General features: G+C 50.0%; 1 protein-coding gene across 2 annotated transcripts; it reads left to right on the top strand.

Moving 5' to 3' along the window:
- The first annotated feature begins 5,512 nt into the window (after positions 1–5,512).
- On the top strand, positions 5,513–46,874 carry TENT4A (terminal nucleotidyltransferase 4A). 2 transcript variants are annotated; one of them, XM_069492122.1, is made up of 13 exons: positions 5,513–6,721; positions 27,289–27,412; positions 28,446–28,492; positions 29,637–29,757; positions 32,674–32,781; positions 33,698–33,826; positions 36,448–36,661; positions 38,677–38,803; positions 39,833–39,933; positions 40,552–40,724; positions 41,219–41,377; positions 43,489–43,653; positions 44,592–46,874. In XM_069492122.1, the coding sequence occupies exons 1-13, from the start codon at positions 6,015–6,017 to the stop codon at positions 44,784–44,786; spliced, it is 2,370 nt and encodes a 789-aa protein (XP_069348223.1). In that variant the 5' UTR covers positions 5,513–6,014; the 3' UTR covers positions 44,787–46,874. The 2 variants fall into 2 exon arrangements, with proteins under 2 accessions (XP_069348223.1, XP_069348224.1); XM_069492123.1 differs by having other exon boundaries at positions 44,595–46,874.
- The last annotated feature ends 23,437 nt before the right edge of the window (positions 46,875–70,311 follow it).

Genomic DNA, 70,311 nt, shown 5'->3' on the forward strand with positions numbered 1-70,311 from the left:
TGGGTGGGGCTGTACTCCTGAGTTCTGGACACCAAGAGACACGGGCGCAAGTAATGTATTGGCCATCCCCAGGCCTGGCCCCTAAACCTCTGCAGGATCTTCAGTCCTACTCCCCTTCCTCCCACCCCCAGGCCCTCTGCAGAGAACTAGCAGAGCATTCCACTGCCGTGGGGCATGGCAGAACAGAGCTTCTGCAGGGAAGAGCGGGACCCCTGAGTGACTGTGTGGAGCAGAGCCCTCCCTCCTCATGCCCCGGGCCCCCTCGCAGACTCATTTTGGGCTGGCATGTGAATAAGAAACTCTTAATGTGTCACACTGCTCTGATTTCCGATTGTTTCTTATAGCAACTACAGCTACTGATCCTAATTTATTTTCTCCTAAATAACCCTTTCCATACCTACTACTGTGCCCATTACTGATTTTCTCTCAACAGGCCACGTCCCCCCAACCTTTATCTCTACCTTCAATCTTGCCCTCACAAGTCCATTTGTTAAGACAAAATGAGCTTCTTAACACACAAGTCAGACTGTGCCACTCTTTGGTGTCCATATTTTAACGGTGGCCTCAAAGTGCTGTAAGATGGATACTCTTTTTGTGCCTGGCCTTGGCTGACAACCTCACATCCAATTTCTGCTGCCATTTGCGGCCCTGGCCCCTGAGAACTGGGCATTTCTGTCCTCAGGGCTGCCTCTCTTGCCACCTCACCCTGGAATGTCCTTCCTCGGTTAGGCTAATTCTCTGCATCTTCTAGGATCAGTCTGGCAACACCTCCTCCGGGTTCCCTTCCCCTGGAATCCCACACCCCTGCCTACACCACATGGGTGTTTTCTACACTGTGAGCAAATTTGGACTCTTACACAGAGACTGCATGTGCTTGACACATAGCAGGGGCCCCGACAATTACCCCCCCCCCCCCCCCGCCATTGTGACAATCAAAATGTCTCCAGACATTGCCATGTATCCCCCAGGAGACGAAACCAGTTCCAGTTGAGATTTCTTGCTCTAGGGTGACGTGGGAGAAGCAGTTATCTGGTCACCCTGAGAAGACAACAGGGCCCGCACTGTCTTGGTGGGCTTACCCTATTCAAGGTTGACCTGAAAACCGGATTTTGTCAGAACAGACTCTCAGAAACAGACTCGAATGAGGCAAATTCAGAAGAGGTGCGGGTGGCGGACATAGGGTCTACATGGTACTCACCACCTGCTTCTTCTTTGCTAACAGACCCCAGTGTTTTTCAATGTGGCCCTATGTCCAGCACAAGCAATGGCTCATGGTTGGTCTAGGCCATTCATGATCATTCTGTGCCTCAATTTCTCAGCCTCTCTTGCAGATGGGGTGGCAGTTGTAGTTGATGAGATTTAAGGGGAAATATAGTGTGAGAGTTTCTAGGAAATTTTTTGCTTTTCTGATAAAAAAAAAAAGTGTTCCCATACAACAGACACTGGCCACCTCCCCCCACCTCCTTCCTGCCTCGACTGTAGACATGAGGGCTGGGGCTGGGCAGCCATGAGTCAAAGGCCAGGGGAATGTCAGACAAGTCAGCATGGACACCCTGGACCACTGAACCAGCATGCCAGTGTCTTTCAATTTTGGGACTTCTTGTTATGGGAGCAAAATGACTCTGGTTTTGTTTAAGCCTCGGTGGTAGGCTGAATAGTGTCATTTCCTTCAGAACATGAGCTTATTTGGAAATGAGGTCTTTACAGATGCAATCAGTTAAGGATCTTGAGATGAAATCATTTGGGTTTTAGAGTGGGCCTCAAATCCAATGACTAGTGTCCTTATCAGAAGGGGAGAAGGTGTAGAGGGATGCACAGGGGAGGATGTCATGTGAAGACAGATGCAGAGTATGGATACTCCAGGCCTGGTTCCTCCCCCTTCAGTATCCCACACCTCTGCCGCGTGATGCCGCTCCTTCCCTGAGACATGGGGGCTATTTCTTCACAACTTGACCTGTCGAGGCCTTGCCACTTGCTTTGGCCCACAGAACGATGAGGAAGTGAAGACACTGCTGTTCTGAGCCTTGTGCGCTTGCTTTCTTGAAACCCTGTTCAGCCCCACACTGAGAACAAGCTGGGGCCAACCTGTTGGATAACATGAGACTCACAGGCAGATCAACCCTGGTGCCCCTGCTGCCAGCCAGCCAACTGCCAGCCATGTGAGCGTGGCCACTCTTTACCTGCTAGCCTTCAGCTGACCTGTCAGCTGCCCACAGCAGGTTCAGTGGTATGTGACCCAGAGCAGCCGAACTACTTAGCTGAACCGTAGACTTGTGAGCAATACTAAACACCTACTTTAAGCCACCAAGTTTCGGGGTTGTTTGTTACCTAGCAGTAGCTGACTAATATACACACACCTTGATTTTTTCAGTTATTTACATTCCCTATTCAGTCTCTGTGGTTTAGGCAAAAGTTTTCAAACTTCACCAGATATCTGCATTTTGACCAGCATTGCTGGATCGGGCATGGGTAGTCCATGGAATATACTTTGTAAGCCATTTTTTTCATGAGAACAAATCTAAAACCATAGTGTAATCTCTAATATTACCTTCCCTCCAATATCAGGTGAGAGAGAGGAGTGACTTTGGCCCAAAAGTGGAATAGCCTGGCTTATCTGTGGAAATAGACAAGCAAAGAGAAGGCTCTCCCTTGCCCGGGGTCTCAAGAACTACATTTTACTTTCAGTATTGTTTCTTGATTTGTATTAAAAATATATACTGCTCCTAATTTATATAAAGAGATTTTTGATCGAATACATAAATAACAAAACCTTGGCTTTAATTACAAAAAGTTGTCTGGTGGCTGACGAATCAAATTAAGGGGGATTAGCTAGAGGCTAATCTGCAAAGACAGAGCATGAGGTGATAAAGAAAAACTTAAAATGCTGAAAGCAGCAAACAGTGGCACCCTGTGTAACAGGCCCTGGCAGCTGGACAAGGGCACCTGCCTGAGCTCATTCCCACTAGGCCAGCGGGTCGGGTCACTGTCAGTTATTCTGCCACTGTTCACCGAGGACCAGACAGTCCTTGAGCCAACCCACAGCAAGGACAGGACAGATAAACATTCTTCTCCTCGTGGAGCTTACATTCTAATGGGGTGGGGACACAGATGATAAACAAGATAAAATATATACTAGATGGTGCAGTGGGTACCATTGTGTCCCCCCAAAAGATACTTAAGTCCTAAACCCGGACACCTGTGAATGGGACCTTATTTGGAAACAGGTCTTTGCAGATGTAATCAGGTTAAGATGAAGTCATTAGGGTGGGCCCTAAGCCAATATAACTTGTGTCTTTGTAGGAAGAGACATAGACACAGGGAAAACACCATTGGATGATGGTGCCAGACATTGGAGTGATGCATTTACAAGCCAATGAATACCCAGCGTGGCCAGCAACACCAGAAGCTGAGAGAAGAGCACGGCGCAGATTCTCCCGGAGAGCCTTGGGGGAGAGAGTGACCTTGCTGACAACTTCATTTTGGACTTTCAGCCTCCACAACTGTGAGAGAATAAGTTTGCAGTCTTAATCCGCTCAGACTGTAGTATTTTGTTACGCAGCCCTAGGAGACTTAATGGAGATAAATGCAAAGAGAAAAATCAAGCAGCAAACCCAAACAGGATCCGTGAAGGGTTAAGTTTGTCCTTAGATAGAGCCACTTGGAAGTCCTTACAAAGGTGTGAGAGTGGAGAGGGAGGGAGCTGTGCAGACACCTGGGGGAAGAGGCCAGCAGATGGAATAGTAAGTGCAAAGGCCCCAAGCAGGAGCAGGAGTTGTGGCTGGTGATGGCTGGATTAGGGGAAGAGCTGGGAGGCGAGGTGGGTGGAAGACGGAGGAGGACCAGACAGCAAGGGACTTGAATGCCACAGCAAGGCTGTTATGTTTTGCTCAGTCAGAAAGCAAGCCCATGGAAGGTTTTGAGCAGAAGAATGGCATGAGTTGACTTTAAAAATAGTAACACCTTTTTTTTTTCTTAAAAGGATCACTCAAGCAAAAATGCATAAAGGGACAAGAATGGAAAGTGAGAAACCAGCTAGGATGCACCGCTTTAAAATGGGCTAGAAATAGTGATGGCTGGAAGGGGAGGAAGGACGGTGGAAGGAGGGAGAGCAGTTGGGTTCTGGATATTGCTGGCTGTGAAGCCAAGATGATGTGTTGGTTACAGGGAGAGGGAGAGAGAGAAGCGCCAGGTATGACTTCAAGGATTTTGGAAAGAGCCGCTGCAAGCAAAGAGCTCCAGAATAACGACCATTAGTTTGACTTGCTTGTGTGTTTGATACTTTGTAGTTTACTTAATACACATGTTCTAATCCTTGGTCATAATTTCCACCCGTACCACATACAGGTACTTAAAAACGTCTGAACTGAAATATTCATTTTTATCATTAAATAATACCACTTGTCCAAAAGCCTTAGTACGCAACTCTGGGACCTTTCCTGTCGCGCTTACTAACGTCCACTCATCCATGATGCAGAGGAGAAGGAGAGCTTTTAAAATGTGCCCTTTAAAAGGCCTGGTCGAGCTATGACGCAAAGACACGGCGCCGGGCGCTAGTGGGCAAACTTTGGGGTCGGGCCCGGGACTGCATCGCCGGGGCGGCTACGGGGTCCGCGTTGCCCGGGCTCGCGGGGGGCGCAGCCGCGACGGACGCTGACACCCGGCGTCGGCTTCGGACCTCACAACGCTGGGCCGGCGCCGCCTTCCAAACGAAGCCACCGTCAAGCCGGCTTCCCTAGGGCTCGGGACACCGGGTCCCAGGCGGGCAGCGGGACGACACCCCCCCCCCCCCCGAGCCTGCGTCCTCGAGCCGGATCCACTAGCCCGAGCCCACGAGCCGCCTCCCGTGCTAACCCTGCCCGTGTGGCCGGGGACAGCTGCACTGGGCACTGACTCGGAAGTTTTCTTTCCCAGAGGAAACCCATGCCCGGCCGCGGACCGGCTAGGAAGCGGGTTCCCCCGCCGTCCGTGCCCGGCGAGCGGACAGGCCCCGAGAGCCGGCCGCGGAGGGTGCGGGGCGCGGGGGCGGGGGCCGGCTGCGCGGCCCCGCAGGTGAAGACGTGCGGGGACCAGGCCCGGCCCTACCACCGGCCGGCGGGGACGGGGGAAGCCGCCTGGAGTGCCGCCCGCTGCCAGCCCCGCGGAACCTGCTCCCGCGCACGCGCAGCGCGGCCGTCCAGGACCCAGCCACAGCGCGCATGTCTGCACGGCCAGCCTGCGCGCAGCTCCGCGCGGCGCCCGCGCCCGCCCCAGCCCGGTCTAGTCTGCAAGGGCTCAACGCCGCCGCCACCTCAGCCCCGCCCAGTCGCGCAGCCTTCCGACGCGGTCCCCTCCCAACCCGCAGCCCGGGTGCCCAGTGCGCAGGCGCGGTAACCAAGGCGGCGGTGTCTAGTGAGGATTTGAAATCGGCCGCGCGTGCGCACTGGCGTCGCGGCTCCGGCAAGGGAGGCCGCGCTTCCTCCCCGCCGCCCCCTCCCCCGCCCCTCATTGGAGCGGAGGCAGCGGCGGCCCCCTCCTTCCCCCGCGCCCTGCCGCCGCCGCGAGTGTCTTTTCGTCGCCGCCGCCGCAGGAGCACGGAGCGAGCAGCGCGAGCGTGACTGAGGGCCCGGCGCACGGGCGGCGGCGCCTCCCGCGGGTCCCCGGCCGCGCGGCGCCTGGGCCCGCCCCCTCGGCCCCGCCGCCCGTCCTCTCCGATGGCCTGTCCCCCCGGCCCGAGTCGAACGCCGCCACCGCCACGGCCCCCGCGCCCGCCCCGCGCCGCGTGAAGCGGGAGCCCGCAGGCCGGAGCCGCCCGGGGACGTGCCGAGCGCCGCCGCCGCCAGCCGCGGCCTGCTCGGGCTCGCCACCGCCGCCCGCGCCGGAACCCCGACGAGAGCGGGGCGCGAGCAGGAGGCCGGGCGCCCGCCGGCCCGGGCCCGTCCGTCCGTCCGTCCGTCCGTCCGCGCGCGGCCGGCCTCGGGGCGCGGCGGGGGCGGGGCCGGGGCGGGCGGCGCGGGCCCCGCGGGGGCGGCGCGTGGATGGATCCGCGCGTGGCCTGGATCCAGCCCGAGCAGAAGGGGCCGGCCAATGCCCTGTGGATGCAGATCTGGGAGACCTCGCAGGGCGTGGGCCGCGGCGGCTCGGGCTTCGCGTCCTACTTCTGCCTCAACTCGCCGGCGCTGGACACGGCGGCCGCGGCGGGGGCGGCCGGGCGGGGCGGCGGCGGCCTGGGCCCCGCACTGCCCGCCGCGTCGCCCCCGCCGCCCGCCCCGGGCCCCGCCGCGCCCCCCGCGCTGCTGACGGCGCTGGGGCCCGCGGCCGAGGGCGCGCGGCGCCTGCACAAGTCGCCGTCGCTTTCGTCGTCCTCGTCGTCTTCGTCCAACGCCGAGTCGGGCACGGAGAGCCCAGGCTGCTCGTCGTCGTCCTCCAGCAGCGCTTCGCTGGGCCGGCCGGGCGGCGGTCGCGCCGGCGCCTTCTTCAGCTTCGCGGACGGCGCGCCCAGCGCCCCCGGCGCGGCCAACGGGCACCCCGGGCCGCGCGGCCCCGCGCCCGCCGGCTCCCCGCCGCAGCACCAGTTCCACCCCGGCCGCCGGAAACGCGAGAACAAGGCCAGCACGTACGGCCTCAACTACCTGCTGTCCGGCAGCCGCGCGGCCGCGCTGAGCGGAGGGGGCGGCCCCGGGGCCCAGGCGCCGCGGCCCGGCACGCCGTGGAAGAGCCGCGCGTATAGCCCGGGTATCCAGGGGTGAGTGCGCGGGGCGCGGGCCGCCCGTGGTCCGGCCGGGCCTGGGCTCCGGGTTTATTTCGAGGACGGATGTGGAGGACTAAGGCCCGATTCTACACTGAAAGTTTGTTTTTCCTTTTGATTTTAAAGCCCTTTGCAAAGGAATGATTTGCCCCGATCCTAGAACTAACAGTGCAAAAAACGGCTGCTGAATCCGACTTGTAGATATTTGCCTTTTCTCCTGAATCTGGAAAGGGAAGTCGTCAACTCTTTCTCTTTTTTCCTCTGCCTCCCACCAGACAAGTTAGAGACCCCTTGTCAAAGTGGGGCACAGATAAGCGTGGAGTTTCATTTAAGTTAAATTGCAGAATGATTTAGTGTTGCCAGGAACTCAAATTAGGTTGAAGGAAAATAACTTTTTTTCTTTTCCAGAAAGTCCTTTTAAAAGATACTAGGATTTTGGTAGTGATACAGTTTAACAATCGGTGAAGTTAGAGGCGATTTGGGAGGCTGATGTATGTTATATTTTAAGTTTGTGTTGAAATTAACGTAAAAAGCATCAGCTGCAGTTTTTTAAAACTGGCTAATAGTATTCAAAGAAAATAAAAACAGTTTTATTGTGTATATACTTATTCTTTGAAAGCTGTTATTTTTATTTTAAATATTTCCACATCCACCTAGAGGGGATTATAAATTCTAATTTGAGTGCACCTACAAGAGGGCAAGAAATGAAAGGAAACAGAACGCCTCATGTGTGTGCTGGGGAGGAGGAGTTAAAATTGTCCCAGGTGAGGCTGTGAGGGGTGATGCTGTTTATGCAGCTCCTTTGCCTTTTGGTGCTTTTCCAAGCGTCTAGAAAGAATTTGCATGTAGGTTATATGTCGATATTTCCAGACTTAAATCATACTCCTTGGACAATTTTTTTGTTGATTTATCAAACACGTATGGATCCTGCAGGGGGTATTAGGGTTGTTACATACAGTGGAGTCCTACAAATACCCACAATTGCTAGATATTGGGATTCCTTCTTACAGTAAACTTTTTTCTTACAGTTCTTGTTATTTCTCATTGAAAAAATGTTGGGAAACACTGAAGTTGACAGTACTTTAAAGTGTGTGAGATACAGTGTAATAGTTGCTTGTTTTGTAACTTGTTTCACCTGTTTTGGATTAGAAGCGTTACTTTCTTAAATTCCTTGAAGCCTGATTATGCCCTGCAGACCCAGGGAGGAGCTCAGTTTCCTCTGCCCTCTCCCTCCAGCTCTTGTAGAACTTCTGAGGTGAGGTGGTGGGGAGCAATTCTTCTTGATGTATGGCACTATATGCCCAAGGGTGCACTTGGGAGGAGCTTCAGGTTTCCAGCCTGTTATGTAACTGGAATGGACTCCCTGTCTCTTAGCACTAGAAAGAATAGGAAGACACGTGGTCTTCTCTGTAGTACCAGTTTTGGCCCCTGACAATCTGGAGTCGCACCTCGGCTCTTGGTGAGCAGTGGCGCATCATGCCCTGTGCACATCACTAGGACTGTTACCTTATCTTAGTCCTGGTCAGCCTCAGTACATAGGGGTGTTGTTGCTTTTGTTAGTAAATGAGCCCGCAGGGGCCAAGTGCTGTGCTAGGATCTGGGAGTGTGGAGCAGGGCTTGTGTGGGAGATGCATGTTCTCACGATCTTGACCCTGAAACCTGACCCTCCTTAGTGTTCCCCTCCCCAGCGCACAAGGGCGCCGTCTGTCCAGTTGTGCAGATCTCCTCTTTTGTGCCCCATGTCCAGTTGTCCCTCAGATGCTGTCCTTTGGCCCCGTTCATCTCTCAGTAACCCCTCTTCAAGCGAATGCTGTCCCTCTGGTGGAGATTGCTCAGCAGCCCACAGTGGGTGCCTTTCATGCACTTGGGTCCCGCTTGGGTCTTTCCCCAGCGCAGCCAGTGGGGTGATCGCCTCTGCCAGCAGACTTGGTCAGGTTCCCCCAGCCCTCTGATGACACCTCCCCTGGCCCCGAACCCCCAGCTTAATGACTAAAGCCCCAAACTCAGTGATGCCTCCAGGGTTCTGCTGCTCTGCCCCTGGCCTGGTGCCCACCTTTTAGAACTCAGCTCAAAGGCCTTATGGAATAGGGCTGGAGAGTGAGCTCTGAAGCCAGCCAGGAGCTCTGGCTTGATCCCCACCTAAATGGGCGATGCTGCAATAATGCTCTTTGAACTCTCCTTGCCTGTCTCTGGGTGGCATGTACCGCGACTCCAATATGGCCCTCATCACATCCACTTCCCACCATCTCTGCCTAGAGGAGAGGCCTGCTGGGATTGCCTGCTGTGTGCCTTTCTTAAATTCTTCAAGGAAGGGCGGGGTGACCTCTCCTTGGTCCAGCCACTCTGGGTGCTGTTTCAGAAGGGACAGGGAAGGAAGTAGTAAACCTGAGCCTTGATACCCATGCTTAGAGGAGGGCAGGCTGCCTGGTGAGTGTTCCCACATGGAGTTGATCTTTTGGTGTCAACAAATATCTATGTCAAGAACTTGCTTCTGGCCACCAGCTTACCCAGAGTGTTGGGAGAGACCACCAGAGTTTTTCAGCTGTGGCTTAGAAAGGGAAATAACTGAGCTAAGGGCATGCCTGGCCAGTAGTAAAGGACCTTGTTGATGAGAAGCTGCTCAGAGCTCTTACATCGTCCCAGGACCTGCGTTTCTGAAAAGACAAGCATCTGCAGTCCTTGAGCGAGCAGTTGCCTGATGTGTAGCATCGACTGAGCCCAGTTGGGTCTTTGCCTGGTGGCCTGTGCGGCAACCTGCGCTGTTTGTCCTTTTCTGGGGAGTAGTTTCCTGCCCTTGAAAATTTCACCTTGTGGCCTGGCCTTGTGAGACTGCTAGTTTACCTTCAGCATCGAGAAGGATGTGGAAAAAGCAGGTGAAAGAAGACGGGAATTAGTGCAAGAACCTTCAGAAGAGAGAAGGTGAAATGCTTGTTTTGGAGCTGCCGTTGGCTCTGGTTCTCATTACGTTTTTTGGTTGAGCTCTCAAACCTTTGTTTTGGAAACTGCATAGTGTGAGAGGTGCTACCTACCTAGACTTCTGACCCAGAGATGTGGGCGGCTGGGGCCCTGTGCATCCCAGCCCCTGGCTGCTTTCACCTCCTGGCCTAGCAGTGCTCTGGGCTGTTGTTACTTTGCCATGGTCAGTCCCAATAGCTTTGGAAACGTCCTCAGGTTAAAAGAAAAGTCCTGCCTAAGAGGGTGGAGTGCGGCCCTCAGGTGCTTGGCCACGTCCTTACAGGTGTGTTGCAGAGCCCCAGGGAGAGCCTGGCAGACATGTGCTGTCTCGTGCCCTGACCAGCCTCCGAGGTGTGCCTGCAGCGTGCAGAAGTCCCATGCAGCTTCCCCTCTGCAGGACCCTTGATGCTATTTAATCAAATCTTTTAATGTCTTCTGTTCCCTCAAAGAAAATTCTGTTCTCAGTTTGAAGTCTGAGAAACTGACCAGTGTCAGCATTCATAGCCTGACCCACGGGGCCTCTGGCGTGAGTCATTTCCAACTCATGCATGTTCTTTTCACTCTCTTTTTGCAAGGGAGTCAGAGCTTAGAGGAGCAGCCAGGATCCCTCTTCTCCCTCCAGCCTGACTTTGCACAAGTAGAGTGATGTGACCTTTCCCAGAGTGTCCTGAGGGAGGGCACAGGTGAGGGCCCAGCAGGGCCCCTGAAGAGCATGGGCGCCTTCACTTTAGGTGCGTTTGTCTTGTTTCCATGGCTTCTTGTAAACAGCAAGGGATGCACAGGAGAGGTTATTATGAGATCTGCCTCAAAAGGTGACAGTGGCACCCATGGGCCTTGTTTTCTTGGTTTCATTCTCTGAGACCCCAGGGGTGTAAGGTTGTAGAGGGAGCGTGAAGGATCACACTGGGCCTCCGCTGCATTCATGAAACTAGCTGTCACTCAGACACCCCTGCCGTCTAATAATTGCATGGCTTGTTACTGCACACTGTGCCCCGGCCAATCTCCACAAAGTGAAATTGAGACTCGAGCGCGACATGCTGGCTGTGGTGGAGCCGAGGAGAGCCCTGCTGGAGCGCTGTGTGAGCCACGTGCCTGGCCACGGGCTAACACTGGAGAAGGGCTGCCCAGGAGGGCACAGCAGGCCCTTTGGAAAAAGAGAGTTTTTGTGTGTGTGTGTGTGTGTGTGTGGAGGTCTTTTGGGAAAATGAGAGGCCTCAAATGTTTTTTGCAAAAAAAATGGCCTTCTTAATGCTTATGTAGTGCAAGTCAAAGTGGTGTACAGTGGATCCTGTCTCTTTCTGAGCTTTTTCTCAGAAATAACACGTGGTTGTGACTTAATTTTTAAATATTTTAAAGTAAAACAAAGTACGTTTTTCATAATTGTGAGATTTGTATCTCAAGGTAAAGTCTTGGACTTTTTTTTGGTCAGTATTTAATATGAGATTTTGGTCCTTATTTTAAATGGATTCGTGCAAGTGGCCTGTGGGAGAAGGGATAGCAGTTATCCTTGGAAAATAAAGACTTTTTTATGCCTTGGGAAGGTCATATGGTTTAGAATCTGATTTTGTAGTTGTGGAGTAAAAGAGGGTTGTAGTTAAAAAGAAAAAATAAAAAACCTGTGAAATTCAAGTTTAGAGACTTGATTTTGGTGATGCAGCCAGAATTCAGACTAAAGGGGGAAGACTGAATCAGACCACCCAGACTCATAGGAGGTGACACTGTGAAAGCCACAGTGTCATGTAGAACTTGCCCTTGGCCAGTGTTGCTGTGGAGAGGCCCTGTCTAGGAGGTCTCGCCAGCTCGTCAGTGGTTTCTCAGAAGCGGGGTGGGTGGCAAGCCGCACTGTCTGAGAAGGCTGCCCTGTGAGACAGGCACCCAAGGAAGGGCGGGCAGGTGGTCTCGGCAGGCGCTGAAGGTGTCTGAGGTACTCAGAACATGTGTCTGAGTGAGACGGCCCAGATGCCTTGTCCCCTGATGTTGGAGATGTACCCTGAGTAATGCAACATCTTACTCTTGAGATTTCTGTGCTGTACTAGTTTTCTGTTGCTGCGTAGCAAATTACCATAGACTCAGTGGCTTAGAAGGAGACTCACTCACTGTCTCGCAGTTTCTGTGGTCAGATTAAGGATGGATCAGCTGTCCTCTGCTCAGGCTCTCAAGGCTGAAGCCAAGGTGCTGCCTGGCTGTGTTCTCAGCTGGTGCTCAGGGTGCTCTTACCAGCATGTTCCTGTTATTGGCAGAATTCAGCTCCTTGCAGGGCTGAGGTCCCTGATTCCTTGCTAGCTGCCAGCTGGGGAGGGTGGAGGGCTCTCTCAGCTTCTTCAGACCACCTGCGTTCCTTGGCTCATGGCCCCCTCTGTCTGCAAGCCAGCAAGGTGTTTCAGATCTTTTTGATGACATCTGCCAGCTGGAGGAAGCCTTCTGCTCCTAAGAGCTCCGGATGGTTCCGCCCACCCAGGTAACCTGCCTGCCATAAGGTCATGTAGTAACACAACGTGACCATGGCATGATGGCCTCACCAGAGCCACAGGTTCTAGGGGTAAGGATGTGTAATCTTGTGTTGGGGGTGCTGCCTGCCACCTGTGCAGGTGTTCTCCCAGGGACAGGCTCCCCACCGTGGAGGCGGATGGTTGTCTTGGCCAGCACTCCTCTCCCTGGACTGGACTCCAGCCCTTCAGGATGACTCTTGCAGACCCTGTCGTCTGGCTTGATTGTCACTGCTGAACTCAGGCAACCAGAGTAACCAACCACGAGAGCCTTTCTGTGCCTCTCTCAGGTGGACTGTTCTTTAAAGGGTGTCAGTTAAGAAGAGTTTGCAGGAAAGGCATGTGAATACATAAAAACACAGCAATTGAAAAGTCCTGCTCATGGGGGCCTGCATCCGCCCACTTAGGAAAGGTGTTATTCCTACGCAGGTGGGGGTTGGTGACTCACCCAGTCTCCTCTGGGATCCAGTTCTAAGTACATAGCAGTCCATCTTTGCTTTGTGGGAACAGTGTCTTGCCCAGGACCTCAGCTGCAGAGCACTGTGCCTCCTTCAGGAGGGGAAGAAGATCCCCCCAGCAGTTCCTCTGTCCCTTCCTGCGGGCCATCTGATGCTCACCTCAGGGGCATTACTGACCATGCATGCCCTCAGGGAGGGGGAAGCTGTATTTTCACCTGCATTCCCAGAGCCAAGCACACTTCAGCCCCTGAATACGTGTCTGTGGAAAGAAAGAAAAGGAAAGAAAGAGGATTTGCCAGCTCAGGCGAGAGTTGGGATGGCAGGTCTTCATAGTGTCATAAATCAAATGCTGAGGAAAACTTTTGTCATTGTCTTAGAATTTTAAAAATAAAGTCTGCTGCAGTTTGTTTTCCTTCCGGCAGAAAGGGTAAACCAGTTTTTATGTTTTATAGTATAAAGTGCAAAACTAGAAAACATTCAAAAAATTCTACAATGTATTTGAAAGGCATCCTCATTTAGTTTTAGCTATTGGTTTTTCTTACTATGAAATTAATGCCTATGAAAAATTAGAAAACTTGGAAAAGTATGAAGGAGAATCACCCATTGTTGGGCCACTTGGTGAGTGTCCCTGTGCACCTGTCACCTGTGTGGCTTTGGCGGTGTGCACTCCATTTCGTGGCTGTATTTCGTGGGTGTATGCAGGGGGCCTGCCTATGTGGATCTCTGCCTCCCCCAGCCGACGGGGTAGAGTGGATGGGAGCAGCGCTGAGGATCCCTGTTGGCAGGGAATATCTTTGATTGTCAGCAGTTCGCCTTTTTGTTGTGGGCATGTGCTCTTTTCTCTCCTACACTGGCTGCTGTTCACAACCAGTTAGGCTCTCCTGTGGCTTAAGAGTGGGGTTAATTTCCTAAGTGATAGCACTTCGGTGTAGGTAGCTCCAGCTTTTCTATTTTGAAGTAGATTTCAGATCATCGTTGTATTTCTGGAATACTGTGACTCTGAGGGAAGGGTGCAGTAGTTTAAAGGAAATGAAAAGTCAAATTGTTTCTGTGTTTTTGCTTCAAACCCTGTGGCTGGAGTCCTTTTCCCGGCATTGGAGGCATGCTGTTGGCCTTGAGCGCTTGCTCGCTTAGCCCATGCCACGGACTCACAGGTCTGGTTTTAGCTGGTTTCACCACAAGTTCTAATTTCTGAGCCTCAGTTTCCCCACTTGGGAAGCAGGGACTGGGATATCCACCTCAGAGCACATATTAAATAATGAAGATTGGGAACACTTTGTGAATTGTCATGTGAGGGATTAAAAAGGCTGCTTCCTCCCCTTTTTTCCTCTTCTAAGGAAATTGAAACTAAAACTTAAGTTGTTCTCACTGCCAACTGGACAGGAAAAGCCTCTCTCTTGGTTTTTGAAAATACAACTTTCTTTCTCAGGCTGACACTTTTCTCTTGGAGAAACTGCTAAAGAAAACTAAACTCCTAACTGTTGGGGATGGTGGGGGGCGGGCTGAGAATGGAGAGAGATCTTTCTATTTTTAAAACGTTTTAACAATGCCTTCGTAATGTCTGTTCTGCAGTTTGTAATTAAGCATTTTATCTTCCCACAGTCCTAAGGGTACTCTTGCTGTACTTTAGCCAGGCGTGTGTGTGCTGGAAACTTGTTTAAAGGTGGTTAAGGTTTTTTATTCCGTGCACATAGTAGCAGGAGCGGATAAAGTGTTCTAACGTAGTGTTCTGTGTGTACAGTGTAAGAAAACAAAACTAAGGGACGGGAACATCCCAGGTAACTAGAACAGCACTGTCCAGTAGCACTTCCTGTGAAGATGGACAGATTCTGGTTTTGCGCTGTCCAGTACGGTAGCCACTAGTGGGTTTTGAGCACTTATAATGTGACTAATGCAACTGAGGAATGGAATTCTAATTTTATTTACTTTTAATTAAAATTTAAATGGCCATATATTTGGACAGTGCCAAACTAACTTTAGACTCTCTATTTGAAACACAGTATTTGATTCAGTGACTATTATTGAAATAAGTTGAAACTCAAACAACAGTAAAAACTGTGTTATTCAGCAGATTACCACTGGGAAAGCTCTAGAAATTGTGTTTCTGAGTTTCCAGTGCAAATCCTTTTCAAAAGGCTGCTGTTTTAATAACACGTGAAGTGTAAAATAGAAGGTTCCCAGCCGAGTGCATCATGGAACAGCTGTTAAGGCGCAGAGTGTCTCTGGTCCAGCCTGCAGGTGACGATCTCGGCATTTTGCACACAGGTTAATGGGAGGAGTGCAGATGGTCTCTTCCCTGTTGGGACGATCTCCCAAGTCACCAGCACCGAGTCACCAGCACCGCAGTGGCTCTCGTATGGGGTTCTTTGGGGCTCAACTTTCTGCATGAACTTCCTCCTTGAGTTCTCAGAGCAGGCCTACGAAATAAGTAATATTACTCCTGTTTTGTAGACAGAAAACCAATGTCATTATTTAAAAATAATGACATTGTTTTTATAAAACTAATTTTTGGCGCTTTTTTTTTTTTTTTTTTTTGTAGAAAGCTTTAAAGTCACTCAATCCCACCATCCAGAAATAACCGAAGCAGGATGAGGTGACTGCCACTGTGGGACCTTTCTTTCTAAGCTCATGTATAGATGGACACCTGGATTGGTCAACAGAAATACTTTAATTAATATTTATGTTATCTTTGCATAAAATTTGCTAAATTAATTTTGCCTGAAAGTGAATGATGTTCAACTTCAGTTGGAAATACTAGTTTCTGAGAGAGATTGCTGAGACTAAGAACATAAACCATGATGAAAACCTTACTTGGCTAAGAGCCAAAAAGTTGGAGTAAAAGTTATCATGAAATATTCGTTTGCTGCGTGTAGGTGGAGAGGTCACAGCCCTTTTATCTGTCTTCCCACCTCCTGACTTGCATTGTGTTCTTCCTATGTCACCTTTGCCCTGTACTTAGCCATCACTACGATACTGGGCCCCTCCTGAGTGCCAGGCGCTCATTAAGTCCTCACAAAGCCATATGGGGATACCAGCATCCCCACGTTCCCATGAGGAAAGCTGGGAAGCAGCAGGGCGTGGTCGGGCGCGACAGTCCAAATTCCTGGCCCCTGCAGTCCTGCCTCTGTAGGAAACTGCAGTTTGCAGTTGGTGAGTCTTGGTGCCCTGTATTTCCGCAGACTCACCCCGGACTCTTCGAGATTTCTGAGTTCTGTATGTGGTTCACGTTTTTGGTGGGGTTCATTGAGGCAGTGCCCCCGCCTTTGTGTTGCCTTTGTGTGCTCTGATCAGCTTTGCGGGGTCAGCCCTGTCCCCCACAGGGTGTCGCACAGTGTCCTGAGCTGTGACCTGCCCTGCTCCACATTGACCTAGCCCTACGTCGTCTCTGCTCTGTCTGCAAATAGGACCTGCTGTCAGTTGGTTTTTGTTGTGTGTGTTAAATGGTCAAATGTTTTAAAGAAGGGCTGACTGGGGCCGCATTCCTCAAAGCCCCTGCTTGCCTGGATAGCAGCATGACTGGCTGTGTCCTCAGGCCTCTCCTCTCCAGAGTGTGTTGCCTGTGGTCTCTGGCTTGGAGTGTTGTGAGAAATCTGAGGCAAGACTGAGTCCCCTCCTGGAGGTGGCTAATTCTGATTGCCCCCTGCCTGGAGTGCCCCTGGGCTCCGCACCTGGCCTCTGCCCTGCCAGTTGCTGCCTCAATTCCTTCTGGACCCCAGCCTGTTCCTCTGTGGAGGCTTTGATACTTTGTTACTGGTTTTCTAGCCTTTCCTCTCTTGAGTCTTTGATACTTTGTTACTAGTTTTCTAGCCTTTCCTCTTTTGAGTCTTTGATACTTTGTTACTGTTTTTTTAGCTTTTTTCCTCTTTTGAGTCTTTGATACTTTGTTACTGGTTTTCTTTTTCTGTGTGTGGGAGTGTCTGTCCCTTCAGGGCTCCCAGCCTCACTGGGAGGGCTTTAGCTGCTGCTCAAGTTGCCTCTGCCTGCCTTGTTCTCAGCTGCCTCCTTGGCTCAGTGGCTTCTTCATGGCCTCTTGTTCTGCACTTGTCTCTCCTTAAGCTTTGCTTTCTTGACGTGTCCTTACTAAGGTTTTCTGTAGAACAAGGCACTGTAGTGTTTTTCCTCTGATCCTTGACTTAAGTTTTCTTCCATATTGTTTTCACTGTGTACTGGGTTCCCTTCTTTCTGCCCTTTTTTCCAGTTATGGTGTGTCTAGGGCAGGCCTCCCTGTCTTCATGCTGACATGCCACCAGTATGTCTTACTGAAGCCCCTTCCCCCTTGCCTGAGAACTTTTCCCTTTCAGCCCAGGCTGCAGGTTTGAACATCTGGCCATGTTCCCACTTACCTTTGTAGGGTCTCGCGGTGCCGGCTAGTAGAAAACAGAGGCTTAGGGTGAGTTGTGGTCACCTTTGAGGAGCCCGGACTGTTCCCTTGAATTGCTCTGGCTTTGAGAGTTCGGTCCTTTTGGTCCTGTGACACCACTGAGTTTCCTTAAGTACCTCGTGGTCTCATCTGCTCTGTGGGCGGCCCACGGCGGACGGGGACACAGGGTCCCAGGTCACAGACTCAGATTCCAGCGCACTCTCAGTCCATCCCCACCTCGGGGGCCTTGTCCCGATGTTCCTGCTGCCAGGAGCTGTCCCTCACCTTTGCATATTGGGCTGCTGCTTGTCCTTCCTGTGTCAGCTTCGATGCTCTTTGGGAGGCTGTCCCTGAGTGCTAACCCACAGTGGCTGTACAGGGCTGCCATTTCGAAAGGGGCATAGCACTTTTTTGGTTTATTTTGGTTATTATCTCGTCTGTCCGTGGGGTACCCTCACCTCCAATATAATAAACTCAATGAGAGCAAGGGCTTTGTTTACTTTTGTCTTGCTCCCTGCTGTGCCGTCGGTATCAGAACAGTCTCTGTTACTTGGTAGGTTCACAGGAGAGTGAGTGAATCACATCTGCCTTCTACATGTCAGGATTGACTTACACCTTTGGGTCCATTAAGTTCTTCTTTCTCACACTCTCCCTCTTTCTGTGATTTTTGGTGATCTTCCAGCCTGTTGTGGTGTGTGTGTGTGTGTGTGTTTGTTTTTTGTGATAGGGTCTTGCTCTGTCCCCTGGGCTAGAGCATGGTGGCATCATCACAGCTCACTGCAGCTCAAGCTCCTGGGCTCAAGTGATCCTCCTGCCTCAGCCTCCTGAGTAGTTGGGACTATAGGTGCATGCCACTATGCCTGATTAAATTTTTTTTTTAATTTTTTGTAGAGTTGGGGTCTTAATATTGCCCAGGCTGGTCTCAAACTCCTGGCCTCAAGTGATCCTCCCAAAGTGCCAGGATTATAGGCATGAGCCACTTCACCTGGCTGTCTTTTGTTTTTTATAATTTTTTCCTGTCGTTTTGCTAGGACCTCAGGAGGCTGAGTGTGCAGGGAGGACAGATGCTGTCCCTGCCCGATTCTCGTGCCAGATGTGTGGCTTAGGCAGGTGGTTTAACCTCTGAGGTGTCTGTCAAATGGGATGGCAGTGGTGGTTTCAGGATCATACTCAGTGACATGTGTCATAAAGTGAGTTCTTAGACACACAGCAGGTGGTAAATATCAGCTAATAGTAAGAATTGGTATGATATCATCATTGATGAATTTTAAGTTTTTTCTTCTAAGTCTGAATGCAGCCTCAGAATCCTGCCCAACCCAGCCCTCTGGCAGCAGTGCGATTGCTGAGGGTTGGCGTGGTTGAGAAAGCCTGGTGGCTGTACCTGGTGTGGTTGGGGTGCTTGGGCGAACACCTCCTTCCACACAGCTCTGTTCTGGAGGTCAGTCTTCTGTATTCGCTGAGGTTTCTTGGGGTTGTGGGACAGGTTTGTAGGGGCCCTGTCTTTCTGGGCAGGTGCTGCTGCAGTCCGGAGTAACGTCCTAACCCAGAGAAGTGACATGGCGCTAGACACAGAACTTTAGTGCTGAGGGGGCCTTTTTAGCCTCGTTGGGCTGGCAGTGAGCAGAGTCTCCTGTGGGATGCTGGGCTGCAGAGCCAGGAGGGGCCCATCTGGTTGGCTTTAATACAAAGGCTGGGGGAGGCCAGATTCATAAAGAAGACTTAAGACAGGCATATGATGTCTGCTCTTTGACCTTTGGGGTGAGATCAGTAGTGAATTAGTAAAGCTGACATGGTAACACTTCTGTTGGGCTTATAAAGGCAATAATGTACTTGTTGAGGAAAATTTGGAAAATGCAGAAACTAATTTTGCCATTGTTAATGTTTGAGTATAGTTCTTTCCAGTATTTTTAACGCTGCTTTAAATATGTAGCAAATATGTCATTTTTGTATTTATTTGTTTAAATCTAATTCTAGGAAGCATTTCTTTCTGTCCTTGAAAAGCTCTTTTAAATAATTTTTAAATATTGTGTAGATGTGCATTATTTCCTGAATAATTGGAGAGTTATGTTTACAACTTGGCCACTCTCTATAAAAGGGCTGCAGTGGTGGCTGATTTCTGTGTTGGGTCCCAAGTGCGGCTTGCCAGCTCGGTTGCTGGAGCTCACCCTGAGAGAGCTGCACAGCCCTTGGCTTGTCCTGGTCGGGTGGTCTTGTGCCAGTTCGCATCTTACAAATACTTAGTTTTCTCATCTATGAAATGGAGATGATGATATTTGCTTCAAAGACTATTTAGGAGGATCTAATGAAAATGCTGATAATGTGGATATTGTATAGTATCCCAGAATATTAACATTTTCAGACTTTTGGCTCTTACTCCGTATCGTTGCCCCCCAGCTCATCTTCCATGTGGTGTAAGGATATATAGAAAGATGACAGAAAATGTAGCAGTTTTCCTTTCAAAAATGCTCCAGCTACTTGAGCTAGCGCTAGCAAGCAAAGCTCACACTGGCTCCCAGGTGCAGCCGTGCAGTCTCTCCGTGGATGTGGTCCCCTCGGAGCACCCAGAGGTGGCCTGCATCAGGCAGTGATTGTGCTGTGGCTGTTCTGCGAGGCTGAGTGGCAGGTGGCCTGAAGCCTGCAGACGTGGCTCAGGGAAGTGCCTTCTTGGCCTCTCCTCGCTCTTCCAGAGAGAGTGTGGCTCCTTGATTGTATTGTGGGTTCTTTCAGACTGCAGTGTTAGTTAGGTGACTGAGCTCCTTGGTACTTTTTGCCCTGAGATGGGTTAAGGACATGCTACACAGGTGGGGTACCTCGCCCTGGGTTTGCTCTGCCTGATGCCTGTGGCATGGGTGGTTCTGAGTAGTTTTAACCCCACCGCTAGAATATCTGTCCACTCACTTTGTGAAATGCTGAGGTTGCCTTCATCCTGGCACCTGGTCTGGTGCCTCACTTCTGTAGCCGTGAGCTTAGAATAAATGAGGCTAACAAACCCCAAATTCAGTCAAATACTTCTCCCATGGCTTAGTTATTATGAGCTTCTGGTACCTAAGCTCTCACTTTCTGTTCTGAGGGAAGAGAAGATTGTGTGGTTGGTTCTCTCTTTTCTGAGTGTCCCCACGGCCTTTGCTTGGCTTTTGCAGTGTGCCTGGGTTTGGTCCACCAGTGTGGAGGAGCGTTGTGGCCCCCAGCACACAGAAAGGCTCCTCTGCTCACCTTCCGGTTAGGTTCTGAAAGGCCCTTGGACAGCCATCTGCTCCAGGGTCCTGTGTGCCTGACCCTGGGAGGACTCTCTGAAAGAAGGGGAGAGACGGCTCACCTTTGCTGGCAGCTAAATTTGCTTGGATCATAGTTCCCACGTTGATTCCAAAGCTGCAGAGCCCTTCTGTCCTGGCAATTCTGTGAATGCTAGTTGGTCTTGGCTGCCTCACGGGCCGTAGCCCCCCTCCTGGCCCAGCTCTGCTCTTCCTGGGGGAGGGGTGCGGTGGCATCCTCCTCCTCTTGCCTGTAGCTTAGCTGGCAGGCCCTCCCTCCACAGCAGATTCTCCTCCAGGGCCTTGCCTGCCCCTCCATTCACACTCGGCTGGCAGCTCCATTCAGAGCCTGTGTGTGGAGAGACAGAGCGCAGACAGGTCCCTGCTGGAGGGGGCGGGCCCAGGCAGCCTCTGGAAGCAGCTGACTGGGAGCCCTGGGAACACAAGGTTCTCATTTACAGTTTCAGTCCATTTCCTTCCACTTCTTTTGAGCCTAGATTTAAAAAAAATTCACCTTTGAAGGCCTGATTCAAGGTTTTCTAATTTGTGCAGATACTAGTTGTCTTGTAATGCAACTAAAACGAAAAATGATTTATAATTAGCTCATTAACTACCTCAGTAAACAGTTGCTTTAAAGAGGATCATCCAGTCCTCAAAGTCGTAGGAGCCGTCCAGCCATCCCTCACTGTCCTCGTCCTTGTCCTCTGCCTAACAACCGTTCTTTCTGCAAGAAGTAAACGCTAATCCAGGCCCTATCTGTGCAGGGCAGTAGATGGAGTCTGTGAAACACTTATTTTACTGTAATTTCATCAAAGCATGTTATAAAATCTACAAAATTACAGTCGTTAACTCCAAATATTTTCACTAAGGAATAGTGAAATGGTAAAATGCAGATAGTGAGCATTGCGAAGCTGAGGGGAGGGAACTCCAATTTCTGAGAAACCACTGGTTTTGAGGCTATTGAAGGAAGAGTTGGAGCGAGTGGGAGAAGATGAATTAACAGTTAACGAGGTTCTGATATCTTCTACTGCATTTTACATTGTAATGGGAAAGATTGGGAACTGAAGTCGCATACAGTTCATAAAACCACTTTTTCCCTAGCATTTGAGATTGATGAGGTTCATGAGTGGGGTGTTAAGGGTAAACCGAGGCACATGACTAACAACACCGAGAGAACTGGGGACCTGGGTGTTGAGAGTTCTGAAACCTCAGTGAGCCGGGAAAATCGGAAGCGCTGGCACCTGCAGTGCAGCTCCTCGTATGCAGTGGGTTTCTGGTGCTGAAACTGCTCATGACCGCACGGAGGAGGATTGCGTTCATTCTCTCTGGTGTTTCTTTTCCCTTAAGAAAAATATTGAATGAAATCTGACCTTTGACTATCGCTTTGCTTAGAGGAAGCCTCTGGATCTAAAATCCAGGGGAACGTCCTAAATAAGCAAAGCATTCATTGTATGTTCCCCACTGGAAGGCTGGAGTTATTTCGTGTTTGGCATACTTCTTCTGTCCCTGTTCTTTCTGAAGTGTTTTATTTTGAATAAGTGTCTTTGCTGCAGGGCTGTGGCCTCTGCCTCTGTGCCCCTTGCTGCTTTGTGTCCTTCACCTGCTGCAGCGAAGCTGCCTGCCTGTCCTTTTTGGGTTGAGTATAAAGAGTCACTTTTGAACAACTTAAAAATCGTGCTTGTTGGAGAAGTGGGCAGAGCCTCTGGGCGGAGAGCGGGGAAGGCCAGCTTTGCCCAGGGTCGGGGAGGCCGGCTCGAGAACCCAGCGACCACCGGGGGACTGCCTCACGCCATCGCCCCACCTTCAGAACCAACCAGTCCTCCCTGGCTTTGGCTCAAATTTAGATCAAGTTGGGAACCACTTAATCCCCTTAGCTCAGCTTCTAAAGCTGAAAATTTTCCTCCTGAAATGGGTCATCTTTTTTCATTAATAGCTTTATTAGCTATGAAATGATATAGTTTGGTTCTCTGACTGTATGATCCTTCTTTTGCTCTTAAGCTAGCTCCGTGAGTTGGGTTTCATAAATAATTACAGCAAGAATGTACCAGATACTAAAACATTGCTGATGTTGATTTTTGGCACCAAAAGCAGAAATTTGGAAAATTTACTAAAAATTGAGAAGTCAGACATTATCTTTTGAATGGGTTTGGACTCTTATCAAGTAGAGATTGTGAATGAGAGCTATCTTTTCTTATTTTTCAATGAATTTTATTCTCTAATTTTTACTAAAAAAGTATATTAGAAAAGTAATGCTTCAGAATTCTGTTCTCCAAGTAGTTTCATGATTAAAATGAAAATTCACTGAAAACTTGGGTCTCACATTTCCATCTTTCTTAAGATAACCAGAAAGTGAATTATTCAGCGCTTGCTCCATTGGGGTACATCAGGTGAGACTCCTCCAGACTGCAGTCAGAGCCACACCTTGACCAGTGTGAGCCAGTGGCCATTGCTGGTGGCTCAGGATCGTGCCTCTCAGACATGCCGGCAGAGGCTCACTGTGTCTGCAGACCCCGTTGCTTGCCATGCACCACAGCAAACCCAGGTTGATGACAAAGCCTAAGACAAGGCTGGAAGCCAACCTGCAGAGCAGTCAGAAGCTCCGCTCTGGGTTCTAGGCATGGTGCTCCAGGCACACGTCCTTGGGTCCCACAGCGATCTGTACCCTGGGCTCTTCAGCTGAGAATGAGGTTTGCCATCATACAGAACTTCCGCCAGCTGGAGAGTGTCAGGCTAATGCATCAAGATTAGGTGTGGCAACAAATAACAGAAGTACTCGTGGTCTGAACACGTTGGGGGCTAGCGCACCTTCTCACCCCTCCTTCCTTTCTCTGCATCTGGCTGCCTTCTCCAGGCCACTAGGCTACCACACTTTCTGGAGCCCCAGCCACCAGGTCATGCCCCAGGACTCAGTGAAGAGGAAAGAACGAGGCCCGAGCGCTCTGTGTAGGTCGCCCTCCCTGTGAGAAAGCCCTCCTAGGGTTGTCCTGCTCTCACCGGCTGCCTGGAGCTGCAGGGGCATGGTCAGGCCTGCGCTGCTGCCCGCGTGCAGCTGGCCTGTCACGGAGAAGGAGCTCGATGGCATGTCTGGGGCTGCCTTGGATCATCGCTGTGTCCTGATGGTTTTGGGACACTACCTCTGTGAACTGCCATAGAGGAATTTTTTTCTGTGATGATCGCTACATAGAGATTTCCTCGATTTGGGGACTGCCAGTGAGCTTAACTAAAATTGAGCTCTAAAAGATACTGATGACTGAATTGTCTGTGGAGAGGGGACTTTAGTGTGGTTTTTATGTAGGCATCTTGTCAGCTGTGAAATTTCCTAGAGGTTTTGATATGTGAGAATCATAAACTTATTTCATCTTTTTTATTGTTTAGTAAAAATGATTAAAACTTTTCATTGACATAATTCTGTGGAAAACTTTTGGAGACTTGAACCTGTGGGTATATTCAGTGTTTGCAGTCATAGACTAAAAACGGAAGTGGGTTGTAGCTGACGCGGAGGCAGGCGGTTGACGGCACTTAGCTGGGAAAGTGTGTTGTCACAGCCATGTGTGCAGTAGCTTGCAGCAGCAGAAACTGGTAATGTTATTATTGAGTAAAATAATACAAAATATTTAGCAACTATTTACGTTTAAAAGGATAGCTGACCATTTAAGTGGTTTCTGTTAACAAATCAAGTTGTCCAGTGCAAGGATAAAGTATTTCCAGAGTGATAATGTTTGATATCATGTTATGGGAATTGTAGCACAATATTTTAGCAAAACTTACTTGTTTGATTCCACACCCAGTGACTGCTCGCCAGGAGGTCAGGCCGGTGAGTCCTTTCTCCTGGAGGTTGCCTTCCCTGCAGAGACGGGCCCCAGCTGGTCAGCACCTGCCCGCAGGGAAGCCGGGGGTCTGGGGAGGCTGCTGGGCTCAGCTGGAGGCGTGGGCAGAGGGGCTCGGCTGTGCCAGGTGCGGGTTGTTTCACACTTCTTCTCTGCTTAGTCAGTGGTCCCACCTTGCTGCCTGGCCCCCACCGCTCGCCCTTTGGAGGGTTCCGCAGAGAGCTGGTGCAGGGGGCAGCCCCGGGCCTTTTCAGGTCTGCCTGGATGTCATCATAATGAGTTTGTTAGACATTACCATGTCCATGTGCTGAGACGGCAGCTGTCACCTGTCATCGCAGTCCTCTGTTCTTGGCACTCTGGGAGTCATGCAGGGGCTTGCTGGTCCCTGCTTGGGGGACTGGAGGTGGTGGGGTTCAGCCAGACCCTTGTCCAGCTCCCTCATTCAGGAGACACCAATGGGCCGGTCCACCAGCAGCATGCCTTCTGTTCTGAGAAGGAGAAACAAGAATATTCGTGACTCTTACTGTGTATCTAATGTTTGTTACAGCATGTGCTAATTTACAGGTCTAGATTATTACAGATTTCAGGTGGCTGTAGTTATCAGTGTATCTTACTGATTGGACACAACACCGAATCCAGGAGGCCTCTGTGTTCCCCTGGACACGATTTTCCCTCAGGGAATGTGGGCATGCCCCGCTGGGTGCTCATCTCTCCGACGTAAGGGAGGGCGGGTAGGCCACCCCCTCTGGTCTCTGAGCAAGTCAACAGACATTTGATGAAACAGATTCTGTGTCGGAGTGCAGGTGTGGTGTGAAGCGGGCTGCAAGTGTTACCTTCCTGCTCTTTCCTTTCCTGGAGTGTGGAGCAGGGGGTTCCGTGGATGCTGCTGCACCAGTCCTGGGAGGAGTGGAGGAGGCTGTTTTATCTTGCTGTTATTTCAGATACACACAACTTAAAGTGACAGTGCATTCTACTCTGCGTGTGGCGACCTGGAGTGACCTCTGACACATGGAATGCCCTGTTTTCAAGATGTTTTAATGAGTTAAATTTGGAGGATGTGGCTAGAACTTTAGTTTTTGTGTTCTTCCATGATTTTGGGCCAGTTGCTTAATCATTCTAAGCCTGTGTGTTTATTAGGATCTCTCTGAATTTCTGTACTCCCTGTTAGCCTCAGAACAGTGCTGTGAGGTACAGGAGAGCGTGTGGCTGGTGGTGGTTCGGGTGGACCACCTTCTCCCGCGCTGTTCTCAGGGAGAGCCCGGCACTGCCCCCAGGTGGGCTCTCTGCAGCCACAGTGACTGGTGAAGGGGACCCACCCAGACATTCCTGCTGATGGAGAAAGGCTCTTCCCTGGTGTGAACATTAACCTGCTAACTTGACATATCTAGTCTTACTGACATTGCTAAATAGTAGGAAATTTTAGGTAACACCTTAGACTTTAAAATGGCCTGCTGAGCTGGTGGAAAAAGATAGTTAAATGCCCGGCTGGTGCTCAGTAATTGTTGAAAAGATAGAAGCTTTATTCCCAAAATCTTGCAGTTTGATAGATATTTTGGAAAAATTATTTTGGCTTAATGTTGTATGACTTACTCCCTTTTCAGATCTATTAAAAACTGGACTTGTGGCTGGCTGAATTAGGACCATTCTTGGGATGAGATTTACTTTTACTTTTTTAAATAAAATATGATAAGGCTCCAGTGATGGCCTGATATTGCAGGTGTGTTGTGAACAAGGGTATTTAGTATTTATTTCCTCCTACTCGAGTTGGCTTTTTTTTTTTTTTTTTTTTGGAGACGAGAGTCTTGCTCTGTTGCCCTGAGTAGAGTGCCATGGTGTTAGCCTAACCCACAGCAACCTCAAACTCTTGGGCTCAAGTGATTTTCCTGCCTCAGTCTCCCAAGTAGCTGGGGCTACAGGTGTGCGCCACCACGCCTGGCTAATTTTTCTATTTTTAGTAGAGACAGGGTCTTGCTCTTGCCCAGGCTGGTCTTGAACTCCTGAGCTCAAGTGTTCCTCCCGCCTTGGCCTCCCAGAGTCCTACGAGAGTCTTGCCTGTGCTTTTAGACCAGCCTTTAAATCTACTGTGGAGTGTTTGGAATGGTTATGCCAAATGATTTTTGAGTGGGGGGGATGGTGGTAATACTGCAGGTGAAGTTAACTTCAAATGGGAGCCAAACTGTGAAACAATGTGTCACTCATTTTTAACTCGAGTAGCTTTATTGCCTTTTGTTTTGCACACTATTTTGCTAGCTATCGAGCTGACCACATTTTATTTTTGTCTTTTTCTCTTTGTTTTATTAATCAAACTGAGAATGGAAGCAGGTGAATTTGATTTGTTGTAATTCCTAGGATTGGCTAATTTGCCCCCATCTTTAATTAATCCCTTAAAGTGAAAGCAGATGGCGGCGCTTTCTTCCTGCAGTCTTCACACCGATGCTGGGCCGTGACCTCACTGCGCAGGCTGGTCCCCCAGCCTCAGGGCTGACCTCAGAGCCCAGGGGGGACTGGAGGGCGGTGTCCCCAGGTGGGATGTGAGGCATCTCCTAGCTCTCACTCCTCACACCTGAGCCTTGTGGAGGGAGAGGCCCACACCGACTCCTGCCATAGGCATCTGGTTGTTGATCTCCTTGTTGGCATCTGGAGGAGAGAAAACTTGAATCAGGTTGAGCTTTCCTGCTTCCAGGGACTCTTCCTCAGTGTGGAGACCGGGACGCATCGAATACAGGATTTAGTGGAGGGTCAGCAGGTAGCCTGGGCAGACCTGGGCTGCTGAGCTCGGCCTCTGGGCTCCTGAGGACACACGTGTCTCTTTCTTGCCTCCCACGTCTCACCCTGCACGTCTGCCTGTCTCAGGCCTGTTGGCACCTCTTAGCGTGAGGCAGAGGGGTGGTGCCAAGGGTGGGCCCCACCTTTGGAAAGCGTGCTGTTGGAAGTCTTTCATGGATGGCATTCGCTCATTTTCTTCATGTTAAGTCACTGGGATGATTCCTTTGGATAAGCCTTTAAAGGCTACTTGTCAATTTATGGTTTGGTATTGACAAAGCTCATGTGACTCTGTGGTGTTAAGCCACAGGGTGTGATTTTGTCCACCATGATCTTCATTTCATTACATACTTTGAGAGGAGAAAAGAAACTGGATTTAAATAGCCAGATGTATGTTTTAGTGTCATACTAAGTCTGGTTAAGTTCAATTGTAACTCTAGTATGTTTTCTCTCTTACTCACTAGACTTCATGAGGAAATAATTGACTTTTACAACTTCATGTCCCCTTGTCCTGAAGAAGCAGCCATGAGAAGAGAGGTGGTGAAACGGATCGAAACTGTAGTTAAAGATCTCTGGCCGACGGCTGATGTGAGTACACTCTCTGCACTTCTGTGCCGCACGTCCCGTCACACCCGGGTGCGTCCGAGCACCCTGTGATTGCTGTGGCAGCTGGATCCACGCCCTGTTTCTCGTGGGCCCAAGGCAGCAGTTCTCCGCATGTGGTTTTGGGATGGGCAGCTGCACCTGGGAGCCGGTTAGAATGCACAGCCCACCCTGCACCTGCTGCATCAGCCCCCCTGCGCTGGGGCCAGTATCCGTGTGCACACCCAAGCGTGAGGACCCCCAGCATAAGGGATTTGTGGGTTTTTTTGGAATGAAGTGATTACTTAAATTCACCTTAAGGTTAGACATTTCACCGCCATCCGCCACCCACCACACATGGTAGTATATGACTTGTGTTCATTTCATGACAGCGGGAAGTGTTCCTCACGCGGCACTTTCACGGTGAGTAGGCAGGTGTGTGCTCAGAGGAGGCGCCTGGGCACTCCGGCGTGCTCGGTGCGGGCAGCATGCGCACCCCTCTGTGCAGCTGCTCGGCAGCCTGGGCCCCGTGCTCAGCACACCTTCCCCACCACCACCCGGGCAGCCCCGCCCCAGCGAGTGCGCAGGGGGTGGGAGGGACACGCGTGCTCTCAGTGCAAGGGCAGCGACTTGGTTTCCTTCCTCTTTTAAAATGATATATTCATACATTTGTGGCTTTAAAATTCAGTACCTGGGACAGAGCCCTGCCTGGTGCCTTGGCTCTGGGCCTGAGAGATTGTTGGAGGGTTTGACACTGGCTCTGAAAAGTCCTCAGCTTTGTGTGGGCATGGGGTGAGGCCCAAGTTCCCTCTTAATATTGGGATTTTAGAAATTCCTTTCTGGGGCAGGTCTTTAACTTAAAGAAAAAGGGAATTTTCTAGTTCATTGTAGGACTGTTTTTTGCCTCCCCCTCCCGCCAACTTCCAAAATAGTTTTACTTTTACCCAAAGGTATAGTGAGGCTTGTTTGGTAAGAAATAATGGAAGTAGGACTACTTGAATTGTAGTACACACCTTAAAACAATCGCTATTTCTTGCAGGTACAGATATTTGGCAGCTTTAGTACAGGTCTCTATCTTCCAACGAGGTGAGTACCAGATTAGTGTTTGTGCATATTTCGGGGTGGGGATGGTGTCTGTGTGTATAGTAAGGGCCAAAAGTATATTCTTTGTGACCGAATCTAAGGCTAGGAATGCCAGCTAAAGGAAGATGCTAGGGGTCACAGAGGGAAAATTGGCAGAAGTAAAATTCAGATTCATAATATGTTAGTGAATTGATGGCTTTGCATTTTTCCTCTGTGCACTTGTTGGGTTACAAACATGCTGGATGCTGTAAACAGAAGATGAGTGAGAGGACCATGGGAAGTAAATGCAGTTAGATATTTTGGGGCATTTTTTTGAAAAACTGATCTTATGTTTTAATGAAGATTCAAGGAAAATTCTACTTAAGCAGTAAGGATTTTTATCTGAGAAAATGTCAGACACTTTTGCACTCTAAAATTGTTTTCTAGTCTTTTCTTATTAAGTACTCCTTGATATCCAAATAAATTTTATATGTATTGTTTCATTAAAAGTTTAGCTTCTGTTAACCCACTGATACAGTGTTTGGAGACTGAAGAGGCTGTAGTCTCAGGATTTGGGGGTTGGTGTTGTCAGGGACGGCGGGAATAGGACAGATTCAGGGTATCCCTGGGTCAGCCACAGTGATCCGGTGTGGACAGTGTGGGAGTTGGGTCCAGGAAGCTTGGGGCCTCAGCTTGGTTTGGAGGGTCAGGCGTTTTCATCTCAGCCCCTCAGTTACCTCGTGCTGTTGGGAGACTCTTTCATCCTGCTTACTTTCTAGCTTATGTCACAGATACCGTAAGTCCTCAGTGTTGTCCGTAGGGTCTTGGAAACTGCGACTGTAAGTGAAACAATGTATAGAAGGTCCTCAAATAATGAATAATGAAGGTTTCCTTCAACATCATTTTGTTAATGTATTGAAGAGGGAAAAAATTGGTTTCCTCGTACATCATTTACCTTCAAGTCACAGTTTCCAAGAACCTCTCAGTGTTAAGTGAGGAGGTTCTGTCGTTCATAAACTGCACTGCGTCTCCCTACGGACAGTGCTCTTGTTGGGATTACGGCTTGGCCTTTGAGGGAGATGCAGGCACGGTACTGTGGCACGTGTTGTCCCTGTGTCATCTCGTGTGAGGGGAGCAGTGGTTGATGTGCAGTTTTTCTTCTGTCCAGCGACATAGATCTGGTGGTCTTTGGAAAATGGGAGCGTCCTCCTTTGCAGCTGTTGGAGCAGGCCCTGCGGAAGCACAACGTGGCTGAGCCGTGTTCCATCAAAGTCTTGGACAAAGCTACGGTAAGCGCTGGGCTTGGGGTCCGCCCCGTGCCAGGGCCTCCGCGCTACGTGGGCATCATGTCTTGCACCTCCATGACTAGCTTGTGTTTGACAGCAGTTATTGGCTACATTTTTGAAGACTTCTCTACTTTTAGTATAAACATGCTTGTTACATTTTTGTTTTATAATCATGATTACCAGCCAAGAACGTGTTTAGTGGCAGTCTGAACTGTTGGAATTCGTGAGCTTGTCAGACTGTTCTTGGCATTAAAAATATGGTTGTGTCTACTTGTGTCAGGATGAACAAGGAAAGGAGGTTAGTGTGCGAAACGAGATATCGTAACATTCAGGAACTGCCTGTTCTGGGTCACGCAGCTCAGTGACTAAGCCATGGCATTTGTGTTTACCATCGGCTAAGTTATGTTCAAGAGAGAAAAACATAAGAGTTCCTTTTGTTCAAAAAACGTCCATGTGTGAAAGACCTCTTACCTTGGTGAGAAGTTTGAAGATGAGACTGCTCTGGTGTGTACGTTAAGGTTTATGTCAGTCCAGGGTTAGAAACAGCTCAGGAACTGTAAGTCACCTGCCTGTTGTATGACGGTTATTAGCTCACCTGTACTGTAGGTAGCCTTGCATTTTTCAGTTGGTGTTTCAGCTTAAGCGTGATTAACATCCTTGTCGTGTTTGAGTGGATTGTCAGAAGTTAAGATGGGAGCTTCATTTTGCTCATGTGGTGGTACAGTGAGGAGGTGTTCTGTGTGTTTCTTGAGTGTTAACTCTTAGGTGCTTTTAATTGGCGTGGGGGATAGATTTTAAAAATGATGTATGCACTGAGAAATGTACAGCTACCAGGTAGATGTCTTGTTGAATTTCAATGAAGTGCGTGCACCTGTGTCACTGGCACGTGGGCTGGAGAGCAGGGGGCCAACACCACTTCCTTCAGGCCTGTCTCCCAGATGGGGCCGTTTGCTTTCCTGCCGTCTAGCACCAGACACGAGCTCTGGCCACCTTCCAAAACGCTCGCCGGCCTTATTGCTCTAGTCTTCCCAGCTGCTCTCATTGGCAGATGCTGTTGTTCACATTTTATAGGTGAGGAAACTGAGGCACAGAGAGCTGTGATGATTAGTATGAGGTGGATTAAACAGCCAGTGTGAGGCGGTGCCTCGATTAGCCCTGGCCTCCACTATGGGCATGAGCACCGAGCCACGTGCCTGCCCTTCTGCTCCTCTGTGCCGCGGCCCCTTGTCCCTCACTTGGGGGCTATGGGAGAGGTGGGCAGCTGGGCTGTCTGAGGCCCTCCAGCTCTCCTGTTCTGGCTCTGCCCTCCGTGAGTGCCCAGTTGATGGAGACTAGGCTTCTGGAAGCGGCAGGGTGGGTGGGGATTTCTGACCATGTATCATGGTTCAGATGTGGAGGAGCTAGAAGGGTCGTGCCTGCGTGTCCTGAGTTCCAGAGCATTCTGGAGGACACTCGAGCAGCTGTTGCAGTGCTTGGCCCCAGTGGCCCCTTACTGTGCGTGTTGGCCACTAAGTCCCCTTCCCTCTGTTACCCGAGGGCCCACGTGGACTGTGAGGAGAGCAGGCGCGTGTGTCCACTGTGCTCCCTGCGCTGTGTTCCAGCCGTTGCCTGGCCGCGCTGCTGCTGGGCATGGTCAGCATGTCATTGCGGGCTCAGGAGCCCAGGGGTGAGGCTGTGCTGAAGGTGAAAGCTTGTCTATTGGGAACAGCACTCAAAAATAAATATTATAATGTTACTACTAATTTCCAGAGTTTGGAGGCTCAGGCTGTGAGTGCAGGAGTGTGTGTGCGTAAGCAGAAGGCAGGGGAGCACCAGAAGGGATTCTGGGGAGTAAGCTCACGAGGATGGAAAAGCAGGTGCTTCCCAAGCCCGGGGTTGGGCATGGCCAGGGTGTCAGAAGGTGTAGGTAACTGAGTGTGCGGCTGCTTCTGCAGCAGTTTTGATGAGTTCTTACCCTGCCTGGTGGTCAAGGTGAGGTCCGAACGTCTCTGTCCCTGCTGGCCCATCCTCCTCCCTTGGCAGTTTGCCCCCGGTGTGGGTTTTGAAGCCAGAGTGGGTGTGTGCCGAGTGAGCTGTGGCTTTGTCGACTGTGTGTCGACGTTGAAGCCTCTGCTAGACCGGAATGCTTGGGTGAAGGGAACTCCTCCTTTATTCCTTCAAGGAACAGAACATTGCCTTTCTTCAGGAAGAACACAGTTTTGGTGAGTGGGGAGGCAGTGAAGTGTGGTCTGAATGTTTTTTGGGCAGTTTTTATGAGGCTCATTTTGAGTGCCTTTTGGTGATAATTCTTGTTAATGAGAGTACTTCCAAAATAGCCTTTTATTCTCTGATTTTTAGGGGAAATTTTTCTTAGTAAAATGGTCTTTAAGAGTGAAAACCTAAAGTAGAATTGTTTAGAGAAACAATATCGGTACAAAATGTAACTTCAGAAATGGCTGTGAAGCTACTGGGAATGATTTCAAACAGATTACCAAACATACTTGGCGGCCCAAGCGCCCCTCGGCCTCCCCAAACACACGTGTGGCAGGGCCTGGGCCGGCTGCTCCTCCAGGTGGGCCTCCTGCCGCCTCCTTCCCTGGGACAGCTGCTCCCCTGGGCTCCCTCCCTTCCGTTCTCTGATGCTCAGCCCTCAGCCTCGGGCCGAGCCAGGCCAGCTGGGGCACGCGGGGCAGGCGCCAGCTGTGTGAGAGGCTGGGAACAGGATAGTGGGTCGCCCTGGGTTCCCAATATCACTGAGGTCAATACCTGGCAAAGTTCCCTTTCTTCTCATTTTAAAATCTGGCGTTCATGATCCCTAAGCACCTTTTGTGAATAAGAATAAAAGCCCAACACCTCTCTACAACTTGGGAAACATTTTAATGCCCGACTGTGAAAAATGTTGCATATTAAAGGACAATTTTCAAAATTAAATCTTTACAGGTACCAATAATAAAACTCACAGATCAGGAGACTGAAGTTAAAGTCGACATCAGCTTTAACATGGAGACTGGCGTCCGGGCAGCGGAGTTCATCAAGAACTACATGAAGGTACTGTCACTGGGGAGTTAGCGCCGTGTGCGAGGGCTTGAGCTCTCACGCTGGGTCTCTCTTCTCTCATGAACGTTCAAGACTCCCCCTGCAGGTAGGAGTCTTAGTGGTGCAGTCTGTACGCTCCCATTGTTTGTCCTCTAATGTTATCTGTAGGGATACTTGGAAATTATGTAGCTTTCTTTCAGATTTGCTTTTCTTGAGTAACCATTTCATGACGTTGAGAATTATTTTAGAGAGCTTTGTTAAAATGTTCTTTCCAGTTATTGCGAAGAGACTTTGTGTCTAGCTCACGTGCCTCATTCGCAATTTTAGCCCAGGTGTCCACACTTTTGATGGCCTCAGTGCCTGAGGGTGGGATGACAGTAGTTGCTTGAGCTGATGTATGTTGGACTCTTGATCTCCTGCTACAGCAGGGGCGCTGGACCCTTAGCAGGGGCTCCTGCACCCTCGGGGCCTTCTTCCTGCAGTTTCCGGGTTCCCTTCCCTCTGCGTCATCACCTGGTCCAAAGGCGCTTGTCTGGCCCCAGCATGAGGTCAGCAGCAGCCACGAAGCCCCCAACCCACCCCAGTGCGCTGCCCTTCCTTGCTGCCCTCACTCTGCCCGCCGGCTGGGGAGCACTGTCCGCTCGCCCTGGGTAGCAGGCTATGGTGAATATGAGAATGGGCACCTCCGTTACTCGCCAGAGCCCCTGTGCCTGGTGACTCATCCTGCTGGATCGGAACCTGGGGGCCCCACAATTGGTATTTTTCACAGGTCCCTCAGGAAATTCTTAGGCCCCCCTAAATTTTAAGACTGATTGGCCTAGAGCCTTCGGATGGCCAAGAAGATTGATTAAACTTTCATTTCTGTCCTGTGAAATTTCTTTAGAAGTGTATGAACTAATCAGTAAATCTTTTTCTTTGGAATTTACAGAAATATTCATTGCTGCCTTACTTGATTTTAGTATTGAAACAGTTCCTTCTTCAGAGGGACCTGAATGAAGTTTTTACAGGTGGAATTAGCTCATACAGCCTAATTTTAATGGCCATTAGCTTTCTACAGGTATGTATGCCTCCTCCCGTGAGAACGTTTGCATTAAGATATGCGTAAGAGTGGAATCCTCATGTTCTGATTGATTGCCTCGTGAATCCTAGCAGTGCTTGCTCTCCCTTCACTGTTCTGTTCCGATTTGGTGGAGATTGACATCTAATTTTTCTAATAAAACCTTCTTTTTATCAGTGCTTCTTTCCTGTTACTCCTTTATAGCTAATTTTTGTAGCTGATTTAACTATCAGGGTAGGGAATACTTGTTTCTATAAGATAGGTGTATGTCAGTCGAAGCTCAAGGAAATGCTCTTAGGAAACATCCATTCCTTGGTAGACGATAAACGGCTATTTTTCTTGATGCTTCTCTGTTATTTATACTGAAAAAAAAACTTGTCTCGGAATAAAGTTGGGTACCATATATGGGGGGAAAGTTTAAAAGAGAGCTTTTCTTCTCAGATGGATGAAACAGTAATATTTTGTCTTAAATTATATGTCCTTATTTTGTTGAATAACATGATGGAAAATCTATCAATAGAAAACCTTCCTAAAAGTGTTTAAAAAGTGTAAGTGTTAAATGCTATGATGTATTGATAAACTATACTTACACTTTTTAAACATATAGTCTCTAAGTTAATTGAAACATTAATTATTCCATTTACATATCCTTGCATGAAGAACTCGCTGTTCTTTACGAAATCTGAGGATAGGATGACAGGCTTCTTGCTTGAGCTGATGTATTTTGGACTCTTGACCAGCTGCAGCAGGGGCGCTGGACCCTTAGCAGGGGCTCCTGCACCTTCGGGGCCTTGCCCCTGCACTTTGCCAGTTTGCTTCCCTCTTCGTCATCACCTGGTCCCAAGGCGCTTGTCTGGCCCCAGCATGAGGCCAGCAGCAGCCACGAAGCCCCCAACCCACCCCCAGTGCGCTGCCCTTCCTTGCTGCCCTCACTCTGCCCGCCGGCTGGGGAGCACCGTCCACTCGTCCTGTGTTGTAGCGAGCTGTGGAGAACACGAGAGTGAGTTCTGCACAACTGTATTCCTCCATGCTCACCATTAATTTTGTATTTGTGATTGTGCTTAGTGAGGGTTTTAAGTCCAGAATTTGGCAATTTTCTCATCAATACTACTGATAGTAGAACTACTGGTTATACCACCTTTAATTATTGCGACTTTCTCAGTGTGTCTTCACAGAAATGCTTTAAGAATAGTGAAAATGGAGTTCCATGTCTGTTTTCTTACAGTTTAGTCACATTGTCTTATTTTCCACCTTCTCCTCTATGATGGAGTTTTTGGACATTATTTTGAACTAAACACATCCTTCTGTTCTTCACTGATTTCTCCATTTGTTCCTGATTTGAGCTCTGTCCACGGCTGGCTGTGGCAGCGTGGCAGCTCGTACTTCAGCTATACCCAGTGTCTCCTGCTGCCCTCCCTCGGGGGTCCTTGCAGTGATCCTGGGACCCCACAGGAGGCCACCCTAGCGTGGGCGATTGCTGTGTCCATCTCCACATCCCAGTGTCAGAGCCCATCCTGCCTCCACTGTGACTGCTGAAAGCATCTGAGTTCGTTTCACAACTGGCTGACGGGGGAGGCCAACCTGGCACTGGGCAGGCTGGTATCGTGGAAATATGCAAATAAATCCTCAGAAGCCTAAATTCCCCAACCCTAAAAATACCTGTAGGCTTGAGGAGACGTATTTCCTGGGAAGCTCTGTTATAAATATTTTTAATCGTTATACTTCTGTCAAGACATTTACTTGCGTGTGGACTTGAGCACCATGTTCTAGAGTGGCGCTGTCAGGTAGAATTTTCTGTGCGGAGGGCAGCGTCCCACATCTGCACAGCCCAGCAAGATAACCGCGTACGGCTACTGAGTGCTTGCAGTGTGGCTGCTGAGATCGACACACTGAATTTTAATTGATTTGTTTTAATTCACTTGACTAGAAATAGCCACATGTGGGCAGCACATGTCTGGAAGACTGAGAATTATGAGTCTGTTATGTCAGCAACACTTTGGAGGTTGCAGTGGACCATGGCTTAGGTTTAGAATAAGTTTATTGCCTGCTTGAAGAAAATGTGTCTCTGAACGGAGGCTGACGCTAATCTGTATGACAAGCAGGATGTAAATTTGCTCTAAATATTATCATACAATACTAATTACACAGTTAAATTAATCATTTCACATTCTGGTTTTTTTGAGATACTGTTCCACTATTCAATCTAATGCTGCCCCCTATTGGCTATATTTTAGAATAACGAAATTGTGACTAGAATTGTTAGAATTACATCCTCTGTCCAGATGACTCAGTCTTGCAGAATGTGGTCAACCTACTCACCAGTATGTGGCAACTGTGGTTAATCAGATGGCTCGTGGGAAGTTGCTGTATGGGTTACCAAGTTCAAAAAAGCATAATAAAGTTCAGATTAGCGCATTTATTTCTTTTGAACACTCCTGTTGACAGAAGCTGTCCAGGTTCTGTTAGTGCCTCCTTGCGGCTACCCCTGCTTCCTGCTGGTGCGAGAGTGAGCACAGCTCAATGCTGTGTCCTTGAAGAGATGCTAGCAGGTTTCATTGCATGCTGTCTGCTGTAGTACATGACTTGAATCTATGCAAATTGTTGATGCGTTGCTTTTACAGTTGCATCCAAGAATTGATGCCCGGAGAGCGGATGAAAACCTTGGAATGCTTCTCGTAGAATTTTTTGAACTCTATGGAAGAAATTTTAACTACTTGAAAACTGGTATTAGAATAAAAGAAGGAGGTGCCTATATCGCCAAAGAGGAGATCATGAAAGCCATGACCAGCGGGTACCGACCGTCGATGCTGTGCATCGAGGACCCCCTGCTGCCTGGTAAGGGCGTGTGGCTCTGCACTGGTCTTGTGGGGCGCTGGCCACCGGGGCGGGGTGGGCCCTGAGAGCCCAGGATGAACTTGTTTGCCCTTGTTGCAGGGTACTCCTTCACTAGCAGGGTTAGTGGTGCCACTTTCAGAATTCCTGGTTTAATGCTTCTGATGGACTTACTGTCTTCTAAGCTGTTTACATTCTGTAATCAGCCAGAATTTAGAAAAAATTCTTGTTCTGATTATGAAAGTATTACATATTCACCATAAACTTTTCACTTACTGGAAATGTGTAACATGGAAAAGCAAAGGATGAGCTCTTCCCATCGGGTGTGTATTTCTCCAATTTTTTTCCTACGTGGGTATTAATATTTATTATTGCCATCTCATTAATTAAATGACATCCCACAGCACAAACAGATTTGCAGCTTGGCTTTTTGCGTAACAATGTATCCTAGACCCTTTCCTATATATGTCGGTTACGTTCTTTTATAAGGGTTGCCACATGAAGAGCCTGAGGCTGGGATCCAGTTTTCCCAATTTTTTTCCCTTTGGTATATTTAAGGATGCTTATGTCCCCATAACTTTGGTGACAGTCTTTCTTAATCTTTGCCAATCTGATAAAACCATGTGAAATCAATTTTCATTTAATATACATTTCTTAATGATTTGTGGGGTTAAACACATTGTTATTTGTCAAGTGCCCGAGTGTTGACTGAGCATCTGCTCGGTGAGACCTTGTTCTTTCTGTTGGAGTTACTCTGTGGTGGGGGGGGGGTCAGAACATGTGGTGGAGGACGCCAGCCCCAGGTGCCTCCCCCTGCGCCTTCCCTCGCGCTGACTCCACGTGCTGCCCACTGCCTGCTGGCCGTCCTCCTGGCGCAGGGTCCTGTAGGTGCCAGGGAAGCCTTTCTTGTCATGCATGCCATGCTTTACTTTTCTAGTTTGTCTTTTGCATCTGTATTTGGTATTTTGTATTGTTTAGGTCCTATACATTTAAAAAAATATCTTCATATTTAATGCTTATTTTTGTTTTGTGGCTTCTAAGGTATAAGATTTTTATTTCCTAAAAATCATTTGAGAGAAAATAAACTGTTGTGTTTTGTTGCTTTTGTTATTAAATGTGGTTTTCCTGGTAGCAGGTGTGGCAGTGTATCATCCGTCTTTTTGTCTGTGTTGGATCAGTCAAATGGGAGACATGTACATTTTCTTCAAATGTCTGCTTAAATGTCCTCGAAAAACAAAAGACCCATATTATCACTGCGTTATATTATTAAGTCTAGAAAAGATAAAATTCCAGTGCTTGGAATACGCCTCCTTAAAAAAATCCATACTTAACCTGAATTGTGAATATGTAAATTAAAATTCAAAACAGTGATTTTCTTATAAAAATTAAGCTCCTTTTGACTGGCTTACTTGGTGACTTCAGTGATGGGTTTCATCTGATTTGCCATCCATCCAGTTTCAGCACCTGGGAGTCCAGGCCGGAAATACTCTATTCTGAAGGATTTACTTCCTGCAGGTGCCATTAGTGTTCACTGAACTGCAGTGTCCTCAGGGTCAACTGGCCTCTGTGTCTGCAGCTGTCGGGTCGCTACAATGACTCAATTTTCAGGTTATCAGTCACGCTAGGTCATTGCTGGTGGTCTGCGTGACAGTGTCTTTGGCTTCCTTGTGGTTTTTTGCCACCTGGAGAGTTAGCAGACTTTTTCATGAGCTGGCGCTCCCTCTGTGAATGACACGTCTCTGTCCGTGGAGGTGGACCCTGACCACACGGCATGCGATGGTGCAGACTGGACCTCCTGCGCTTGCACAGCGTGAGCTGCGGGTTGTGATTGACTGTGTGTTTGTAGGGGCCAGTTTCCACATGTGTCTGTTGTTGGCCTCATTCACCTCCGCTGGTGGGGTCTGGGAGTGTTTTAGTGGTGAGAACCTTCAAAATAACTGGGATGAGAAGATCGGAAACATCCGGTGATGGCCCAGTCTTTCTGGTGGTGCTTGACAGCCAGCTGCCTTCTGTTGCAGGAAACGACGTCGGCCGGAGCTCCTATGGGGCAATGCAAGTGAAGCAGGTTTTTGACTACGCCTACATTGTCCTCAGCCACGCCGTGTCGCCGCTCGCCAGGTCCTATCCAAACAGAGATTCTGAGAGGTAACACAAGCCATATGTCTGTTCTGGGCCCTTGGCATCTCCTGTGTCATTTACTGCCGTGCAGTTTATTAGGGGTTACACTATCATATTTTAGAAGAACTTGAATGTGTTGGTGAAGGAAGAAGACCTTTCAGGAATTGAGGATGGCTGTGTTTGACTCATCCATGGTTGAGAGTTGAAAATTTCTTATTTGGGGAGTTGATATTTTCTTTGGGGTATTTTGTTTTGGGGGAACTGATTTTTTGTCTTTTAAAACTCTGGCACATAATGCTTTTTCTCCAAGTAGTGTTCAAAATGTGAACTTTCAGCTTCTGAGTGAACAAGCACGTGTACCCAGGCCCTACCCTTCTCTCTTGTGTACAGTTGCTCCTCATTCTACATTTTGGGACATTTTTGCAGTGGTATATTGGTAGCCAGAGATGTTTATTTTTGACCTCTGTTCTCCTATGATGGGGGTGGGGGTGAGGAGATGGGAGTGCAAAAGGGAGGATGATGTCCCGAGAGTGGCCGTGGAGATGGCACATCCCTGCTGCTCCTCAGGTGGATGATGGAATGGATGCATCTTTGAGGCCTGGCTCGGCAGCCTCTCCGCACACTCGTGGTGGTGTAGTAGAACTTTGCATGGGTTTGGCTGACTGTGACCATGCAGTGTTTTCAGTTGGTGCTCTGGGCCCTGTGACTCGGTGTCTCTTAGCACCATCTCTGCATTCTTGCCCGTGCAGTGGGAAGTGGCAATGTCAGAACTTCCTGACCGTCATGGGTGGGAAGGCTGTGCTCCCTTACTCAAGAACTGGACTGAAACAGTCTTCTGTAGATAGATGTAGGTTCAAGGACTTCTACATGAACGTGATCTCAGGGTGTACTTGTGCATACACCTGAGAAGTCATAGATATTTTGTAAAGGTATTTCAGCTCTTTTTGTACTTCCATTTCAAAGAAGACTTGTAAGTATGAAGTAGCTACCCGAGAGGGGTTGTCAGCTCCCTGGTACCTGCTGTCCTGTGTTGATGTCCGTGATGTCCCTTTGCAGTACTTTGGGCAGGATCGTCAAGGTGACTCAGGAAGTGATCGACTACCGGCAGTGGATCAAGGAGAAGTGGGGCAGCAAGATCCACCCGTCGCCGGGTCTTGGTGAGAGATTAATTTATTTGTGTTCATCTCCATCATCTGACGTGCTAATGCAGAAGTATCTTTGTCCCTTAATGGTAAACTGTCCAAGCTGAGAAAATAGTTTTTCTGATAAGCACTGAACTGAAAACTGTAAGATCGAGACCAGCACTGTCCAGTAGAAATGTAATGCGTGCCACACGTGGAATTCTAAAGTGTGAAAAGGAACAGGTGAAATTAATTTTAATGTATTTTAATCAACCTAATTCAAAATATTAACATTTTATCATGTGATCAACATAAAAATTATTGAGATGTCCTACGACTTTTTTGGTACTAAGTCTTTGAAATCCGGTGTGTGTTTATACTGACAGCACATCCTACTAAGATGCTAAGCTTTCATCAGAAACTCTTGGTTTGTATTTAGATTTCATAAACTTCACAGTTGACGATTTATATACCCAAGCTTTACATGTTTAAATGTTTTCCAATAAATAACTGAATGTAATTTTAAAACTTAAAATTTAATAAAATTCAGCGTTCGTCCTTCGGTCACGTGAGCGGCATCCGCGGCGGGGCGGTGCCTGTGCCGGCGGACTGCACAGGGTGCCCTGGCGCTTACCCGGCCTCCTCCCTCCACAGACAACAGAATCAAGATAAAAGAGCGAATAGCCACGTGCAACGGGGAGCAGACCCAGAGCCGAGAGTCCGAGTCGCCCTACGGCCAGCGTCTGACCCTGTCCCTCTCCAGCCCCCAACTCCTCTCCTCGGGCTCCTCTGCTTCTTCGGTGTCGTCCCTTTCCGGAAGTGACGTTGTGAGTGTGCCCTCGGCCTCCCCGCCGCCGCCTCCGTGTGTCTGTGGGTTGGTTTGTGTTCCTGGTGAACGTCCGTAGCAGCGAGTTTACACTGTCTCCTCCTCAGTTTTGATCACGTTTTGTTTCTGTGTGTGGGGGCGTCGGGGGCAGCCCTGAAGTCTGCGCTGGGTGGTCCCTCGTTGCGAACCTTGAGAACCTTTGTTGCTCTCGTGACCCATCAGGAGCAGTGATACTGTCCACAGTTGAACCACAGTGGGCTTTCTTGAATAGTTTTATAAAAGTCTATTTGGAGATAAAATTTAAGTCCAGGTGTCTCTTCCGTATTTCCTTTAACATTCTTTTTCAGTTTTGAAATTACCTGAAGGAGGTCTGGGTAGAGTCAGACTGTTCAGAAGTTACGCTCGCCTGCTAACCCTCCTAGCTAGCCTGAGCAGGCACAGGGCGGTGCACCCTGTGGTTCAGCTGTGCTTGTTGTTTCTTGTCCTGGATTCAAGGATTCAGACACGCCGCCCTGCACAACGCCCAGCGTTTACCAGTTCAGTCTGCAAGCACCAACTCCTCTGATGGCCGGCTTGCCCACTGCCTTGCCCATGCCCAGCGGCAAGCCCCAGTCCACTGCGTCCAGAACCCTGATCATGACAACGAACAATCAGGTACGGGCCCCAGGGAATAGCTTATGGGCTGAGAAATGCACTAGAGGAGATTGGGTTCCTTTCTGTCTTGTTATAGGGAAGTCCTTTTTGTGGATTGATAGCGTGTAGTTCCTGTCATTCTGTAAAGGACAGTCTTTAACGCTGCCAACGCTGAGACACTTGTGGTTGTTGAGTACTGAACTGACTTCTGAGGGGGCCAAGTTGACCATCTTTCTGCATGTTACCTTGGTGCCCAGCGTGAGACCCGCTGTCCTGGGTCATCTCGGGGACACTGATGCTGTTCGTTCAGCCCGTTCCCCGGGCAGCAGTGGACACCTGTCCCTGCTTTCTTCTTGTAATCTCAGTGTTTAGATTTTTAAAAAGTTTTAATGTGAACTTAGACTTTACCATGTTATTAATTAGGCATTATTTTTAGGGGTTTTTTTTTTTTCTGTTAGAATATGCTCTCTGTTTTTTTAAATATAGGTGAAGTCAGAAGTCTAAAGGAGAATTTTATAGATATTACATTTTGTATCTACTTCCCAACTGTACATGAGTTGAGTATGTATAGGTATCACATTAGTTTACTTCAAAGTAAAGTAAAGTCATTTTCTGAAAGTGGGTTATAATTTGAATGTAAAATGTTGTAGATACATGCAAATAGATATTGCCTCATTTCTTGGCGTTGTGCTCTCTGCTCTGGGGAGGATGTTCTCCAGCATACCCTGGAGCCCTCGAGGAGCTGCTGGAATGGCTGGCACGGCGCTGGACAGCACAGCCCAGCCAGAGCTGTCATATCCTACAGGCCTTTACCTATCGCAGAAACGTGAAGTCCTGAGGCAGTTGTTTACGTTATTAAAGTAAATTCTGCCACAGAAACGTGGTTGCCTTTTTACAGTCAAATTGGCCGTGACATCCCTGACTGTGTCACAGAGGTGTTTATTTTAACCTCCTGAGGGATCAGCGCTGAGAGCTGAGAGCCCCCACGGAGCTGCAGGGTCACACGCTGTGGCTGTTTGTGTGGCTCTGGCTGGGAGACTGCGGGGTTGGGGGTCTAGAGTGTCTAAGGAAATGTCAGGCCAGGTTGCCACTTATGTTCACGTCTTCATTATATGCTAACAGGCTGAAGTAGTAAAGTCATTAAAATGTTAAGACAAAGCTCAGAAACCACTTTCACATGTTGTTTCCAGTGGAATAATTAAGTAACATCCCATGTTTAAACATCGTATGCATTGTCTGTCCTGTGCAGCTCACGGCATGCTGAAGTCACCCACTCCGGGCGGGCTGCTAAGGCTGGTGGGGATGAAATCGGTGACCGTCACAGTTGGTGGGCATTCAGCTGTCAGAGACCCCGCGGGTGGAGCTTGCTTTCCTGGAGGCCCATTCCCCTGTGAGGGTGAATGCATTCCTCTGAGGAGAGAGTGTGGGTGTGGCGTGGGGCCCTGGCCCTGGCCCTGCCCAGGGAGGCACACTGGGGGCCTGGGCTCCTGGGCGAGATTCCCCCTCCCACTTCTAACAGTGTCACGAGGAGGCACTGCGTGTGCTCTGCAGCCCCCTGGAGCCACGTGTGAGGACCACAGCTCCTGCTCTGTCCACTCCCCTCGAGGGTCTTAGGGGTAAATGCTTCTATGCCAAGATGGGACCAGTACAGTTGTCACAAGTCTGAGAAGGGGTCTCGCCCCTCTGCTGCCAACAGCAATGGGTGGTCCAGAGGCAGAAGCCTCCCAGGAACTGGAGAGGAGGCCTGGGAAGAACTGCCATCCCATCCCCAGGCCCTCGGGCTCGGATCAAAGTGTTCCTTGCAGCACTGGAGCAGGGATTCACCCTGGGGCTCTTCGCAGACATCTGAGTGGCAGTTGGAATTCTGATGACTAATTTTTTGGTCATCAGTGAATTTCAAACTTTATGACTTGGGTTACTGGGCACACTTCATATTGTAATTGCTATTGCAGAGTATATTTTCAATGCAGAACAAAATACTGTTTGGTAATAGTAAGTCACCAACTGCTTTATCAAGCCCTTACGCAAATCGCCCTTCGTGAGCAGCTCCACCCTTTGCGGGGCTTGCTTTAGAGGTTGGATGGTGTTTTTATGTTGGTTTGGTACCTATGATGTCTCTGTTTTGTTCCTAGACCAGGTTTACTATACCTCCACCGACCCTAGGGGTTGCCCCTGTTCCTTGCAGACAAGCTGGTGTTGAAGGAACTGCATCCTTGAAAGCCGTCCACCACATGTCTTCCCCGGCCATTCCGTCGGCGTCCCCCAACCCGCTGTCGAGCCCTCACCTGTATCATAAGGTACATGGCATCTGTGGCCCACACACCCACCGAAGCCGCCACGTGAGGGGCGGTGTTGTACATTTTCTCCTCCAAAGAGAATTCCAGAGAGATCATTTGAAAGGCAGTTTATTTTCTGGTCATTCAGCTTCATGTTTGCTTTTCTTTCCTAACAAAACTTTAAAAATGTTAAATTGTTTTAAAATAATTTAAAATAATTATTCATGGTTCATGAATAATTCATGAGTGTGGGGTTCATGAGCGTACACACCTCTTACTCCACTCAGGCCCTCTCTCTTGTCTAATCCTATTTGCCTGTTAATTTTTTATTCTTGAGGCTTGGCTCTTTGGCCCTGTGTCACTAATTCCTGGTGATTATTTGTACTTGAGAGTTAAGTAGCAGAACATTCCCTCTCGGCTTTGTCCACCCTGTGGCAGCGAGCTCCCCTCCAGTCACCTGCTGAGCCGGTAGAGACGCTCTGGACGCTGCATTACAGCTTGGCAGGAAGGCAGTCCTCGTTACCGCGTTTTGGCTTTCCTTGCTCAGCTGCCTCCTGTCCATTTTGCTCTGAGATCTTCCCGAGACCTGCTTGTGTTTTCTGTCAGCCCGCTTTGCATGGGGACTTTGCTGTGCAGGGCTGTGCTCGGGGGTGACCCACACACCCCCCAGCCTGCGCTGACCCAGGCCCTGGCACCTGTGCTCACGGGTGTGGTGCCAGAGGTTGCAGTCACGGGTAGAAAACAAGAGGGGCCCTCTTATCTCTGTGGCAAACAGGAGTTAGGAGTGTGATTCCCGTGAGCTTGTGTAGTTTGATCCCGGCCCACAGTTCGTACCCTGAGAGGGTCCCTGAGCGGGAAGGGTGCTGTTTGTCTCAGTGCACGCCGAGTGCGGCTCGTGACGTGTGAGCGTCATGCCCGGTGTCCGAGTGCTGGCTCAATGCTGCTCTTTGTCTCTCCAGCAGCACAACGGCATGAAACTGTCCATGAAGGGCTCTCACGGCCACACCCAGGGCGGCAGCTACAGCTCTGTGGGCAGCGGGGGCGTGCGGCCCCCCGTGGGCAACCGTGGACACCACCAGTATAACCGCACCGGCTGGAGGAGGAAAAAACACACACACACGCGGGACAGCCTGCCCGTGAGTCTCAGCAGATAATGGCTCCTGGCTGCGCCGGCCTCCCCGCCCCCTCCCGCAGACTGCGCGGCCGCCCCGGGCGCCGGCGGGGGCGGGACCAGCGCCCAGCACGTCGGCCCGGGCACGCGGCCCTGCCGCGGATCACTCTGCATGTCTCTTTGTGTGGTGGTCGCGTCCATCTTAAAGAACAGCTCGTCGTGCTCATCTGTGAAGCCTTATCCAACGTGGACGTTGTTTTCTGCCTTCCCACGATTCTTCATTCAGTGCCGGTCAGGTCGGGCGCAGGAACTGCAGGACGGAGCGTGCGCTTGCAGTCTCGCGGCAGCCGGTGTCTGTCCCTTTGCAGTTTGGTGTCTTCATCGCGCGCTCGTCGGAGCAGCAGAGGAGATCAAGCCGCGCGCGTGTGTCTTTCCTCCACGGAGAAGCTCGGGGGTCACCGTGTCACTGCCCTCACGTTTCGTTTGAAATTTCAGAACTGTTTTTCTGTGTAAATACTGAAAACTTATGATTTGTGCAATAACTCAGATATTTTTTATTTAATTTCATATTTTCACATAAGTTATATTTAAGGGAGGAGGGAATTTTTTTAAAAGAGCTTAGATCCTTTCCCGAGTTGCATTTTCTAAGTTGGGTTCATTGCGTGGGCTGTTGTCTGAGGAGCATCGTTACAAACACCACGAGGAGGGGCTTGGGGGTTTTATTTTTATGTCTTTTCTTTTGGTCAGATGTGAGAGAAGGAGCCGAGCCGCCTGCGGGGTCCGAGGGGCTCGCTCCGAGGCCGTGGGACGTTCTGCTGGCGGCCCTGCGCTGGGCCTCATGCTGTTGTCCTGCTCTGACCACTGAGTTTTAATGTTTTGGTTTTTGATTCTTTTAAACTAGACAACAAATCCAGCATTTAAAGTGCCAGAAGTATAACTTTCTAAGGGGAGAAAAGGTGGTCACATTATAAAATCTAAAAAAAAAATGTGAACTTGGAAATGCTTCAGTCAGTTTTAGTAACATAGCCTGTGATGTGGGTCTGGTGAGTGTCATCACGGACCGTGGTACCCAGTTTTAGGAATGTGGAGAAAGGAATTCTGTTGATTCCGTTGGGAATCTGCATAGCAGTATGCATTCGTTCTGTTAAGAGCAAACATAGGAGAAGTTCTTCAGCTGCTCAGCGCACCGTGGGGAGTATTTTTAATGTATTGCAGGAGAGCACAGCCCAGCGTTGGGGCCGGGAGCGGCTGGCACCGACGTCGGAAGCATACAGGTATACTATGCAAGTGTATTCTGCCACAACAACCACTGTCTTTGTTACCTTTTTTTGAACAAGAATACCCATCCTGCCTAACCCTGAGTTTTTGGAGCACCACAGTTGTCCTGGGAGTTGGTTGCATCTTGTAGGCCATCTGACTTCCCGTTTTTAAAATTGGGGGTTCTGGCCCTGCTAAACACTACAGGTAGGTTGGTCTTTGAAGTCCACTAGTGGAGAATGTTGAGACGAGGAACTTGCTACCATGACACCTGATGGATGTGCAGCAGTGGGGAGTTCTAGATTGCTGTCTGAATGTGACGGACACCCAGCAAGGACAAGCTTTAAAATGTCTGCGGTCTGCCTTTGGAAGCAGGGCTGGCCCACACCGTCATTGGGAGCTGTCGACTGCGGCTGCAGGCTCTCTAGGAGGCATTCCAGGATAGAGTAGCACATTGTGTCTGCAGTTCTTGATGATCGGAAGTTATCAAAAATATTTAAAAATATTTAAATCGTGAACCTATTGATAAAGAATATTTATAAAAACTGATCTGTAGGCCTGTACTAATCTCTACGCATTAGCAATATTGACTGTAAACCTACATTAAGGAAACCACTGCGGGGATAGCCGCGAGTGTCCCGTGGGGTGTGCATTTTAAAGCTCGATTTATAGACACGGTACCATGTTCCATTTCCGTCATGGTGAACCAAATGAATTGGCCTGGCTACCACTGTGGTCTCGTGCTACAGATTTAACTAAAAGATATCATGTTTCGACTTTTTTTTGTGTGTGGACAACAATGTGGAAGCTAAAATTGACATATTTTTATGTAAAGTTTTTCTATTCTTTGATTTTTAATAAACTTGGGAAACCAGTTTTGTGTTTGTTTTCAAATATATGCTTTCCTTTCAAGGGGAAGGGTGACGTCTGTGTTTTCAGTTTTGGATTCTTATATTAGGGCAGTTCTTTAGCCAGTTATTACCCGGGTTCAACAAAAGGCAGATGCCAGTCCTGTGCAGTGAGTCAGGGAGGCCGGTTGTATTATCAACGGTTCATTAAATTGGACTGAGGTTCCAGACTTTGTACATACCTATATTAAAGAAAAGTACCTGGAACATACCCTCTGTTCTCACATTCTGATACTAATAGGAAATCAGGAAAGCCATTTAAGTGATACTATTTATATGGGATTTCTGATAAGCTGGTACATGATACTATATGTCTTAGACCACCCAGTAAAACATTTGTTTCCTCTATGTCTCTTTTAGGTCAACATTGCACCACTTAAAAACACACAACAAACCACCAATCATAATGTAGCTTAAAATGTAATTTAAGGTTGGAATTGCTAAGGAAATTTATAAGAATTCTTATAAACCAGCAAGGTGACAGAACCACCATGTCCCAGGTTGCATAGCCCTCTGTGTGTGTTCTAGAACCATCAGCTCTAGAGCCCTGCACGTGGTAGCCCTGTGGTCGTGGCACCCAGTTATGAGCGAGCACAAGCAGCTAAAGCACCAGGCTGGTGCTGGGGAGTGGAGTGCAGCCGGGGCGGGGCAGAGTGAGGGTGCAGACCCTTCTCCAGGGCGGTGGAGCTCCCCGCCCCCCCTTACCAGGACAGGGTGGAGGAGCAGAGGCTGCTGGGTGGATTTATAGCCCGGAGCATTTTTAAGTCTCTGTGGCCACTGGAGGACAGGCCTGGCTGAAGGTGGTGCTGAGGTGTGGGCGTCATGGGTGGAGAGACACGGCCAAATCAGGATCCGTGTTGGAGGCAGGGCTGGCAAGACCCTGGGACCCTGGATAGATGGGTGGGCGTGAGGGGAGTCACTCGTGACAACACCCCACCCCCCTGCAGGAGCCTGGAGCCTGTCCCAGAGGCATCCAGGAGCCTGAGGCAGCCAAGTTGCAGAGGGAGCCTGAGGCCACAGGGGGAAGTAGAGACTGCAGGGGGGGCTAAGACAGAAAATGAGTCCTGCTGTCCCAGCAGGCTTGGGGTGGGGATGTATGGAGGCTTGGTTCCGGAAAGCGAGGGCTCTGAGAAGAGAGGTGGCCTGTCCCGTCAGGCAGGGCCGTGCGCCTCTCTGGACACCTCCGGAGGTGGTGTCCCCACTGGCCAACTGTGATGGCCTTGGCTTGATCGTCAGCCGGATCTGCACATGGTCTCGGGACCCCATCAGCTCCATTCCTGAGCTAACAGGTAAACTTCATGACTAGGTTCCAGAATTTTCCTTTCGATTCACTGCAGGGTCCCAAGAGCCACCACTTCATCCCTGTGGGAGGTACCTAGTGGTACCTGTGACCCCTGTGCCATGTGTGCCATGGCCTAGGCACCAGGGCGTGTGCGCAGTGGGTGGTGACGTTTGTGATCCAGACACACCTGCTTCTGTGGACACAGGGTTTTGTCTTAATCAGATGACCCCGTGACGACCTACCTAAATTAGCGCTGACAACAGTGTGCTGACTGCCTTCACATGGTCTGACCCTCGAGGTCCTTGCCCATCCTTAGGTGACTTAGGGGACCAAAAGGAAGCTGATGTAGAATGGATAGTGGCCATTATGAAACCCACGGAGACACACATGTGCCCAGACGCCCCATGCTGGGGCTAATTCTCACTGTTTAAATGTCTCTTGTATTGAGTCTTCAGGCCCTGTGGGGGAGGGGCACTTTGAGAGGGACAGGTTCCTGCCAGCCCTGGTTTGGGGGCAGCTCCGTCAAACCTGGCGATGGCATCCATGTTCTCATGTGACTCAGGTCTGGAGAGGGACCAGTTCATGACTTCAGAGGCCTGGGGGTGAATCCCAGGCAAGGTCAAGGAACGTTGATGGGGTTCTTAGTGAAGGCTGTTGTGCACGGTCGCCCTGGGACACTGAATTCTGTCCTCAGTGAAGCGGCCTGGCCTTGGGGTGAGGTCACCAGGGGTTCCTACCAGCGAGCATGGGGGTGCAGCCCTCTATCTCGCTGAGACAGTGGAGTTCTGGCGATGCCCAAGACCAGAGTAAAGCGCTGTTGGGTCCACTCAGGCTCTGGGAAGAGAAGTGTGCTACTTGGGCAGGTTCCCATCATTCCTGCCGTGTTTCATCACGTCCTGCGTTTCCATGGTGATGGACACTGACGGCTGTGGATGAATCCAAGCCTCCTCCACAGATGTGAAACCTCCCCCAACCCAACTGTCAGAGAATCTTCGAGTTGGGAAGAGCCTTAGGGACCAGCTAGAGCAGCACAGTCCTGGGGATGAGAAACTGAAGTGGCTCTTAGGGCAGCTGGCAAATCCACAAAGCAAATCCTCAAGGAGCCCAGCGAGAGTGAGAACCCACCCACCTTGCTCTGTTTGCCGACAGCCTGGAGCCCCTTCTTGTTCCTGTTACTGTTGAGCCCGCCAGCTTCTGTAGACGCGGCCGTGCCCGAGGCCTTGGTGGAGCCTGCCCGAAATTCTCAATGGGAGAGAGCTGGGGTCCAGCCTGGGGCTGAGCCCTCACTGTCCTGTCTTCCCTGTCCCTCGCCCCACCCATCCCTGTCCTTACCTTGCTCAGCGGCCCCTGCTTCCAGGACATGTAGGCCCACGTGGTAACATCCCTGACCTCATTGTCTTTCAGTTGCATCCTTCTCGAGAACCCACTTGTGGCTTCATGCCACCGCGGGCCACTGCAGGTCCCCAGGGCCAGGAATGCTGCAGGGTCCAGGCAGGGTGGTGCGGGTGAGTAAACTGAGGCAGAGAGTGGCTGCCAGCAGAGCCCCCGGGGACGCACAGGCTGGCATCAGGAGCCAGGTACAGAGTCCAGAGGGGCGACTGGAAGGCATGTGACAAGGGGAAAACACTCTCACTTTGTGCTTTAGGGTTTTTATTGTTGGTTCAAGTATCCACTGAAACCAGCCGGCATATCCGCACAGATCCCCTGTTTGGGGAAATCAAACCTCAGATCCTTAATTTGATTTAAAAAGCTTTCCGGAATCTCTCCTTTGCCTCCCTTTCCAACCTTGCCGCTTGGAATATTTCTGTTAGAGAATCCATGTTTCCCCCTCAGGGCCCTCAGATGTGAAAGAAAATTATCATCACAGTCAAGTCTTGGGTCTACGAGAGGCTGCTCTTGCTGGAAGGGGCTGAGAGGGCAAAGGAGTGAAGTCTCCATGCTGCTGCCACCTGGCTGTGTGTCCTTGGGCAAGTCATTTAACCCCTCTGTGCCTTTTTCCTCATCCCTCACTGATGGGCGTGGCCCACACTGAGTAAATGCACGACATGGAAAGCGCTTGCAGCTGTCAGACCTCCCGGAGGCAGTGCTGCTGCAGAGCTGAGCCGGGCCTGTGCGACTAAAGGGGCGTGGCAGGAAGAACTCACTTTTACTGACAGGTGAGAGGGAAAAAACTGTAATCTATGGCTTTGTGTTTTTCTTTCCCTTTTGTTCTTGCATTTCAGTTTATAATGTTGCTTATTTCATACTTTAGATTCTTGGTCCTGAGCTTGGAGCACTTTGGAAGAAAAGTATTTAGTGGACTTTAGTAAGTGCTGTCATTTGATATTCTGGTACAGTGGTTTTCAAACTATTTTAGGACAGGGTGGCAGGTACCGCTAGTTACCCACCCGTATCTAGTTTCGTTTATTACTTGTTGGGATTGCCAGATTTAGAAAATAAAAATGCAAAACTCCAAGTTAAATTTGAATTTAAATAGACTGAATAATTTTTTTTTTTTTTGGTATAAGTGTGTTCCCGTATTGCATGGTCAGTTTAACTGGGTGTCCTGTGTTTTATCTGGCTCACTGTTGTTTGGGTAGCAGTGTGCACGGCCGCAAAGATCACGTCCTTAACTTCCTTGCAGCTGTGGAGTGGCCACAACAGATGGTTCTAGTCAGTGCTTCCTTTTGGAATAAAACTTTTCAAGCAGAAGGTACTTTGCCTTCTCCCTTTGATTCTAGCTGGAATTGGAATGCAGTGCTTGGAGGCATAGCAGTCATCTTGTAGTCACAAGGTGGATGGCTGCCTGAGGAGGCTGACCGAGCAGAAGCTAGACAGGGCCTGGAGTCCTGAGGTTTTGCTGGCATCCTTGGTTATGTATTCATAAGTAACATTTACCTGAGGAAGGACGGTTGTCTGTTTATGCCACTGATATTCAGCGCTCTCAGCTGAATACAATTTTAGCTGGTGCATATGGGAAATACAGAGCCCCATATGGGTGCTCTGGCTAAAGCAATCTGGTGGTGGGGGTGAGGGGGCATAATGTCATATGCTTGAATTCCTGCTCCCCTCCTCTCTCCACCCTTCTCCGGGGTGTGGGGGTACCCTACAGAGCCCCTAGCTTTCCAGGGAACACAGCTGGCAACCAGCAACCACCACTTGCTTCCCACCCTATTTTCGTTTTTGCTTTCTCAGCCCTTTTGCTTTGGGGATGAGGGAGGTGATTTGCAGGTTGCACAACTACCTGTGGGAAAATTCCCAGGGAACGATCCTGCAACTCCCAGCACGGTTACTGCACCAGGGGGACAGCCGGGGGGCAGCTCTGATTGTGCGCCCGCCCCACCCAGCCACAGGCTCGGACTCCCGACCTCGGGTAGGGGGAGTCTCTCTCTGCCCCTTCCTGCCGCTGGCCCAGCCTGGGTGCTACTTTCTCCACTGTGTTCACAGAGTTGTTGCAGACGTGCGTCAGGTGAGCTTCCAGTGGGACAGCAGGGGCTGCCCTGTAGGTAGGAGGTAGAAGCTGCGGCCCCGGCCCGGCACTCAAGGCCTCTGAGACACTTCCTGCTCTCCGAGTGCTCGCCAGCCCTCAGCTGATCGGTCCTGAATGACTTATACTTCTAAAATATCCAATCGGTCATGTACTAGTAGCTGTGTAAAATATAGTGAAAATGAATTGCTATTAATAGAAAAATGAAATGGGAAAAGAGAAAAACAGAAGATATACAAAACAGAAGCCCATGCAGTTCTGTTACTGGGCTCAACAGCTGTGGAACCATCCTGTCAAATTGCCGGGGGACCCTCCCGGAGCCTACGCTCATGGCCACGCTCTGTGGCCGCGCTGGCAGCGGTTACAGGGGGGCTCCCTCCCCGCACCCGGAATGGTGGCGCTCACCCGGGCCCAGGCCTGGTCCCCACCCCCCTCAGTCGCTGGGGCAGGTCTCCCACCGCCTGCCCTGGGGACCGTCTCTCCTTCAGTCCCTGTAGAGGCCAGTCAGCCCCATGGCCCTGCGACAGCCTCTAACACTCGCCCCACGATCTGTGCTGGTTCCTTCTCCAGGCAGCACACGGGGGGCCCACCAGGGCCTGCTGCTGCGGGAGAAATGCTGAGACCTGTGTGCCGCCTCGCCAAGGAGCCAGGGACACCTGGGCCCACCTCCAGAGCCTCTGAGTTACCCGGCGGGGAGGAGCCTGCGCATCTGAGACAGGTGCGCCTGCGTGTGGCGGGGCAGAGTCGCTGCTGCGATGAACCCTTGCTCACGGGCTGTGACCGCCCGGCGGGAGATAGCCGGCGGGTTCGCGCATCACTGCCCCCTACCACAGTCTCTCTTCTCTCTCCTGCTCTATTTCATTTTTGAAAGTGTCGGTGGCCTCACTAAATTTCGTTCAGGACCATGGAGAGGGGACGGCTGTGACCCTGCCTCAAAGGAGGGACGCCAGAACCTGCTACAGTGCATCTCCTTCTAGAGGGGGGGTCCCCTGTGCCAGGCAGGGTCCCCGACTCCTTTTCAAAAGCAATGGCAGGATGGGGTCCCAGTAGCCATTGGTCAGAAGGTGTCTCTCTGGCCAGGGGTGACACCACGTGGGCCAGGTCCCAGTGCTGCTTGATACTGTCGGGTGCAGAACGTCAGGTAGTTGGAATTCCTGCCTCCCTTTCTCTTTGTGTCCTGAGTTTCCAGCTCATTTCAGAGCGGTGACAGACCCGAGGCTCGTCTGGCACAGAGGGGGCCATGCCTGAGTGTAGGAAGGTGCCGACACTGGGGGGTAGACGGTCCCCTTCCCGTTGTCTGCACTGCCCTCGGTGAGTAGAGATGGGCTGTCCTCGGATAACTCCATCCACCCCACCTCTGTCCACCCACCTGGGACCCGGCCTTCCCTGGGCAGTGTGGCTCCTCCTCCCCTCGAGGGCCCGGCGGACTCCTTTTCTCTTCTCTGGTGTTGGGTTCCACACTCCTCAGTCATCTCATTATTATAGGAAAGTATTTCTTTTGTGTCCTTGTTTAACTTTTTCAAGTTTATGTTTACCGAATAAATGGTGAGCACAGGTGTCTGCTCCTCATGGGCTCAACACTGTGCCGGACACCGAGAGATTGCTAGATGCAATTTCACTAGTTTGTGGATAGGTGATCCTGCATACTTGTGCTTCTGTTATTCCACGCCAAAGAAAGTTACGAGCAAGTAAACAGCAAAGCTGTAGTGAATAAAAAAATATATACTTTACGTTGAGAAAAGCAGCAGGAGAGAGAGTTAAGACTCAAATTCCTTTTTTTTTTCCTAGAAAAACTGGAGTCTAGATATTGACAGATGCTCCTTGACTTATGATGGGGTTACTTCTCCATAAGTCCATCATAAGTTGAAAATGCATTTAATCATCTAACCTACTGAACATCTACCTTCCATGTGCTCAGAACACTTTCATCAGCCTACAGTTGGGCAAAATCATCTAACGCAAAGCATATTTTATTTTATTAAAAATTTTTATTGATACATAATAGATGTACGTATTTTTGAGGCATATAGGATAACTTAATACATTCACATATTTTGTACGTTTGTATAATTCATATAACCACATCAGTGTAATTGGGAAATCCATCATCTTATATATTTGTCTTTTCTTTATGCTAGATACACCTGAGTTATTCTCTTCTAGCTATTTTGAAATAAACAGTAGATTACTGTAAACTATACTCTACTGATCTAGAAATACCATATGATCTGGGAGTTCCACTACTGGGTCTGTATCCAAAGAAAACGAGATCAGTATATTGAAGAGACACTGACATTCCCATGTTTACTGCAGCATGATTCACAACAGCCAAAATTTGGAATCAGCCTAAGTGTCTATCGGTGGGTGAACAGATAAAGAAAATGTGGTGTATATACACACCACAGAAAAGGCCACAGAAAAGGCTGAAATCCTGTTGTTTGCAACAACACAGGTGGGACTGGAGGGCATTGCGTGGAGGGAGATAAGCCAGGCATAGAACACAAATACGGCATGTTCTCTTTCTCACACGGGAGCTAATGGGGACCTCTGGAAGCTAGAGGGAGGGTAGCCTGGTGGTTAGCAGAGGCAGGGAAGGGGGGGCAGCGATGAAGAGAGGTTGATTAATGGGTACAAATATACAGCTTGACAGAAGAAATAAGACAGGAGCCTACTTTACAACAAAGTGTTGGGTATCTCCCGTGATGTACTGCACACCGTGCTGCAGGATGGCCGTGTGGGCTCCCAAGTGTGGCTTCTGCACTTGCGTCACTCTCACACCTCCGTCAGGTCGGAAAACTGCTAACCTCGGTAAGTCAGGCACTGCTGGGACTAGAACTTTCCAGAATGCCGAGTCCTCCATTTAGCTGTGAATAGGCCACTGAGCATTGCCCGTTCCAGATGATGTCATCTGGAGTTTTGACAGCGTGCCTGCAAGCTAAGCAGTGCAGGTTGGAGCCGGGGTGAGACAGTTGCCAGTGCTTTGTTTCTTCTTGGTTTTTAAGTTCCTGGGTGGGGCGTGTTTACTGGTGACTGTGTCTCACCCGCAGGTGGCCGGGCCTTCCTCTCCTCCTGCAGAGCCCCGGGAACTCTGTGTGTGACCCAGGGTCTGGGATGGGCTTCACTGTGCCCCCCCGACCCCCTCCGAGTGGGTCTGGCTGAGGGCTGCCTCCCACTTGCTGGGCCGGGCACCTCCAGCCCCGGCTGCATGGAGCAGTCCCGCCGTCGAGAAGAAGGGGGCGCTCTTGCCTCAGCCTTGCAATTTTCTCTGTGGCCAAAGCACCCTCCAAGCTCAGGTTGGCAGCAGGAGGGGGCCCCCCTAAGGTAGGCTGTGAATTAAGTTAGTGTTGTTTCTAAAACCTCATGTCCTTAGGTTTTAAAAAAAAAGTACTAGAACATGAGACTGCAACTTTTTTTCTATTGCAAAAAAGAAAAGAGCTGTACAATTTTAACAGTGACAATGAGGTGAGGCTGGACCTTTGGGGTCGGGGGCCACTCCTGCTCCCATGGGGCCACCTGAGTTGCTGAAATCAGACTTGTACCCACCCAGGAGAACCTGCACCCGTCTTCTGGGGCCATGTTCTGGCATGGACAGGGGATTTGTGGTCCATTTGTCACCAGGGTCCCAGATGTGCTGGGAGGGAGACCCGAGCTTGAGGAGTGGAGGGGCCGGGCCCCCTGAGGATGCTGTTCTATTCTCCAGGGGGTGGGAAAAGAAGGCTGCAGCTGCCTATGGGGAGGGGGCCCAGGTCCTGATCCACTGTGTGAGCTTGGCCGTGGCATTCTGTGGCAGCCCCTTTACCTGGAGCTGTGGGGGCCCAAATGTAAGTCTCCGTGCAAAGCACTTTGCAAACTGCCAGATGCCCTGCACGCCAGTCTCACCACATCTCCCCTGCTGGACCTGCAGCCTCCAGGGCCTGGCTCCCACTCTCTTGCTGCTTCCTCTTCCCCTCTTCCCTCCCTGGTGCTCCCTGCCTAGCTGCCTGGCCCCCAACTCCCCGCAAGGGCCTCTGGCCCAGCTCCAGCCGGGCTCCTCCATCACATCTATGGGGCTGGGGCCCAGAGTGTGGGCAGTGCTGCAGAGCTCGGCTCTATGGAACCTAAGGGACATGTCCCCAGATACTTACATCCAAACAGCCAGCCGTGGATCCTGGGAGCTGGCTTATTTGGTGGTTAGGTTTATGGCCATGTTAAGAGAAGAGTAATTTTGGTGAACACCCTACAAATAGACATAACTTAAGTTGGTGATAAACAAATATTTCTTATCAGTGGAAAAAACCCAAAACTCACTTTTCTTTCTCTCTGCTTTTTAAAGTAACATATACATCCGTTCTGCCTGTGCCTGCATGTGCTGGAGATGAAGGTCTGACAAGGAGCGTCTCGCCGAGAGCCGGGTGGCGGACGGGCTCTGTGCGGCTCCACAGCATGCGAGGTCCTGCGACTTCTGAACGTGGCAAGGCCCCTGCCCACGTCCCAAGACTCCTCCACGGCCAGGCGGAGGGAGGTGCATCCCGGAGGAAGCAGAAGCAGGCTGCCCACGGGCTGCGTGCACACCTTGACCTTGGCACAGAGCAAGGCATCTCGAAAGGCTCTTCCCAGGCATTTAGAAATGCTTTCAAACACGTGGCATTGGACCTGTGTTGGTTTATTTTGTGTCATCAGCACATGCCGCAGGCACACACCTATAAACAGAGCCCTCTCCCGGCCTCCGAACTCCACGCTGGGAATGGGTGACTTGCTTTTCTCCGTCACTCCTGAGCTGTGTCCTTGTGCCTCAGCAGGGTGGCTTCAGCACAGCAGGTTTAAGGTTTGCTTTCATCTTGAGAGACTCGCCACGTGGACCACTGTGGGGGGCTGGACTCGGAAGGACTTGGAGGGCTGAGCCTGGCATGCTTTGCCGGGGTGTAGCCGGCAGTGTGCTGGGCTTTGACTTCCCAGGTCAGAATCAGTTCTGAAACCTGGGTTCTCAGCCAGTGTGGGCCCTAAAACTTGACGTTTGCTTTGGGATTTTTTTGAAGCAATTGGCCTTGGGGCTTGTCCTGGGGTCCCCAAGACCAGCCCCACCCACAGAACTTGGCATATGGTCATATGGTCACCGGTGTGTTTTGTCTCCATGGAGGACACAGAGCAAAACCAGGAAAGGGAAGGGCACCTGGGGCGGAGTCCCGGGAACACAGGCAGGAGCTTCCAAGAGCCTCTCCCAGTGGGGCGGCCTCTCCCACCTCTCCCAGTGGGGCCGCCGGCTGCAGTGAATTCCTCCAGCAACGAGTGAGAACAACTCGTGCGGCCAGGGAAGCTCAGTAGGGACTCAGCACCGAGGTGTTTAGTGGGGGCTGTCATGTAGGCACCCTCTGCCTGGCATGTACCACAGTTCCAGGCTCCCTGAGGAAGAGCAGGTGTTGGGTGGAAGCTGCCTTCTGTGCAGACAGATTAGGCGAGTGAGCCTCTTCCCATCCAGGGACGTCTGGACCCTGAAGCCCGGGATGCAGGGAGAAGCCGGCACTGGGCGGTGCCCCCGTGGTGCCCCCAGTGTGCAGGCAGCAGGTCACACGGAATCTGACCTCTGGCCTTGCACTAACACCAGGCAGGTGTTCAGCAGGCATTCCTGAGGGAGGGGAGGAAGGAAGGAATGGATGGGGCTTCCAGAACCTTCCCTGGGGACTGCTCCTCCACCAAGGGCAGCGTGGCAGGAATCCCACAGCCTCACAGGCCCTGCTCTGGCTGGCCTGCGCTGGGTGGTGGGCTCAGGCCACACTCCACTCACTGGGCCTTCGACTGATGTGCAAGCCAGGAGGGCCGGGCTTTTAGATTCCTTCTCTTTGCTGTGTCCCTGGAGTCCTGGACACTGCCTGGCACACGTAGACATGCAGTAAATATTTGCTTGTTCAGAAGGGCCAGTCCCTAAACAAGCCACTGACTGGGGGACAGGGTGTGCCAGTGGCTTGGCTTGTCCCCTGCTGTCCTCGGAGCTGGGGGTGAAGGGAGCCTCCCCTTATGCACCAGGGATCCACACAGGAAGGGGGAGGGAGCAGTTTCTGGAAGGGGGAGGATGGTGTCAGCAACACGAGGGCCACCACACACGGCCTGGGTGCCACCCCTAGCCGGAGGGTCCTCTGCAGTCAGAGCAGCTGATTCCTGCCTTGCACTTTTTCCTCTTTGTTCTTCTGGGAAGGGGGTGGGGTCCTGGGGGCAGGACTGTGGGAGGCTGGAGCCTGTGGGAGCGAAACTGAAGCCCTGTCTTCCCTGTGGTTCGTTGGCCAGAGGCAGACGCCATGCACGGCGGTGCTGGTCTGACCCCGCTGGAGCAGGTGCTGCTTCTGCCCTGGGAGCTCACCCGGGGCAGAAGGCCTGACCACACTCTGTTGTCATCTGCCTTCTTGCTTTCCATGTTGTGTGGGGGCTACTTGGCCCCTTCAGGTCCCTCCTGCTAGGTGTGATGTGGACCCATGGTTGAAGGAAGACTCCACTCTTGGGGCCAATGTGGCCCTCCTGTGGCATGTGCTGGCTGTCCCAGAGGCTACTATGGGGTGCACTTTCTGGGCTCCTGGGGGCTGCCTCTTGGCTGTGCAGGTTTTTCTCCCAACTAGGGGCCTGCCTGATGCTGGAATCCACGCCGTGCACCCTGGGGTGGGCTGTGTCTGCCGGAGAAAGGGGCTCCTCCCTTAGTTCTCAGGAAGGGTCTGTGTGGACTAGTGGGTACAGGCCAGGCCCTTCTCCTTGTAGCTCCCAGATGCTGACAGTGGCCCAGTCCGGGCTGCTCCTACGGGCTCAGGGCTCTGAGTTGCTCCTTCAGGCTCCAGGGCAACCAGACGTCAGGTGCAAAGAGTGGGGGTGGGGACCCCGGGGCTTTGTCCTCAGCACTTGCTAGTGGTGAGTGGGGCTGGGGGGTGTAGTGGGGAAGGAGCTTGCTGCAGTTCATGGTGTGGCCGAGGGTAGAGGCGGAAGGGCACACAGAGAGAGGGCAAGGTCAAGCAGGCCTTTGCTTCTTGACTGTGGCCAGGCTGTCTGCCAGGCCCTGGGGTTGGTTATGTGACTTGCTGGTGCCTACCCAGGTGGGGCGGGGCTGAGGGTGGATGGGCTGGGGAGAGAGCCATGTCAGCTGCACCATGAGGCCCACAGTGGCCTCTCATACCTCTTGTCCTACTTGTCCATCTGGAAACTGTTCCCAAGCTCCAAGGCCCAGCCCAAAGTTCTCTCCTCTGTGAAGCTGTCCTGCCTCCAGCCTGACTCTGCAGGCAGAAAGAATCACTTTTAGAAGAAATGCTCGCTCATTCCTACCTTCCCTGGGCTGGCATCTTGCTCTGGTGACTCAGCTGGGAGAGACGTGGAGGCTGGGGTCTGGTGGGTGGTTTATGGTGCCCGCGGTGGGGTGTGTGCACAAGCGTGCCAGTGCGGGGTGGTCCCAGCACACATGGGAAGGTACATGCTTAGACTCTGTAATCCAGAACCTGTCAGACGATCACCCAGGGGCTTGTGACGGGGCCTGTTTATTTTAGCCTCTAATTATATTTTTACCTGAAACAATTTTCAGCTAGATTTCTCTTTGACAAGGTACCAAGTAAGACCCACCTGACCTGGAAAATGACAGGAACACTTTTAATCTTTCCAACCTAACCTTTTCATCCTGAACTTAACCTTTCTGTCTTTGACTTAAATGAAGAAATTAGGGCTCTTGACTGTTGTTGATTTAAGGAGATTGCAGAAGCACCTCTCGGGGCGTGAATGTGAGGGTTTAGCTCCTCTGGGCAGCTGAAAGAGGATGCTCCCTGTTTGGGGCCCGGGGCCTCTGAGAAGACTTTATTCTGCCAAAAGCATAGCCTTGCTCTTGGCCCGACTGAGAACTTACTGACCGGCCTCTGTGCAGGGCCCGTCTGTGCCAGGCTCTGCTCTGAGCACTTGGCATGCACTGACTTGCTGAATCCTAACCACGGTCCCAGCAGGTGGGCACTGGTATTGTGGGTGAGCAGACCGCGTGGAGATGTGAGTGAACTTCCCGGACCCCCAGCGGGCAGCAGGCAGGGCCAGGGCTGCAGCTCAGCAGCCTGGCTCCGGGGCTGTGCTGCTGCCATGGCGCCCCGTGGCCTCCTGGAAGGTGCGCAGCCAGCGCGGGGCCCTCAGCTGTGCACAGGGCAGGGGTGCTCCTCTGGCCTGGGGCTGGAGAGCGGCCTGCCCTAGCGGCTCTCCGGACGCTTCACAGCTACTTGGAGACACAGGACATACGTAAATAAACAATAAACACCAACTGTACTAGTGTCCTAGGGCCGGGGTGGTGAAGTACCACAAACTGGGAGTGCTAGGACAACAGACATTTATACTCTCACATTTCTGGATGCCAGAAGCCCGAAATCATGGTGTCAGCAGGGCCTTGCTCTCTGAGGTTTCTAGGGGAGGACCCTTCCTGCCTCTTGTGGCTTCCTGGGGGTGGCCGGCAATCCTTGTCATTCCGTAACCAGTAGACACATCGCTTCAGTCGCTGCCTTTGTCTTTGTGCAGCCTTCACTGCTGTGCATTGGTGCTTCCAAAGTCCCCTTTCTTGTAAGGACACCAGTCATCAGTTAGGGTCCACTCTGATCCAGGGTGACCTCATCTTGATTTATGGAACTACATCCCCAATGAGACGAGGAAGCCATTTGAGGAAAATGAACTGGAAAAGAGGATTCCATCCACTTCCCAGGAAAATCACCGTGGCTGTGTGCTAGTGCCTGCGCAGGTAACAACAGCAAGTGAAATACATAAAAACCTTTTCGCTGGAGTTTCAAACAGGCCAGTTATTCACTGTTTAATTTCTGGCTACTTATAAATGGTTTGTGGGTTTCACAAAGGTGGTTCTCCGCACTGGGGAGTGGCCTTAATCAATACTACGCACCGTTAGTTTCTGACATTAGCGTAAGTCCTTTTTCTGATTGTAAATATAATGCACATGTCCATTACAGCACACTTGGAAAATACAGAGCAATATGAAGAAGAGTATTGAAGCCACCTGGAATTCCAGCATCCATAGAGAACCACCGCTGACCACTGGTGTACTTTAGGGCAGGGCTCAGTCAACTGTGACTTCCTGTTGGCCAAGTCTAGCCCGATTTTATAAATAAAGTGTTATTGGAACACAGCCGTGTCCATTTGTTTACATACTGTCTGTGGCTGTTTTAGAGCTGCAGTGGCAGAGTGAGCAGTGAGCAAGGCGTGGTTGCAAAGCTGAGGACTTTTACTCTCTGGCTCTATATAGAAAAAGATTGTCACCTGCTGCTTACGACAGCCTTTATCCTGTGTGTGTGTGTATATGTGCATGCATATGTGTGCATGTGTGTATATATGTGTGCTTATGTATATGTATGTGTATGTCTGTATGCATGTGTATATGTGTGTATGTGTGTCTCTCTGTGTATATATGTGTATGTGTATGTATATGCGTGTGTGTATGTATGTGTATGTGTACATATATGTGCATGTATGTATGTATATGTGTGTGTATGTGTATATAGGTGCATATGTGTGTGTGTGGCTGCACATAAGATAGGCCATTAAGTTAACAGATTCAGTAAGTGGTCTCTAGGAAGAGCAGGTTTCAAGTTTTCTGGGGACATCCTGAATGGTTTTGGCTGTGCCGAGTGTGGGAGGACCAGGTGGGTGTTCCTGGGGGAAGTGAGGAGTGTGGTCTAGACTGGCGTGGAGGTTTGGGGCCGCAGCCTTCCTTGATAGTGGTGGAAGCCGTGGCAGGCGTGGGGACGGACGTTCAGAGAGAAGAAGGAAGAGCAAAGATGGCCCAGGGGAACGTGGTGTGGTGAGCTGTTCTTGTGCAGGAGAAGGAGGATTAGAGAGGAAGCAGACAGGAGTCTCACAGCCCTTGGTGGAGGGGGTGCCCCCAGCAGTGACAAATGCTGCAGAGAAGACAACTGAGCCCAGGGTGCAGAGGGGACACTGGATTTGAAAGTTGGCAGGTAGTTCTGACTCACATGTTCACACACACAGCACAGAAACACAGAACCACCACGCAGCAGGGGTGGGAGATGGTAAGGAAGAGCTGGCGCATCCCAAAAGGTAATGGCCGTTTCATGGAATTAAAAAAAGGAGCTAACAATTTTGTACTCAAATGGACAGGAATCCACCCCGGAAGAGCTCTTCCGTTGAATGGCTAAATTCACTTCTGTAATTATAAAAGTATCTGATTTGGTAGCATTGGTTACTGGAAAGTCTTTATTTCCATCATTTAAATATAAACCTGAGTATAATCTTATCTGTGATTTATACAGCTTTTTTGAATAAAGATGCTGTTTCATATATATGAGAAATTTTAACGTGGTATTACTCATCAACTCATGGATAGGCTGTGTTGCCTCAACGTGCATATAAATAAAATCTGTATTTTTAATTGCCATAAGGAATCACAAACCCTAGGGAAAGAAATCATAATATGAATCATTTTACAAAGTCAATAACTGCAACCCAATTTTGTGTAAGTTTGTGTTTTCTTATGTAGGTTGGTTTAAAGAGATGCATATGTTAAGTAGCTTAAAGTTCATGGCTTGCTTTCAAAAAGCCATAGCAAATACCTTAGTTTAGAATTTAAGGAAAAATGGCCTTCTGTTTTTTTTATTTTTTATTATTATTTTTTTCTTTTTTATTTCAGCATATTATGGGGCTACAAAAGTTTAGGTTACGTATATTGCCCTTGCCTCACCCGAGTCAGAGCTTCAAGCATGTCCATCCCCCAGATGGTGTGCATCGTACTCATTATGTGTGTATACACCCATCCCCTCCTCCCCTCTCCCAGCTGCCCAACACCTGATGAATGTTATTCCTATATGTGCATTTAGGTGTTGATCAGTTAAAACCAATTTGATGGTGAGTACATGTGGTGCTTATTTTTCCGTTCTTGGGATACTTCACTTAGTAGAATGGGTTCCAGCCCTATCCAAGATAATACAAGAGGTGCTAGATCACCATAGTTTTTTGTGGCTGAGTAGAACTCCATGGTATACATATACCACATTTTATTAATCCATTCATGTATTGATGGGCACTTGGGTTGTTTCCACATCTTTGCAATTGTGGATTGTGCTGCTATAAACATTCGAGTGCAGATGTCTTTTTTATAAAATGTCTTTTGTTCTTTTGGGTAGATGCCCAATAATGGGATTGCTGGATCAAATGGTAGATCTACTTGAATCTGTTTAAGGTATCTCCATATTGTTTTCCACAGGGGTTGCACTAATTTACAGTCCCACCAGCAGTGTATGAGTGTTCCTGTCTCTCCGCATCCCCACCAACATTTATGGTTTTGGGACTTTTTGATAAAGGCCATTCTCACTGGGGATAAGTGGTATCTCATTGTGGTTTTGATTTGCAATTCCCTGATGATTAGAGATGTTGAGCATTTTTTCATATGTTTGTTGGCCATTAGTCTATCTACTTTTGAAACGTTTCTGTTCATGTCCTTTTTAATTAACTAGAATAGATGCCAGTATTTTGGACGCTTATAATTTAGGGCCACTGTATCAGGTTGTTGTGTAATTTTAACAGTTCAATCATTTTTCTTAGCTCAAGTATTACAGGAATAGCAGTTTTTTATTTCTCATCCCCATTCTCATTATTTTTTTCTGGGGTGGGTTGTGGGAGGTCAACTGGAGGATACCCCTGGGGGCAGAAGCTGGGAGGACCCAGGGGTGGTCTGGAGTCCCCTCACCCCCCAACCTCATCTCTCCTTCATCCCACCCTCGGGTCCAGGTCAAGACCACATAGGTTTCTCTCCAGCTTCCCGGTTCTTGAATAAGCAGGCGTTTTCCTGCTGTGTCTCATGTACTCCTGTGTTTCAGGTTGAAATTGCTATTCTTGAAGCGACCTGACAATCACGTCAATGGCGTCCCTGAAATCAGGCCACAGAAAAAGGAGCGAATGACAGTCACCTGGTCAGGGAAGGGTTTCTCTTGACAGGCTCTTTTATCCAAGAGAAAAAGATGATTTCAGAGACGTTTCCCCCAAAGACTTCCCTCATATCTCCTTGGCCAGAACTGCTCGCCTGTTTCTGCACATCCAGGGATGATCCGACCTTCTCTGCCTTTAGGGGACCCCCGTCTTGTGGACGAGCCAAACCAGGGGACAGGTGCTAAAGAAGGAGGTGGACACGTGCTATGGTTTGAATGTGTCCCTCCAGAATGCATACGTTAAAACTTAATTGCAAGTGTCATAGTGTTGAGGGGTGGGGCCCTTTGGAGGTGATCAATCTAGAGGTCTGAGCCCTCATGGGTGGGATTAGAGCCCTTATAAAAGGGTTGCGGGAGTCCTTCTCTCTGCTTCGCGCCTCTGCCACGTGAGGAGAGACCCCAACGGAGCAGCCTCACCAGACACCTCCCCAACCTGCAGTACTGTGACGATTCCCGTTCACTGTAGAGCACTCGGCTCATGCACTTCGTTACAGCAGCACCAGCAGATGAAGACAGAATGTCTTTGGGGTAGGCAATGAGCACTGCATGCCTCAGTGATTAAATCACCGCTGTCTAATGCAAGGGGAGTCACCCTCGGCGACAGGGCGTACCAGCGGAACACAGGGAGGATGTCCCTCGCAACACGCTGCTCTTCCCTGAGGGACCATTTCCACGCGTGAGTCCCACCCTCGCTTTCCCAGGCTCCCGGCTTAGACACAGGGAGCGCGTCACGCTCGTGAATCGAGTGGGTGTCTCCATTCTCTCCGTCATGGCCGAGGCGGCCAATCCACAGCAGTGAAAGCAGGCGTTGGTTTTCCAAGTCATGCCGCGACCCCTCCCCGTGAGGACGCCCGCATTGGTGATGATGATGAGCAATCTGTCCTATTACGACAGGGTGTCAGCAACAAGCCAGGTGCCAAGCCGTCTGCCAACCAAAGTGCAGCAGTGTGACACACATCTCGGAGTTGACGGTAAACTCATTACGGAATCCGCCTGGAGAGATCTTCCTCTGACACCTCGTACTTATTCTACCAATGGGAACACGGAGCACCAGGAAATCAAGTAACCTGCCAAAGTCACATCGATGGCATGAGGGAAACTAGGGTTTGAAGCACGCAGGGAAGTTTGTCCCTCCCAGACCCTATTTACTTATGTGTCCATTTAACTGGGACGTCCAAAGCTCACCTTCTCTTCAGAGCTCCTCTTAGGTTTCTTCGATGCCCTAGCTAGAAATAATTTTGTTTTTGTCCTTTGAACTCTCATGGCATGTCATCTTTGTCCCTGCCATGCATTGAATTGTGCCCTCGAAAAGATATGTTCAAGTCCTCGCCCCAGAACCTGTGAGTGTGACCTTGAAAATAGGGCCTTGCACATCTTGCTAAGTTGAGATGAGGTCACGCTGGATTTAGGGGGGCCCCACTCCAGGGACTGGTGACCTTCTGAGAAGGCGTGTGACGGCACAGTGACTCCGGGACACAGAGGAGAGCTCCATGCAGAGACGGAGGCCAAAGTGGGAGTGATGCGTCTCCAGGCCAGGGACGCCAAGGAGAGCTGGCAGCCCCCAGATGCTGGATGGGGCTGGGGACAGATTCTCCCTCAGAGCCTTGACTAGGAGGAACCAACCCTGCTGACGCCTTGATTTTGAACTCCAGGCCTCCAGAACGGCGAGAGAGTAAGTGTGGTTCGAGCCACCCAGTTTGTGGCAATTTGTTACTGCAGCTCTAGGGAGCTAATATAATCCCTCCAATAGGTTAGTTGCTTACGTTTGCTCTGACTGCATCTCGACACTGGCATCCTTAACCCACCACCACCTCCGGATGGGCCTTCGGCGTTGCCCGACATCCCCCTCCGCGTTGGCCCATTTGCTCTCTTGTCCTCAGCCATGGCTGTTCCCAGCCTCCCCCGCACTCCACAGCCCCAGTCCACCTCCTCTCTCTGTGCCTTTCGTTGCAAAGAAAGCGGGACAGTCATGATCGACTCCTCATCGCTCTGCGGCCAAGTGACCAGCCTCCCTGTGTGGGTGCTTCAGCCCCTCCCTCCTCCACGGGAAGTGCTGCCCTCTCCTGCAGCTGGTCCTCACGTCCCCACAGCATCATTCGGCCCCTCCCTTCTGGAACTTTCCCTGGAGCACAGAAACTTGCTGTAATGCCTTTTATTGCAAACCCCTCCTGGGACCCTGCACCCCTGCTTAGCTTCTGCCGTGTTTCCGGCTGCCCCGGCAGCAGTGGATAGTTCATGCCCACCGCCCCAGCCCTGCTCACTCTCTCTGGAGCCCCGGCCCCTTCTCCAGGTGGGTGCAGTCGCAGGCGTAAAAGGCTGCTTGGAGTTGGTTCAAAAAAAAGTGGAGGGGAGAAACCAATTTCATACAGCAAGAACTGACAGCACTGTTAAAAGGAAATATTAATAGATGATTTCTGAAGGGGAGGGGGTATCAGTGGAGGATTGCTTTGAAATTATTATTTTTTTTAAGAACAGGTTTCACTCTGTCACCCTGGCTGGACTGCAATGGCCTCATCATAGCTCACTGCAACTTCCAACTGCTGGGATCAAGCGATCCTCCTGCCTCAGCCTCCAGGGTAGCTGAGACTACAGGTGCCACCACCATGCTGGCTAATTTTTCTGTTTTTTGTGCAGATGTGTTCTCATTCTTGCTCAGGCTGGTCTGGAACTCCTGACCTTAAGCAGTCCTCCCACCTTGGCCTCTCAAAGTGCTGGGATTACAGGCGTGAGCCACTGCACTGGGCCTGAATTTTTTTTTTTTTTTTTATTGTGGGAAAATACATGTAAAATAAAATTTGCCATTTTAACTATTTTTTAGGTGTACAAATTCAGTGGCATTAAGGACATTCACAATATTATGTACTCATCACCACTATTACCGAAACCTTTTAATCCTCTAAACAGAAATTCTGTACTCATTAAGCAGTGCCTCCCTGTTCCCCCTTCCTCCCAGCCCCTGGGAACCTCTACTCCACTTTCAGCCTATTCTAGATATTCCAGGTCTGTGGACTCTGCAGAGAAGGCACGTGCTCATCTTCTCCCTCTTCCACTAGGTAAAGCAGATGCTTCCCCAAGAGGTAGGCTTGCAGATCTGCAGAGCTGAGGGCCAGTTCAACTTAAGAGAAGGGTGGGCAAGCTCCTCTGGCTCTCTTGCTCGTGCCAGCTGCTGTCGCCTAGCTGTCCCAGTGCTGCAGTTCTGTTCTTCATCCCTGTCAGCCTGACTCCAGCACCTTTCTCCACTGGGTCCAAACTGGCTGGGTACGGGGAGTGTTACTGTCTCACAACCCCAGCAGCTCAGCACTGCACGCATGGTGGCTACTCTTTGAAAGCTGGTTCAAGAAAGGGAAGAGGGAACATGTTAAATAAAGCAATATTTTATTTAGTCTTAACTCCCTTAAGGTTCTAATGAAAGACTAAATAGAAAGCAGCAGAGTCGTCAAGAAAACGCGTGGTCTCTCTAATTCAAAAGATCTGAGTCCAACCCAGATGCTGTCACTCACCTTCTGTGCCATTTCTCAAGGGGACCGAGCCCGTGGTCTCTAGATGGTAAAATATTAGCAAACGGTTTGCAAGTTTGACGAGTTGGGATTAAACAAGGTGCGCATGTGCAGTGCCTGGTGCCTGTGACTGGTGGGTGTTTGCTTGGTGTTTGCCTGCCCACCTCAAAGGAGTCTCATTTATGAACTAGACAGCTGCCTCCCTGATTCGCTTGAACACGTCCCTTCTGGGGACGCCATGCTCGTGACAGTGGCAAGTGCATTGCTGTGAGCTCCTCCTGCAGGTGGAGGAAACCAGAGATGGTGTGTGATGACAATGGCACTGCTTCCCGGGAGAGGGGGACATGGCCCAGACGCTACCTAACGTTGTTTTGGGCTGCAGCCGAGTGCTGGCCGTGCACCTCCAGCCCGCGTGCCGGCTGCGCAGCGGAGCCGAGTCGGACCCATGCCTCTGCTGACAGAGCTGAGAGCCTGACTAAATTTATCCTGAATTTCTTGCTGTGCCAGATCCACTGTGACTTTGAACTTTAAGAAAACAGCTCCTTGGGTTATGTAATTGGCACTGCTCTGAATGGGAGCTGGAAGGAAGTGACAGGAAATCTTGTAAGAGGAACAGAAGAGTGATTTCTCCCTGCTCCCAGGCAGGAGGTGCTGGCAACTACAGGCAAGGGTGGGGGCGTGGGTGGTGGTGCCCCCCACCCTCACTGAGCCAGGGCCCCATGCCTTGGGTGTCTCCTCTTCCCACAGCACCCTCCGGGCCTGGCAGAGAAATCTGAACAAAGTGACGGTGTGGGTGCTGTCATGACTGGGTGTAGTCATTTCTCATTAGATTTACCTGGGGGACTTGCCAGAACACTGGCTAGGGCCTCGCTCCCGGAGAGTGGGGTCCAGTTAGGCTGCAGTCGAGCCTGGATGTCAGTATGTTCGAAAGCTCTGGAGGCGTGTTTGTGGTGCAGCCAGGCTGAGCTCCATTGACTGAAGGCACTGGTTGCCAGAAGATGCAGTGTTAGCGTATGACATCAGGCGTGGGCAGGTCAACTGGCCATTCCACTCAGCAAGCACAGCGCCCAGAGAACACAGAATGGGAGCTGGTCCTGGGGCCAAGTGTCTCGTAGTATGGGCTTGAGCCTAGCGCTAAAGGAATGCATCTCATACAACATGGCCCTAAGTTTAAGTCGGTTGTTTCAAATGATGTCTGCTCAAACCCAAACAAATAGCCACCTGTCTCACCATTAGAAGAAGAAGGAGCTGTTTGGAATTATTGAGGATTTTTTGGTCTTCCATAGTGCTTTCTTCAGGAATACTCAGGGGGTATTTTTGATGATATGTGGCTTTCTCCCATCTACAGGTTTCAGACTATAATCCCTAAACATACTGGGACTTTGCTTACTGCAGACGTACCCAAGAGCCAAGCAGGATAGGATTGTCCCTTTCTTTCACTTCCTTATTGTCCATCAAGTCTTGTATTTCTTCTCTATTGCTGAAGTTCTGGTTATGAGATTCCTTGGCTAGACAGGTGCATTGGTTCTTCCTGCTTCTGCCTTCTCTCCCATCTCTTTCTCATCCATCCATTCTGGGGTTTCTTAACTGAAAATCCGATTCTGCTACTCCCTTGCTTAAATCGTTTCATTGGCTCCATGACTATGAGAGTGGAATATTTCCCCCTTAGCACCTGTGGAAGAATCCTACACGCAGCACCCCCTCCGTAATGGCTGTGCTGTGCCTCGCTGATGGGGAAACCCTCTACACCCCGAAGCAAACAGAATGGAAGGGCTCACTCTATTTGGTTCTGGTTTGCCCCCGAAGTGAAAACTTTAGCTCCCTTTTAAGGGAAATTTATCCCTGACTTTTGCAAGGTTGATGTCTGGAGATATGGCTTGACCTTTGTGGACATGAAAATCATGATAAAATTGCAGTTCTTTCACCATGGACAGACTAATTTTACATGTGGTAAGTTTGGTATCTCTTTTGAATATTGGTTGTACTATTTACTTAAGTAGCCGGTCCTTGTAAACCCGAGATCCTTGCAAATCTCCTTTATAAGTAAACTACTTTTCTCTTTTAAATGTTTTTTTCCTCAGTTTTCTTTTTATACATAACATGCAAAACCCTCTTCAATTTTGGCTCCTGGTTTAATTTTCTGATACTCCCACTTCCACACCCTGTATCCCAGGAACCAAATCCATCAGTCTAACACAATTCAAGACGAACCTCTTCAGGAAACTTTCTTGACTCCACCAGAGCTGAGTTACATTTTAGTTCACCCTCTGCTATCCTTTGAACATTTGTCCTCTCCAAAACTCACGTTGAAATTTCAATGCCATTGTAACAGTATTGAGGTGATTAGGCGGTGCGGGCCCCGCCCTTGTGAATGACTATTATCGCGGGAGTGGGTTTGCCTCTTTTGCGATGGGATGCCTTTCGCCATGTTATGACACAATAAGAAAGCCCTCGCCAGGCGCCAGCCCCTTGATTTGGGACTTTCCAGCCTCTGGAACTGTGAGCCAATACATTTCTGATCATTACAAATTACCCAGGCTGTGGTATTCTGTGATAGCAGCACAAATGGACAAGGACACCCTCCCTGTTTGTAATATCCCAGCAGGTCACCACTAGAATTTAGACATCTCATAACTGAAAGTACACCATGCTCACGGAATAACTGGTCCAAGAGTGAGGAGATCTGGTCGTTTGGAACAACCGATGAACAAACAGTACCAGTCCAGGTGAGTATGTCCACGAATGTGTTCTGCCACGTAGAACAATGGGTGAAGTCCAACTCAGCAGGCACAAACCTTGTTTCCAGTCAGATTCTTGCTGTCAAGAATTTCACCCAAGATGCTCAGAAACCATAAATCAGCTGGGGAATCCTCAAATGCTAGCAGGATACTGTGGTGACTGGGAAGAGGAGCAAGCTTTGTGTAATGTAAGAGGCGCTAGGAGGACAAAAGAGTCATGGCTGGAGTTGGTGACTTGCTCTAACTGGAAAAAGCAAATGCAAGTTACTACTATTAAGTAAGAAATCCATCCATCCATCCATCCGTCCATCCATCCTGTCCTAAGCACTCTTCCATCTCTTCTGTAGGAGTTTAACTATATCCTCAGGATATATTGTTAAGCCTTTATAATGTTAAACCTTTACTTAGGGTTTTAGACATCTTGGAAATTCTTGTTTTTAAAAGTTATGTGAAAAAATCAGGATATAAAATGTTATATAAAGTACAATGAGAGATATGTTAA

Source organism: Eulemur rufifrons, chromosome 17 (genome assembly GCF_041146395.1).
Source record: "Eulemur rufifrons isolate Redbay chromosome 17, OSU_ERuf_1, whole genome shotgun sequence".
Classification (NCBI taxonomy): Eukaryota; Metazoa; Chordata; class Mammalia; order Primates; family Lemuridae; genus Eulemur; species Eulemur rufifrons.

Coding starts and splice junctions, on each gene's coding strand:
- TENT4A (XM_069492122.1), top strand. CDS start 6,015: ATGGATCCGCGCGTGGCCTGGATCCAGCCCGAGCAGAAGGGGCCGGCC. Junction 28,493..29,636: donor GGTCTCTATCTTCCAACGAG/GTGAGTACCAGA, acceptor TCTTCTGTCCAG/CGACATAGATCTGGTGGTCT. Junction 43,654..44,591: donor GCCCTCACCTGTATCATAAG/GTACATGGCATC, acceptor TTGTCTCTCCAG/CAGCACAACGGCATGAAACT.